Genomic DNA, 72089 nt, shown 5'->3' on the forward strand with positions numbered 1-72089 from the left:
GTAATGTTTGATCCTGTTCTGTCTCCCAGTAATGTTTGATCCTGTTCTGTCTCCCTGTAGTGTTTGATCCTGTTCTGTCTCCCTGTAATGTTTGATCATGTTCTGTCTCCCTGTAATGTTTGATCCTGTTCTGTCTCCCAATAATGTTTGATCCTGATCTGTCTCCCTGTAATGGTTGATCATGTTCTGTCTACCTGTAACATTTGATCCTATTCTGTCTCCCTGTAATGTTTTATCCTATTCTGTCTCCCAATAATGTTTGATCCTGTTCTGTCTCCCCGTAATGGTTGATCCTGTTCTGTCGCCCTGTAATGTTTTATCCTGTTCTGTCTCTCTGTAATGTTTGATCCTGTTCTGTCTCCCTGTAATGTTTGATCTTGTTTTGTCTCCCTGTAATGTTTGTCTGTCTCCCTGTAATGTTTGATCCTGTTCTGTCTCCCTGTAATGGTTGATCCTGTTCCGTCTACCTGTAAGGTTTGATCCCGTTCTGTCTCCCTGTAACATTTGATCCTGTTCTGTCTCCCAGCAATGTTTGATCCTGTTCTGTCTCCCTTTAATGTTTGATCCTGTTCTGTCTCCTGTTATGTCTCCCTGTAATGGTTGAATCTGTTCTGTCGCCCTGTAATGTTTGATCCTGTTCTGTCTCTCTGTAATGTTTGATCCTGTTCTGTCTCCCTGTAATGTTTGATCTTGTTTTGTCTCCCTGTAATGTTTGTCTGTCTCCCTGTAATGTTTGATCCCGTTCTGTCTCCCAATAATGTTTGATCCTGTTCTGTCTCCCTGTAATGGTTGATCCTGTTCTGTCTACCTGTAACGTTTGATCCTGTTCTGTCTCCCTGTAATGTTTGATCCTGTTCTGTCTCCCTGTAACATTTGATCCTGTTCTGTCTCCCTGTAATGTTTGATCCTGTTCTGTCTCCCTTTAATGTTTGATCCTGTTCTGTCTCCCTGTAACGTTTGATCCTGTTCTGTGTCCCTGTAATGTTTGATCCTGTTCTGTCTCCCTGTAATGTTTGATCCTGTTCTGTCTCCCTGTAACGTTTGATCCTGTTCTATCTCCCAGTAATGTTTGATCCTGTTCTGTCTCCCTTTAATGTTTGATCCTGTTCTGTCTCCCTGTAACGTTTGATCCTGTTCTTTCTCCCTGTAATGTTTGATCCTGTTCTGTCTCCCTGTAATGTTTGATCCTGTTCTGTTGTTGTTTTTACAGTTTACAATTCAATGGATAACTTTGCTTTAAAATCATAAGTCACGCAGATATTTAAGTAATTATTTTTATTTCAACAAACATGTTCAGAATGTATGCTAGCGTAGTATTTGTTGCTTAAAATATATGCAATTGCATGCAGTAAAGTAAGAAGGGGTTTCATATGGCCTGACACATGAAACGTGACAAATGGGACGGTTGCACCATCCACTTTAGCCGCCAGATGGCAGTAGAGGGTCGGGTGTCTTAATAGGTGCTTTGTGGCAATTCCGACTTTGACCACGGCGTCAGTTGCTATGTAGAGTAGTGCTTTCCATCCTTTTCAGCAGACTGCATTGCAAAATGAGTAACCCCCTCCCAGGAATCCCTTACCTTCTGTACATGTATTTTTCTTCTGTCAAAATGAATACATTCAGTAAGAAAAGTTAAAGTACTTAATGGACACATATTATTTCCAGGCTTGAGCGGACAACATAAAAAGTCATTCATCAGATCACTGAGTAAATATTTGCCAGAAGTTGTGAAAAACGTCCTCTGTGAACAACAAATTCTTGCCGTGCACATAATAAAACCCATCCAAAAACTGTACTGTTAGAATAATCATGTATAAGTTATCACACAACTCTTATGCTTAAAGGCCGTTGCTATAGTTATTATCAATTGTGCTCAAGTTGTACTTTTCCATCTGTGCAAAGGCACACAGCTTGTTATCTTCCATTGCAAGTTGTCTCGCAACAGCAGTTTCTGTCTTCCAGCCCGCTACGGACTTCAAAGACCTCAACGAAGATAAGACGACAACACCCAGACAAAGCAGAGACAGGGCGAAACATCTCGAGCTCAGCCCATTTGCATTCTGAATAATCACATATCGTGTCTACTAGGGGCCGCTCGCGTAATATGTGACCCCTCCCCTTAGAAGCAGCCTCAGTGATGTTAACTAGGGAACTCCTGAATAAATAGAGGAGTGCGGGGGCTGTACCTTAGGGAGACTGTAACTTGAGTGTGCAGCCCCAAACTTTTCTCCTCATGGGCAAAACGTAAATCTGTCTCTGCCTGATTCCTTACTCATTTTGCAATGCAGTCTGCTGAAAAGGATGGAAAGCGCCACTCTACATAGCAACTGACGCCGTGGTCAAAGTCGGAATTGCCACAAAGCACCTTTTAAGACACCTGACCCTCTACTGACTTCTGCCGGCTAAAGTGGATGGTGCAACCCTCCCATTTGTCTTGTTTAATAGATAGTTTGGTGTTTGAACCTGTAAACAGCCTCAGTGATGTTAACTAGGGAACTCCTGAATAAATAGAGGAGCGCGGGGGCTGTACCTTAGAGCGTGGTGGGAGACTGTAACTTGAGTGTGCAGCCCCAAACGTTTCTCCTCATGGGCAAAATTGAACTCTGTCTCTGCCTGATTCCTTGCTTCTTGTCTTGTTTAATAGATAGTTCGGTGTTTGAACCTGTAAGCAGCCTCAGTGATGTTAACTAGTACTCCTGAATAAATAGAGGAGCGCGGGGGCTGTACCTTACAGCGTGGTGGGAGACTGTAACTTGAGTGTGCAGCCCCAAACGTTTCTCCACATGGGCAAAATTTAACTCTGTCTCTGCCTGATTCCTTGCTTCTTGTCTTGTTTAATAGATAGTTCAGTGTTTGAACCTAACAGTACACAAAATAATAGTAGGATGTCTGATTTGGATTCTTTCTGCGCAGTGGTTGACGTTACCAAAACAATGTGACGTCCAATGTGAACGCAGACCGACCCCCATGCAGACACGAGTGTTCACGAGAGTAAACATAGAATAGGCTCGGATAGGATAGACTTTTTTTTTAAAATCTCACAATGAGACAATGAAGTGTTTGCAGTGCAGATACAGAAAGCTCATGAAAGCAAGAAGGAAATACAAAGGACTTTAAAGACATGAAGGCCATGTCCACACCGACACATACTTCATAAACACAAACTGATCTCTGCGTTCAGGCGCATACTTTTGTCTTTAAAAAAAAACACAAGACTTTTGCAAAAGTGTAGAGTTCCAGAAGTCAGCGTATGCGTGTACACGGCGCAAAGGGAGACTCCACGAGTGTGCGCTGTCATTTCCAAATCTCAACAACTGTCTCGCTGCCTTTAAACACACTAAAAGAGGACTTACTCTATGTTTGAACTAGGGTTGTCCCCATACCAATATTTTGGTACCGGTACCAAAATGTATTTCCATACTTTTCTAAATAAAGGGGACCACAAAACAATGTCATTATTGTCTTTATTGTGACAAAAAAATGTTAGTGTACATGAAACATATGTTTATTATTGTCATTTAGTCCTTCAATAAAATAGACAACTTGTCTTTTAGTAGTAAGTAAACAAACAAAGACTCCTAATTAGTCTATGCAGTAACATATTGTGTCATTTATACACCTATTATTTTGTACACATTATGAGGGACAAACTGTAAAAAATGATGATTAATCCACTTGTTCATTTACTGTTAATATCTGCTTATTTTCTGTTTGAACATGTTCTATCTACACTTCTGTTCAAATGTAATAATCACTTATCCTTCTCTTCTTTGATACTTGACATTAGTTTTGGATGATACCACACATTTAGGTATCGATGCGATACCAAGTAGTTACAGGATCATACATTGGTCATATTCAAAGTCCTCATGTGTCCAGGGACGTATTTACTGACTTTATAAACATCATATAAATGTTAAAAATAGGAAAAAAGATTTTGTTACGCTTAAAAAATATTGATGTAATCATAGTAGTATCGACTAGATACGCTCCTGTACTTGGTATCATGACAGTGGATGTCAGGTGTAGATCCACCCATGGCATTTGTTTACATTGTGATGCCGGTGAGCTATTGTATCCTCCTACGGTGTGTAGTGAAGCATGTTTAGCTATTCCTCCTCCTCCAGTGATAATGCTACTTGTAAGAAACTTACTTTGTCGGCACGGAGGCCAGGATTAGTGATTTAGAAGTAGCTAAAACACTGCGGATGGACGTTAGCCGCTAGCCAGCTAGCCATGTCTTAAAGCAGCTCTTCCTGAGGGTGTTTCAGTGTTATAACTTCACCTTTATCTTGACTTTTTACACCAAAATGCGTCCATTCTCCCTTTTCTGTCTACACACTGTGTCTGCTTGTAAGTACTCTGTGTGTGTGCGCTGCCCAACATGCTCCTCTGCTCCTAAAACCAACTATGTCCCCATGTGGCCCGTTAAAATTAAAATAAATAAAATAAATGGGGAAGCGGTACTTTTCAAAGAGAGTATAGTACCGAATATGATTCATTAGTACCGCGATACTATACTAGAATCGGTATACCGTACAACCCTAAAAAAATACATGATGCAGCGTCCTCCTTGTAGTGTGTACTGATGTTAAAGACAATATACATGTACTATATCACTATATCCATCATTAAATGTTTATCATTCCACCAGCGTCCGTGTGCTATATATAGACACTTAAACATGCAACACGGTCTAGGACGGAGGAAGCGGGGGTCGAACCTGGAACCCTCAAGTTGCTGGCACGGCCGCTCTACCCACCGAGCTATACCAGGACGGCGTGGCACAGTTGGGATTGGGAGAGTGGCCCTGCCAGCAACCTGAGGGTTCCTGGTTCGATCCCCAGCTTCTACCAACCTATCCACATCCGTTGTGTCCTTGAGCAAAACACTTTACATCATACTTGCCAACCTTGAGACCTCCAATATCGGGAGGTGGGGGGTAAGGACCAGATGAGTAGCCCGCTGGCCTGTTCTAAAAATAGCTCAAATAGCAGCACTTACCAGTGAGCTGCCTCGATTTTTTACATTTTATTTATTTACTAGCAAGCTGGTCTCGCTTTTCCGACATTTTTAATTCTAAGAGAGACAAAACTCAAATAGAATTTGAAAATCCAAGAAAATATTTTAAAGACTTGGTCTTCACTTGTTTAAATAAATTCATATATTTTTTTTACTTTGCTTCTTATAACTTTCAGAAAGACAATTTTAGAGAAAAAATACAACCTTAAAAATGATTTTAGGATTTTTAAACACATATACCTTTTTACCTTTTAAATTCCTTCCTCTTCTTTCCTGACAATTTAAATCAATGTTCAAGTAATTTTTTTTTATTTATTGCAAAGAATAATAAATAAATTTTAATTTAATTCTTCATTTTAGCTTCTGTTTTTTCGACGAATAATATTTGTGAAATATTTCTTCAAACTTATTATGATTAAAATTCAAAAAAATTATTCTGTCAAATCTAGAAAATCTGTAGAATCAAATTTAAATCTTATTTCAAAGTCTTTTGAATTTCTTTTAAAATTTTTGTTCTGGAAAATCTAGAAGAAATAATGATTTGTCTTTGTTAGAAATATAGCTTGGTCCAATGTGTTATATATTCTAACAAAGTGCAGATTGGATTTTAACCTATTTAAAACATGTCATCAAAATTCTAAAATTAATCTTAATCAGGAAAAATTACTAATGATGTTCCATAAATTATTTTTTAAATTTTTTCAAAAAGATTCGAATTAGCTAGTTTTTCTCTTCTTTTTCTCGGTTGAATTTTGAATTTTAAAGAGTCGAAATTGAAGACAAACTATGTTTCAAAATTTAATTGTCATTTTTTTCGTGTTTTCTCCTCTTTTAAACCGTTCAATTAAGTGTAAATATCATTAATTATTAATAATAACATAGAGTTAAAGGTAAATTGAGCAAATTGGCTATTTCTGGCAATTTATTTAAGTGTGTATCAAACTGGTAGCCCTTCGCATTAATCACTACCCAAGAAGTAGCTCTTGCTTGCAAAAAGGTTGCTGACCCCTGATGTTGAGAATAAGACCGTACGTGGGCTATTGATCAAAGATATCACTGACCACCTCCCAGTTTTTCTGATATTTAATGGAAACTACAGGACAACAAAACTAGAAAAGCCAACCCAATACAGAAGAACGAGATCAGAGGAATCCATTAGTTCATTTAAACATGATTTACTGGAGCAGAATTGGGATGTCATTTATGAAAATGGTGATGTTAATAGTGCTTACAATAAATTCTTGAGAATATTTAGGTCATTATATGATAACAATTGCCCAATAAAAGAATGCACCAGTAGAAGAAAATATACCAATTGTCCTTGGATCACAAAGGGATTGCAAAATGCTTGCAAAAAGAAAAACACTCTTTACAGGGAATTTATAAGATTGAAAACAAAAGAAGCAGAAAATAAATATAAGAAATATAAAAACAAATTAACTCATATTATAAGGTCAAATAAGAGAGATTATTATAAGAAATTACTAGATGATATTAAAAACAATATCAAAGGAATATGGAATTTATTAAACAGTATTATAAGAAACAGTACCTCTTCAAATAACTATCCAACGTATTTCACAAATGATGGTAAAGAAAATGATAATATTGAAGATGTGGCTAATGCCTTCAATAAATTCTTTGTAAGTATTGGACCCGAACTTGCAGAAAAAATCCCAGATCCACGGACAACTGGTAAAAATATGGAGGGATTGTTGGCGATAAATCCCAATTGTATGTTTTTAAATGCAGAAGAAGTGTTGGATATTGTAAACAAATGTAAGAAGAAAATGTCCACTGACTCCAATGACATTAGTATGGCATTGGTGAAAAAGGTCATTACAGGGATATCAAAAGCATTAACATATATCTGGAATTTGTCATTTCAAACTGGCGCATTTCCAAATGAAATGAAAATAGCTAAAGTTATACCTCTGTTTAAAACTGGGAGCAAACACCACTTCACAAACTATACTTTACTTCCACAATTCTCTAAAATATTAGAAAAACTATTCAATAACAGGTTAGATACATTTATAGAAAAGCATAAATGACTCTCTGACTGTCAATATGGGTTTACATCAAACAGATCTACATCAATGGCAATAGTTGAAACAATAGAGGAAATCACAAATGCCATAGAAAAGAAACAATATGCAATGGGAATATTTATTGAGCTAAAGAAAGCATTTGTCACAATTAACCATGATATATTCATCAATAAAATGGAAAAGTATGGAATGAGGGGAGTTGTATTAGACTGGCTTAAAAGTTACTTAAATAAGAGACAACAGTTTGTGAAGTTGGGGGATTGCTGTTCATCATGTTTGGATATTATTTGTGGTGTCCCCCAGGGGTCAGTGTTGGGGCCAAAACTGTTCATCTGTCGTAGAATTTCTGACCTTTTGACCTATATTTCTTGTCTTTTAAGAATGTCCGCTCATTTTCAATTCTCTTGTATTTTGTGCCATTGAATGGACCAGTTGTGGGACAAAAGTGAATATTAAGTCGTGCCAACCTGTCTACAGAATGTGTTGACTGTCTAAAGGATTCGAGTTGTTATGGAACAGATAGGGAAAACAACAAGACATTGACGCATTTAGATAACAAACAATGACGCACAAGAGACATATAAAAAATGGCAGAACACCGGAACTGGACAGTGATTTTGGCTTGTGTGTGTCTTGTTTACTCCGGAGTAACATGTGGTCTGTCTGCACGGCCAACTTAATTCAACCTGCACTTCTGATAATGGGTAAATACATTTGTTGTACTAAACTACTTTTGTTGCCTGTTTAAGCTTCGGACAATCCACTACAATCCTGTATATCAATGATATATGTACAGTGAAATGAGTGTTATTTGCTGATGACACTGATATTTTTTGTTCAAGGGATGACTTGAATCAATTGCAGGAAGTCATTATGGAAGAAATGAGTCAACTAAAAACTTAGTTTGACTATAATAAATTGTCATTAAACCTGACTAAGACTAAGTTAATGCTGTTTGGAAAGAGGACACGTGAAACAAGGGTGCAGATACATTAATATTGATATTGATATTGAAAGGGTTTTTGAAAATAAAATTCCTTGGAGTTACAATTGACGATCAAATGAACTGGAAATCGCATATAAAACATGTACAATCTAAGCTGTCAAGAAGCATCTCAGTAATAAATAAAGCAAAATGAACTGGAAATCACATATAAAACATGTACAATCTAAGCTGTCAAGAAGCATCTCAGTAATAAATAAAGCAAAGCAGGTTCTGGATCACAAATCACTCCACATTCTTTACTGCTCATTAGTTTTACCATATTCAACCTACTGTGTGGAAGTCTGGGGGAATAATTATAAAAGCTCATTAAACTCAATAAGTATAGTTCAGAAAAGAGCTGTACGGATCATCAACAAGGTTGGATATCTGGACCAGACTCACTCACCATTCTTACAGTCAAAAATATTGAAATTTAATGATATTATTTTGTATCAAACTGCACAAATAATGTATAAAGCCAAAATAAATCAACTCCCAGGCAGCATTCAAAAATATTTCGGCACACGAGAGGGCGGGTATAATTGAAGGGGGAATTTCAATTTCAAAAAGCTTAGTTATAGAACGACCATTAAACGTTTTTGTATTTCAATTTGTGGAGTGAAATGATGGAATGGTTTGAATGTGGATTTAAAGGCCTACTGAAATGAATTTTTTTTATTTAAACGGGAATAGCAGATCCATTCTATGTGTCATACTTGATCGTTTTGCGATATTGCCATATTTTTGCTGAAAGGATTTAGTAGAGAACATCGACATTTCAATGTGACCCCAAACTTTTGAACGGTAGTGTATATATATATATATATATATATATATATATATATATATATATATATATATATATATATATATATATATATATATATATATATATATATATATATATATATATATATATATATATATATATATATACAATATTATTGTTTATTCACTTGTTTGATATATTCAAAGTCACCAGTTGGAACAAATCCTTTCTAAATGATGCAAGTTGTTTATGCGTGTTGACGGGTGAAGGTGTGGCGTCCCCGGTGTGTCAGTTAGCAATGTTTGTGTGATGTCGTGCTTTCACACCTTTCGGCCCGCCGTGACGCAATCACAGGTGTGAAGACAACATGTGAGGCAGGTGTGCCCCAGCACACATGTTGTTGCTCTTGTAACTTCTCCTACTGCAGGAAATGACATCGACAGTCTGCATGGAGTGCACAGACAATAATAATCATAATAATAATAATAATAATAATAATAATGATAATAATAATGGTAATACTACTACTACTACTACTAATAATAATGATAATAATGATAATGATAATAATACTACTACTACTACTACTAATAATAATAATAATGATAATAATAATAATAATAATAATATGATAATAATAATAATAATAATAATAATAATAATAATAATAATAATAATGATAATGATAATGATAATAATAATAGTAATAATACTACTACTACTACTACTAATAATACTACTACTACTACTACTACTACTACTAATAATAATAATAATAATGATAATAATAATAATAATAATAATAATGATAATGATAATAATAATGGTAATAATACTACTACTACTACTAATAATAATAATAATAATGATAATAATAATAATAATAATAATGATAACGATAACGATAACGATAACGATAATAATAAAAATAATAACAATAATAATAATAATAATAGTTCAGTGAGTCATACTGTATACTGTAATATGGGATCCATTATTGAACTATTAAATGAACCTAAAATATGACCTATTGTTATTGTTGTGGTAAATATGTGACACAATGTGTCGTCAAGCGTATGAGATGCGAATCCAATCCACTTTATTTATATCGCACGTTTAAAAAAACAATAGAAGTTTTGCACAGAAGTGGAGACGTACATGCTAGGAGAGTCAAAACATTTCTACTGTAAAAGAATAAATACATCAGAGGAAATACAATAGACTAAACCCACAGGAGTCTCATGCTGGCTTCAAAATCCAAAGAGTAATAAAAATGTGTTTTAAGAGGTGATTTAAAAGTCATTAAAGAGGGAGAAGAGCAGGAGGGATGTTGTTTCATAGCTTAGGAGCTACAGCAGAAAATGTACCATCACCTCTGGATAATGATGTCCCAATACCAATATTTTGGTACTGGTACCGGTACCAAAATTTCAGTACTTTTCAGTACTTTTCTAAATAAAGGGCACCACAAAAAAACGTCATTATTGTCTTTATTGTAACAACAAATGTTAGTGTACATGAAACATATGTTTATTATTGTCATTTAGTCCTTCAATAAAATAGTGACAACTTGTCTTTTAGTAGTAAGTAAACAAACAAAGACTCCCAATTAGTCGTATGCAGTAACATATTGTGTCATTTATACACCTATTATTTTGTACACATTATGAGGGACAAACTGTAAAAATGGATTATTAATCTACTTGTTCATTTACTGTTAATATCTGCTTATTTTCTGTTTGAACATGTTCTATCTACACTTCTGTTCAAATGTAATAATCACTTATTCTTCTCTTCTTTGATACTTGACATTAGTTTTGGATGATACCACACATTTAGGTATGGATGCGATACCAAGTAGTTACAGGATCATACATTGGTCATATTCAAAGTCCTCATGTGTCCGGGGACGTATTTACTGACTTTATAAACATCATATACATTTAAAAAAAAGGAACAAATATTTTGTGACGATAAAAAATATCCATGTAATCATAGTAGTATCGACTCGATACGTGCTTGTACTTGGTATCATTACAGTGGATGTCAGGTGTAGATCCACCCATGGTATTTGTTTACATTGTGACGGCGGTGAGCTATTGTATCCTCCTACGGTGTGCAGTGAAGCATGTTTAGCTATTCCTCCTCCTCCAGTGATAATGCTATTTGTAAGAAACTCATTTTATTTGTCGCCATGGAGGCCAGGATTGGTGATTTAGAAGTAGCTAGAACGCTGCAAACTGACAAGAAGAAACTGATCAGCTGACCTCCGAGACCTTGTGGGCGTGTACATTTTTCAAAGGTCTGACATGTATTGTGGCGCTAATCCGTTAAGAGATTGAAAAACAAACCATTGTAAAATGAAGTGGGAGCCAGTGAAGGGATGCTAAAATGTGTTCATGTTTTTTAGTGCCACTTAAAGCGTTTTGGACTGACTGCGACGGAGCCACTGAGGCCTGCTTCACGCAACGTAGAGGAAGTTGCAGTCGTCCAAACCTGATGAAATAAAAGCATGGATTACCCGCTCAAAGTCGTTAAAAGATAAAACTGATTTAATTTTTGCTAAAAACTAAATCGTACACAACGGGGTTAATCTGATGTTCCAACTTCAAATCAATGTCCAACTTAAAGGCCTAATGGAAGCCACTACTAGCGACCACGCAGTCTGATAGTTTATATATCAATGATGAAATCTTAACATTGCAACACATGCCAATACGGCCGGGTTAACTTATAAAGTGACATTTTAAAGTTCCCGGGAAATATCCGGCTGAAACGTCGCGGTATGATGACGTATGCGCGTGACGAAGTCAGAGTAACGGAAGTTATGGTACCCCGTAGAATCCTATACAAAAAGCTCTGTTTTCATTTCATAATTCCACAGTATTCTGGACATCTTTTGCAATTTGTTTAATGAACAATGAAGGCTGCAAAGAAGACAGTTGTAGGTGGGATCGGTGTATTAGCAGCGGACTACAGCAACACAACCAGGAGGACTTTGTTGGAGCGCTAGCCGCGCCAGCCGCACTATCCGCGTTAGCCGGCGACCTCACCTTGACTTCCTACGTCTCCGGGCCGCCAAACGCATCGGGTGAAGTCCTTCGTCCTTCTGCCGATCGCTGGAACGCAGGTGAGCACGGGTGTTGATGAGTAGATGAGGGCGGGCTGGCGTAGGTGGAGAGCTAATGTTTTTAGCATAGCTCTGTGCGGTCCGGTTGCTAAGTTAGCTTCAATAGCGTCGTTAGCACAGCATTGTTAACCTTCGCCAGCTTGGAAAGCATTAACCGTGTATTTACATGTCCACGGTTTAATAGTATTGTCGATTTTCTATCTATACTTCCAGTCAGGGGTTTATTTTTGTTTCTATATGCAGTTAAAGCACGATGCTATCACGTTAGCTCGTAGCTAAAGCATTTCGCCGATGTATTGTCGTGGAGATAAAAGGCACTGAATGTCCATTTGGCGTTCTGGACTCTCATTTTCAAGAGGATATAGTATCCCAGGTGGTTTAAAATACAAATCTGTGATCCACAATAAAAAAAGGAGAGTGTGGAATCCAATGAGCCAGCTTGTACCTAAGTTACGGTCAGAGCGAAAAAAGATACGTCCATCACTGTCTCTCAAGTCCTTCACTGTAACGTTCCTCATCCACGAATCTTTCATCCTCGCTCAAATTAATGGGGTAATCGTCACTTTCTCGGTCCGAATCTCTCTCGCTCCATTGTAAACAACGGGGAATTGTGAGGAATACTAGCTCCTGTGACGTCACGCTACTTCCGCTACAGGCAAGGCTTTTTTTTTTATCAGCGAGCAAAAGTTGCGAACTTTATCGTCGATTTTCTCTACTAAATCCTTTCAGCAAAAATATGGCAATATCACGAAATGATCAAGTATGACACATAGAATGGATCTGCTATTCCCGTTTAATTAAAAAAAATCATTTCAGTAGGCCTTTAAAACCAAGATTTGTGACTGTGGTTTTAAATAAGGCATCAGCGGTCCAGGTCACTGGGGGGAGCATTCTGTTTGACTTTTGAGTCAAATCAAATAATTTCTCTCTTTTTGTCATTTAAGTTTAAAAAGTTGACATGTTTTTATGTCCTCAAGACAATATATAAGTGATTTTAAACATGTGTCACTTTTTAATCAATCAATCAATCAATGTTTATTTATATAGCCCTAAATCACAAGTGTCTCAAAGGGCTGTACAAGCCACAACGACATCCTCGGTACAGAGCCCACATACGGGCAAGGAAAACTCACCCCAGTGGGACGTCAATGTGAATGACTATGAGAAACCTTGGAGAGGACCGCATATGTAAGTAACCCCCCCCCCCCCCCCCCCCTTTAGGGGAGACCGAAAGCAATGGATGTGGAGTGGGTCTGACATAATATTGTGAAAGTCCAACACATCAGCGAAAGTCCAGTCCATAGTGGGGCCAGCAGGAACCATCCCGAGTGGAGACAAGTCAGCAGCGTAGAGATCCCCATCTGATGGACAGGCTAGCGGTCCACCCCGGGTTGGGAGCAGAGTAGAGAAGAAAAGAAACGGCAGATCAACTGGTCTAAAAAGGGAGTCTATTTAAAGGCTAGAGTATACAAATGAGTTTTAAGATGAGACTTAAATGCTTCTACTGAGGTAGCATCTATAACTGTTACCGGGAGGGCATTCCAGAGTACTGGAGCCCCAATAGAAAACGCTCTATAGAGCGCAGACTTTTTTTGGGCTCTGGGAATCACTAATAAGCCGGAGTTCTTTGAACGCAGATTTCTTGTCGGGACATATGGTACAATACAATCGGCAAGATAGGCAGGAGCTTGACCGTGTAGTATTTTATACGTAAGTAGTAAAACCTTAAAGTCGCATCTTAAGTGCACAGGAAGCCAGTGCAAGTGAGCCAGTATAGGTGTATATATATGTATGTATATATGTATATAAAGGTATATACAGTATAGGCGTAATATGATCAAACTTTCTTGTTTTTGTCAAAAGCCTTGCAGCCGCATTTTGTACCAACTGTAATCTTTTAATGCTAGACATAGGGAGACCCGAAAATAATACGTTACAGTAATCGAGACGAGACGTAACGAACGCATGGATAATGATCTCAGCGTCGCTAGTGGACAAAATGGGACGAATTTTAGCGATATTACGGAGATGAAAGAAGGCCGTTTTAGTACCACTCTTAATGTGTGACTCAAACGAGAGAGTTGTTTTAGTACCACTCTTAATGTGTGACTCAAACGAGAGAGTTGGGTCGAAGATATAACCCCGATTCTTTACCGAGTCGCAGAGGTGTGGACTCGAGTCACATGACTTGGACTCGAGTCAGACTCGAGTCATGAATTTGATGACTTTAGACTCGACTTGACAAAATGTAAAGAGACTTGCAACTCGACTTAGACTTTAACATCAATGACTTGTGACTTCACTTGGACTTGAGGCTTATGACTTGACATGACTTGCTACTTTCCCCAAAACCTAAAGCTTAAAAAATTATTTGGGAGCGCTCCGTAGCTTTCATTTTGTACGTGTCTGTCTATCAGAGTGTGTGCTGCCTGTCAGCTGGTGTGCTCTCAGTACAACAGCCAATCAAATTAAATCTACATTGTTTTCATCACACAGCATTCATCCAATCCAATTGCAGGACAAGCAATGAACAAGAGTTGTCAAACAACGCGCCAGTGAGAAAGATTTATACCAAAGTTGGTTTCATTCTGGTATAAAAACTACGACTTGGTCAACGAATTGCCGTATGCAAATCACGCAGTTGGAATATTACAGACGGAGACGCAACAACTTCCAACTTCGTTCGACATTTGAAGTTGCACAAAGAAGGGTAAGTTTTGAATGTAAGCTAACGTTTATTGGCTAAGTAACATGACTTTTATTTGCTGTGTAGTTAAATCAGTGAAGCTGTAAACTCACTGCTAACGTCATAACCATAGACATCTTATAAGGGTACGCAGCATGGAGCGCTACTGCCTACTGGCGCAGACGAGACACGGGGCCGCCATCTTGGAGTGGTGATCCGCTCCACTCAGTGCAATTCAGTTGGCAGGAGCAATGAACTGTCAGCGCATTTAATTCATCTTACCTCACTGAATACCACTGATTTTCACGCGCTTTTTTGTCATACGTGTAGCTATGATAACGGACACATGTTTTATTATTCATAGTTTGCTTAACAGTAATATAATATTCTTATACGCTATAAGTGACCAGACGTCCGAGATCAAAACTGGGAATATAAGCCCAGAGAAGGGGGGAAAAAACGGTCAGCTATTTTGAAATTGAAGAAACAATATGATGAGGTTATATATACATGCTACATAAACAATGTATGAATACATTAGATATCTATATATCTTATAGCCTGTATCTCTGTTGCTGCAGCAGCAGAGAGTTTATTCTGTCTTGACACTTTGTATTGATATTTTGTATTACATTCTTCCCTTAAATGATCATGTTTACAGTCATTGTTTTAGATGTATTTTTGATGTATGTCGCTTTGGATAAAAGCGTCTGCCAAATACTTAAACTTATATAAACACCTGAAAGTCTTTATATCAGCTAAAACCACCAATCTGTTTCACTGGATTCAGAATAAAACCAAATGCTGTTTTACCCAACAATGTTAGTATTTGAATATTGTTACTTGAAGACTTATTCCTGGTTACAATTATACTGTTAAGAAAGTATTGTCTTATATTTTGCCTAAAATGAGAATGCATTATAATCAGGGGCGGCTGGTGAATTTTGTTTCAGGTGGGGCAGAAAGTTTGTAAACCAAACCCCTGTAGGGGCGTCATCCTCCCCCAGAAGATTTATTTGTGATTTTCACATACAAATATTGAAGATCTTTGCTCCTTCTCAACTCTGTGGTAATGTTATTTTCATAAAATACAACCAATAGTACATTAATGTTAAATCTTACTTGTGAAAAGTAATCCCCCGATTCCTATTTTCAACAGTCCGCTCATTTGAGCAGGAAAACGCTGAACACCAGCCTGGCATCTTTGTTTTCTACCTGTCAACTGTCAGTTTAGGCTGCTCGCCGGCTCCTCATCACCACTTCAAGATGCAATATGCTCGCGTCACAGGAACCAATATTGCGTCTACTTATAAGATGTTTATGGTTATAACGTCATTTCAAACACGGCAATATGTTGCGTCTACTGCAGTTTGCTACCTTATTCATACTTTTTGTCAAGTGATTTTTTAAGCAGGGTTGCATGAGGTACCTATACATAACGTTACGTTAGTCAATGTATCACACACAGTAACGTAACGTTAGACGGCGGTCAGCAGCACCGCATATTTTAGCCACCTACAAAAAGACAAACATAGTCAAATAAAGGTCAGTTAAAATGTATACTATATTAAGAATATGTGTACATATTGCATAGGGCCCTGACATCTAAAAAGTACAACTCTGTTCATTGTTATGTTCATGTATTTGTTATGTTTTTCATGTGTATGCACACATCAACACACATACAGTATGAGATGAGATCAATGAGATAAGGTAAGAACAGAATAGAAAGTGCTGTGGAACTAGTTACAATGCAATATGCCATGGAAATACAATGTTAACACTTTTGTACAAATAAGTACAGTTGCACTTGTTTTTGCAAATGTGTTTATTCTGTAAAGGAATGAGTTAAATGTTTAAAATTGTTTAAACTATTAAAATGACTGGTTAATAGTGCTATTATGAATTGCAATGTCAGTACTATTTTCTTTCCTGCTATTTCAAATGCACTTGTTTTAATAAATAAATACAGCGGTTTAAAAGCATACACAATCTGTGTAAAAATATTAGTCTGTGGTCAAAAGGACTTGAAAAGACTCGAAACTCAAAATGCAGGACTTGTGACTTGACTTGAGACTTTCCAGTCTTGACTTTGGACTTGACTCGGGACTTGCCTGTCTTGACTCGGGACTTGACTCGAGACTTGAGGGCAAAGACTTGAGACTTACTTGTGACTTGCAAAGCAATGACTTGGTCCCACCTCTGGTTGTTGATATGATTTATTTTTATTCAAATACTTTTGGATTTTTTATTTTTATTTAATTTTTTAAAAAGTAATCAGTCCAACAAAATAATACACAATAATACAACAATAATACAATTCCAATTCCCGGCCAAGCAACATTCAGAATAGCAATCAACAGAGCAATTGACAAACATGACACAGAACAATCCAAAAGTAGTAAAAAAAAAAAAAAAGAATAATATCAACAACAGTATCAAAATTAATAATAATTCCAACATAGCAGTGATTAGAAATGCCTCATTGACATTATCATCACAGACACTAATAACAAATACAATTAAAAACATTTTAAAAAAACAGTACAAATACAGAATACAAATGAGCTGTTATTATTATTATTGTTATTATTATTATCATTATTATTATTATTATTATTGTTATATCATTATTATCAGAATAGTAGTAAATGTTTTTATGTTATTTGTTATAAATGTCTGTGATGATAATGTCAATGAGGGATTTCTGTTTATGTTGGAATTATCATTAATTTTGATACTGTTGTTGATATGATTTATTTTTATTCGAATACTTTTGGATTTTTTTTTTTTATTTAATTTTTTTTTAAATTAATCAGTCCAACAAAATAATACACAATAATACAACAATAATACAATTCCAATTCCCGGCCAAGCAACATTCAGAATAGCAATCAACAGAGCAATTGACAAACATGACACAAAACAATCCAAAAGTAGTAAAAAAAAAAAAAGAATAATATCAACAACAGTATCAAAATTAATAATAATTGCAACATAGCAGTGATTAGAAATCCCTTATTGACATTATCATTACAGACACTAATAACAAATACAATAAAAAACATTTAAAAAAAACAGTACAAATACAGAATACAAATGAGCTGTTATTATTATTATTGTTATTATTATTATCATTATTATTATTATTATTATTGTTATATCATTATTATCAGAATAGTAGTAAATGTTTTTATGTTATTTGTTATAAATGTCTGTGATGATAATGTCAATGAGGGATTTCTATTTATGTTGGAATTATCATTAATATTGATACTGTTGTTGAAATGATTCTTTTTTTGTTGGACTACTTTTGGATTGTTTTGTGTCATGTTTGTGTGTCCTCTCAATTGTTCTTTTCTGAATGTTGCTGAGCTGGAATTGGAATTGTATTATTATTGTTATTTTGTAGGACTGATTAATAATAAAATACAATAAAAATAACCTATTCAATTCAGTTGGCTTTGTCATGGCGAAAAACAACGACATGTCGGAGGCCCTAAGAATTATATATATTTTTTAACATTTAAAAAAAAAACATTTTAAGCGAAATGTATTTCTACGTTATACTTGGTATTTTTAGCACACCCCTCATGGGTGAGGAACTCACATTAGTGGCATCATTTTGGTCTTGACCTGTGCATGTACAAAGCCCAACACCCGTGAAGTTGTCACATTGTGTAAATGGTAAATAAAAAGAGAATACAACAAATCCTTTTCAACTTAAATTCAATAGAATAGACTGCAAAGACAAGATATTTCATGTTCACACTGAGAAACTTTGTTATGTTTTGCAAATCTTACCTCATTTGGAATTTGATGCCTGCAACATGTTTCCAAAAACTGGTACCAGTGGCAAAAAAGACTGAGAAAGTTGAGGAATGCTCATTAAAAGACTTAGAGCAACTTATGTTGCCATTCAAGCAACGTTACCATGGACGCCCCTGATTATTTCAGCAAGACAATGCCAAGCCACGTGTTACAACAGCGTGGCTTCATAGTAAAAGAGTGCGGGTACTAGACTGGCCTGCCTGTAGTCCAGGCATTGAAAATGTGTGGTGCAATATGAATTGAGTTAGTTTGAGTTTATTTGGAACATGCATGCATACAACATGATACATCACAATTTCCAGTTTCTCTTTTCAACATGTTGGAAAAGGAGTAGGAAGAAGCAGAGCTTATTTAATCCTACCCCTTTTCTTTACACAACAGTTGCAAAACTTTTTGTTCACTTCCTGTTCACAATTTTTTCACAATAAACTCCATAAGTAATCACAATAAAAATAAATAAATAAATAAATAATAGTAAGAATGTAATAATAATAATTGGTGAAGTAAGTCATATTTCATATGATGAGATAAGTAAGATTACTTTAAGAATGAATGAAAGGATGGATGAAATAAATTGAGAATGTTTGTCATGGTTCTTCTTCTTTGTACTTTGTAAACACTTTAAGTTTGAAGAGTTTCTTGAAGTGTATCATATTAGTACATTGTTTGATTGCTTTGCTTCATCCATTCCATAATTTAATTCCACATACTGATATACTGAAGGTCTTAAGTGTTGTACGTGCATACAAATGTTTTAAATTACATTTTTCTCTAAGATTATATTTCTCCTCTTTTGTTGAGAAGAATTGTTGTATATTCTTGGGTAGCAGGTTATAGTTTGCTTTGTGCATCATTTTAGCTGTTTGCAAATTCACTATGTGGTGGAATTTCAGTATTTTTGATTGAATAAATAAAGTGTTTGTATGTTGTCTATATCCAACATTATGTATTATTCTAACTGATCTTTTTTGTAACACCGTTAATGAATGAAGTGTACTTTTGTAGTTATTTCCCCATATTTCTACACAATAACTCAGATATGTAACACTAGTGAGCAGTAGAGAATATGAAGGGATTTTTGGTCTAGAACAGGGGTGTCAAACTCATTTTAGATTGGGGGCCACATGGAGAAAAATCTACTCCCAAGTGGGCCGGACTGGTAAAATCATGGCACGATAACTTAAAAATAAAGAAAACAGATTGTTTTCTTTGTTTAAAAATAGAACAAGCACAAATGTACAAATCAGAATGTTGTTGTTTTTTTTTTACACTTGCATGTTGCGGTTAATAATTTATTTGTCGTTATTTATATTTTCTGAATAAATTATGTGATAATGTTCATCATTCAACACATTGGTGTTAATTTTCAATCAATCATAATAAAAAAATTATATCTAAATCTAATTACAGGATTTTATTTAGGAAGTTTGATCGTTTTCCCTGACTGATGTACTAACATCATGTGGTTTATTTTGTACATATGTAGCATCATCTACAAAGATACAAAAAATTGCTGTTGCGACATCCAGTGGACACATTTAGAACAGCAGTTTTTTCATTCAAAAATTTCAGGCTCATTTTTACTTACCAAACTCATCCTGCGGGCCGGATAAAACCTGTTCGCGGGCCTGATGTGGCCCTCGGGCCATACGTTTGACACCCCTGGTCTAGAACATGTTTTGCTTTATTCATTATTGACGTGTTTCTTGCAACTTTATGTTGTATATTTTTTATGTGAGATTTCCAGTTCAATTTATCATCAATTATATATAATAACCCACTCCACCCTCACCACCTGCCTCACAGACATAAACACCTGGATGCAAAAAAACTTTCTAAAACTCAACTGCAACAAATCTGAAATAATTATAATTGGCCCCGACTCCCTCACTCGCTCCACTCAGGACTTTTCATTAAACATCGACGGCTCCCTTGTCACTACCTCCACCCAAATCCGCAATCTAGGTGTAATCTTCGACCCTACCCTCTCATTCCTCCCCCACGTAAACCACATCACCAAAACTGCATTCTTCCACCTCAGAAACATTGCCCGTCTCCGGCCCTCCCTCACACCCTCTGCTGCCGAAACCCTCATCCACGCCTTCATCTCATCCCGGCTAGACTATTGCAACAGCATCCTCTACGCCATCACTTCCAAAACCCTCAATAAACTGCAATATGTCCACACCTCCGCTGCCCGCCTGCTCACCGGAACCCGCTCCAGAGAGCACATCACACCTGTCCTTCATGACCTCCACTGGCTGCCTGTCAAATACAGAATCACCTTTAAAATACTCCTCACCACCTACAAGGCACTCCATAACCTGGCTCCACCCTACCTCTCTGACCTCCTCCAGCCACACGTTCCCTCAGGTCTAGTGATGCTGGCCTCCTGGAGGTCCCCAAGACCAGGCGCCGAACCTGGGGCGACAGGTCCTTCTCCGTGGCTGCCCCCTCTCTCTGGAACGCTCTCCCCAGGCACATCAGAGAAGCCCCCTCCCTCCCTACCTTCAAAACCACCCTAAAAACTCACCTCTTCACATTAGCCTTTCCAAACTGACCCTGCCCTTGGTGTTTCTTTATTATTTTTTCTTTTTTTCTTCTTTTCTTAGTTTCTTTTCCTAATAAAGTTGTTTTAATTCCCCCCCCCCCCCCCCCCCCCCCCCCCCCCCCCCCAAACGTGTAAAGCGACTTTGGGTATTTAGAAAAGCGCTATATAAATACCAGGTATTATTATTATTATTATTAATTATTATACCTAGAAATGTGGTTTCATTTACTCTTTCAATTTCTATTCCGTCTATTTGTATTTGTGTTTGACTTTCTCTTCTACTGTTACCAAATAGCCTTATTTTAGTTTTACTGAGATTCAACGATAGTCTGTTTTTGTCAAAGCATCTTTTTAATTTGTTAATTTCTTCTGTTATTATTTGTATTATCTCCTGTGTGTTCTCTCCTGAACAAAACGCTGTTGTATCATCCGCAAATAATACTAACTTTAAATCTTTTGTAACTTTACAAATGTCATTTATATAGAGATTGAATAATGTAGGTCCTAGTATTGATCCCTGAGGTACACCACAGGATATATTTAGCGTTGTAGACGTGTGTTGGCCTAGCTTCACGTATTGTTTCCTGTTCGTTAGATAACTTCTTATCCAGTTTAAGACTAACCCTCTGATGCCATATCCTTCTAGTTTTTTAATTAAAATATTGTGATTAATTGTGTCAAATGCTTTAGTTAGATCCATAAAAACTGCTGCCGCACATTTTTTTACTATCTATTGCATTGGTAATTTCTTCTGTAATTTCAATTAAAGCCATTGAAGTTGAAACATTAGCTCTGTATCCATATTGGTTCTCCTCGAGTATTCTATTTTTATTTATGAAACTCTCTAATCTGTTATTGAACAGTTTTTCAATGATTTTAGAAAATTGTGGAAGTAGAGAAACAGGTCTATAATTTGTAAATTGATGTTTGTCTCCAGTCTTATAAATTGGTGCAACTTTAGCTATTTTCATTTTGTTTGGAAATGTATCTGTTTGAAATGATAGGTTACTAATATACATTAATGGTCCTGAGATCTCTTCTATAACCTTTTTTATCGTTTCCATATCAATTCCGTTACAATCAGTTGAAGTCTTAGATTTACATTTTTTCACGATTGTAACTATTTCCTCCTGTGTCACATTACTGAGGAACATGGAGTTGGGATTTGGCTCTATGGTATCATTATAGTCCTCAATTGGAACTGGGTCTGGAATCCTTTCTTCCAATTTTGGTCCAATATTTACAGAATAATTATTGAAGCTTTCAACTACTTCCTTTATGTTGTCAATTTTTTTATTTTCATCTAAGAAGTATTGAGGGTAGTCCCTCTTAAAAACCCTCTGTCCTGCCTACCAAAAATGTAGGTCGAATGATAAAACAGGGCGTAGCTGCCGCTGAGTGAACCGATATGCAAATACCACATTTTTTATTATTTCGGTTGTCTGTTAAAAATATAGCAATGGGCTGCAATGATTCCCGGGCGCGGCGCCGCTGCTGCCCACTGCTCCCCAAGGGGATGGGTCAAATGCAGAGGACACATTTCACTACATCTAGTGTGTGTGTGACAATCATTGGTACTTTAATCTTTAATTTGGACACTCCTGCTGTAGGCTACAAGGAGCTAGCAGCTACACATAAAATAACACATTTAAGCATATAAAATAATTATAGTTGCTTATTACATACACAAAGTCGCTTAGAGACAGAAGTCTGTAGAAAATATTCAGTAACAAACGTGTCCGCATCATTAAACTTTCTACAAATAACCCTTCCAGTAGATCATCTTGAGTATGTTGGAATTAAAATCACATTTCCTCAGAAATGTATTTCAAGGTAATTGTAGCATACCGACCGACCACAGCTAAAGACATTTTTCTCGATTCATTTTCAGACATCCTCAAACAGCATAGTATGAAAGAAGTAACGTCATGGGGGACGTTAATCTGGACTGGTTAAATAAGTCGCGTAGAAAGAAACTTAAGGATATTATAAACGGCTTCTACATGACACAAATGATAAGCAGCCCTACTAGAATTACATTTGGATGACAAAAATCAAAGAGATCATCTGTAAATACACGAATACAAAACCCAGAAAGAATAAAAAAATAAATAAAAAAAATATCTTTGATTGATGATACAATTTGGATTCTAATGAAAAATCGAGACTCAGCTTTCATAAGAGCAATTATAACAGGTCTAAATACAGATCGTATGATTTTAAAAGTTTGGCGGAACAAAGTTACAATGTTTATGCGGAAGTCTAAGGCTGACTTTCACTTAGAATTAATCAAAGCTGCAAAAGGGAACATTAGACAGTTATGGAAAACCATGTACAAACTTACGGGAAGAGAGCAAACAAGAAACAAAACTATAAAAATTAAATATCAATGGTGCTCCCTGAATAAAAAGTCCCTCAAAATCAGTGCAAATAATTGCCATTTATTCAGGATGGACTAAGTTAAGAATTAACAAATGAAACAAAGGCAAACAAAATCACGATCTAGAGATATGTACGGTCTGAACATTTTCTTCCTAAAAACGTATAAGGATAGTCTTATTGATAAATAAATCAATAACAGAAAACACTTTCCCTACCACGTTGAAAACTGCTACTATCATTCAAATCCATAAAGAAGGAAATAAACAAGACATCAACAAGTACAGACCAATTAGCCTTCTCCACGTTATATCCAAAGTAATAGAAAATTTGAAGTTAAAAAGTGGCTTTGGAGCAATCAAAGCTGCTCACACGATCACTAAGAGGGGCATTATGTTGACACATCAACTTAATGTGTATTATATTTATCCATGAGAGCATTTTTTTGTTGTAAATTGTGAGGTATGGCTGTTAAAATCATGGTTATTTTTACAAATGATGACAGATGTGAACAAGAGCATGTATTGTCTTTGGGTGATGATGTAAATAAGGTGTGGTTGTATTGTATATTAAAGGCCTACTGAAATGACATTTTTTTATTTAAACGGGGATAGCAGATCTATTCTATGTGTCATACTTGATCATTTCGCGATATTGCCATATTTTTGCTGAAAGGATTTAGTATAGAACAACGACGATAAAGATCGCAACTTTTGGTATCTGATAAAAAAAAGGCTTGCCCCTACCGGAAGTAGCGTGACGTAGTCAGTTGAACATATACGCAAAGTTCCCTATTGTTTACAATGATGGCCGCATGAAGTGAGAGAGATTCGGACCGAGAAAGCGTCGATTTCCCCATTAATTTGAGCGAGGATGAAATATTTTTAAATGAGGAAAGTGCAAGTGAAGGACTAGTGGGGAGTTGAAGCTATTCAGATAGGGAAGATGCTGTGAGAGGCGGGGGTGACCTGATATTCAGCTGGGAATGACTAAAACAGTAAATAAACACAAGACATATATATACTCTATTAGCCACAACACAACCAGGCTTATATTTAATATGACACAAATTAATCCTGCATAAAAACACCTAGGTGTTTGTTATGCTAGCTCCTAGCTACTAGCTCGAGCTAGTTATAGCTCGAGCGGGTAATATGGACGGGATCCTGTATATATAACCCGCCAATACAATTCAAACACCTGCACAACACACACACTCACTCAGCCCAAACAACCGTTCACCTAACCCAAGGTTCATAAAGCTTATATATTTAATCAAAGTTACGTACATGACACGCACGTACGGGCAAGCAATCAAATGTTTGAAAGCGCGCGGGTGGGACCTGATATTCAGCTGGGAATGACTACAACAATAAATAAACACAAGACATATATATACTCTATTAGCCACAACACAACCAGGCTTATATTTAATATGCCACAAATTAATCCTAATGCTAGCTCCTAGCTCCTAGCTACTAGCTCAAGCTAGTTATAGCAAGCGATCAAATGTTTGGAAGCGCAGCTGTGTACTCACGTTATCGCAACTGTGTATCCAAATCAAAGTCCTCCTGGTAAGAGTCTCTGTTGTCCGAGTTCTTCCATCTTGACTGCATCTTTCGGGAATGTAAACAAAGAAGCGCCGGCTGTGTACGTGTTGTTGCTGACTTCCCTCGCAAAATAGACACTTCGCACCGACAACTTTCTTCTTTGCTTGCTCAGCTTCTTTCTCCATAATGCAATGAACAAATTGCAACAGATTCACCAACACAGATGTCCAGAATACTGTGGAATAATGAGATGAAAACAGAGCTATTTCGTATTGACTTCAATGGTGTCCGAATACTTCCGTTTCAATGATTGACGTCACGCGCATACGTCAACCCTCAGAGGCGTTTCGAACCGGAAGTTTAGCGGGAAATTTAAAATGTCACTTTATAAGTTAACCCGGCCGTATTGGCATGTGTTGCAATGTTAAGATTTCATCATTGATATATAAACTATCAGACTGCGTGGTCACTAGTAGTGGCTTTCAGTAGGCCTTTAAGTATGTGTCGATGAAGGGGCATTTTATGACTTTTCTTAATTTGATAACATGCTATAGTATGATTATTTATTGATTAAATATTAATTATTATGAATGTATATATATTATTTATTATGATTAATTAGTGTCATAATTTTATTGCATGATTTTTGTATCCCTTTAATTTAGGTAGCCAGGGACTGCAGATGGAAAGTAGCTATTTAGATATAATCTGGTACAGAACATATCCGTTTCTGAACTTAATGTTTCTGTGCATTGTCCTATCATATATAGACTAAATTAAATAAAACTACTTAGTGAATTATTGTGGCCACAATAATTCACTAGGTGTTGTAAAATATCAAACTACTATTGCAAAAGCATCCGCCATAAGGTTAGTATTTTCTAATATTGTGACAATATATACTGTATATGTATAACCATATTTGTGGCTTTCGCCATATTGAATAATATTTATAAAATGTAGGGTCGATATCACTAAGGGTTTCCCTACCCTAATGCCACCCTCCAGTGGTCCACAGAAAAAAGCAAACATTGACCTCAAACATGACCTGTCCTCCTCCTCTGTTCTTGCTGCGCTTGACTATCAGCTGCCTTTTCTTTTTCTTGGATGTTTCTGAAACTACTACTACTACTACTACTACTACTACTATTACTACGACTAACACTGTCCCTGTTTCAGGGACAGAGGGGGGAGGTGAGTTTGGATTGTGTCAAGTTTGAGCGTGTCGAGGTTTTTATTTAATTCAATCAATCAATCAATCAATGTTTATTTATATAGCCCTAAATCACAAGTGTCTCAAAGGGCTGTACAAGCCACAACGACATCCTCGGTACAGAGCCCACATACGGGCAAGGAAAAACTCACCCCAGTGGGACGTCGGTGAATGACTATGAGAAACCTTGGAGAGGACCGCATATGTGGGTAACCCCCCCCCCCCCCCCTCTAGGGGAGACCGAAAGCAATGGATGTCGAGTGGGTCTGACATAACATTGTGAAAGTCCAGTCCACAGTGGATCCAACACATCAGCGGGAGTCCAGTCCACAGGAAACCATCCCGAGCGGAGACGGGTCAGCAGCGCAGAGATGTCCCCAACCGATGCACAGGCTAGTGGTCCACCCGGGGTCCCGGCTCTGGACAGCCAGCACTTCATCCATGGCCACCGGACCTATGCAACTCCCCCTCGCAAGGGACAGGGGAGAAGAGGAGAGAAGAAAAGAAACGGCAGATCAACTGGTCTAAAAAAGGGGGGTCTATTTAAAGGCTAGATTATACAAATGAGTTTTAAGATGGGACTTAAATGCTTCTACTGAGGTAGCATCTCTAACTGTTACCGGGAGGGCATTCCAGAGTACTGGAGCCCGAATAGAAAACGCTCTATAGCCCGCAGACTTTTTTTTGGCTCTGGGATTGATATGATCAATGATCAAGGATAAAGGTACGTAATGATTTAGGTTGACAATTACAGTGGTTGGCGGAAGCAACCCCAACCTCAAAGGAGGATGCTAATTCGGTAATTACCGGTACATGTTTTGTGAATGATCTAATATCCCGACATGGCTTCCCCAAAAAGATTAGGTCAAACAACGGCACCCATTTTAAGAAAACAGGTTATCATCTTCAGTCACAAGGTAAGGTTGAAAGGATGAACCAGAAAATCAAAACAAATTGGCTAAAATATGTGCACAGACCAAATTGAATATGATTGACATGTTTCCATTAGCGTTAATGATCATTCGAATGTCCCTGAATAAAACTGTTTTTCAGGCCTTTGACCTTTTCACCCTATGAACTGCATACAGATCAGCCCTTCCCGGGACCAGCAGCTTCTTAGGAAGGCGGAAAGACCATGAGACCAAAATGGTATGTTTACAAAATGCAGAATTTGTGTGCCAGTTCCTCTGTGCAGATTTGAGGATGACAGCCGCCACTCCAGATTCCCTTCCACCCGCCGAGAGGGGCACGGTCAAAGTCAGATCCCAGACCAACACCTGATACCTGACTGGAAGGAACCGAGAGGAGAGACAACACCTTGCCAGCGATGACGAGAACGACTAAGGTTGCCAGCCACAATGTGTCCGTCGGACCTCCAGCAGCTGTGGAAGGAGTTGTCGGGAGTGCTGAAGCGGCGAGGTGGCCTTGAAGCAAGCCGAGGGCCTGGACCAAAGCCCTAACAGCCCCAACTCTACCTCAGCTTTCCCCAGAGCGGCCAGCGTGCACATGCCATTGCACAGTCTGCCCAATGGACTGAACCACACCCCAAGAAGAGACAGAGACAGACTGTTTGAGTGGATCTCTTTCTTCACCAAGGCAGCCAAAAGCCCAACGAGGTGTCGGCAGGCCACCAGCCTGAGGCACCACCGAGCCATCTATACGAGCACTAATCGAGCATGGACTCATAAGAAATTCAGTTTTGTATTCAAAATCAATTGGTAATCAACAATATTGGTAACTACATTCATTGCAATTGCCACTAATTGTGTTCTGTGATATGGTTTTTACTGCAGGCTGGTAACAGCGATCGCTCCGTAGAAGGGTCATAGAGGAATTTCGCCTCGTATAAAAACATTGAGGTTTTTGCCTCTATCTGTGGTAGAGATTTTAAGTAAGTGGCCTACGTCAGAAATCGGTATGGGCCAGGGTTCTCGAACCCTGGAAGAGGGGCATGTAGGGAAATATCTGACCTTTGAGCTATATTTTGTGTCTGTCAAGAATGTCTGCTCGTTTAATTTCTTTTCTATTCTAAACCATTGAAGGACCAAATGTAGTCCAAAGTTGAATATGGAGTCGCTCTGACCATTCTACAAAATGTTTTGATTGTCTAAGTATGACTAAGGGATTCAAGGATGTTGCATAACAAACAGGTCTTAAACATCAGGACCTTGACGCATGAGGGAAACAGATAAAATGGCCAAGTGACAAGGGCTGAGAGAGATTGCTTGATTCTTGTGTCCTCCGGAGGACGTTTGTTTGTCTGCACAGGCAGCTCAATCCAACTTTGTACTTTTGATTATTGGTAAATAAACCTTTTGTACTAAACTCACTTTTGTTGCAGTTTAAGCTTCGGACAATCCACTACAAGCGCTTGGTCCTGCCCCCCTCCTGGACCCACTGCAGTTCGCCTACAGAGCCAACAGGTCTGTGGATGATGCAGTGAACCTGGCCCTCCACTTCATCCTGGAGCATCTGGACTCCCCGAAACCTACGCCAGGATCTATTTGTTGACTTCAGCTCTGCCTTCAACACCAGCCTCCCTGGACTGCTAAGAGACAAGCTTTACCAGCTCAGCGTGCCCGACTCCCTCTGCAGTTGGATCAATGACTAAAACTGCATCAACATACATAAATATAGATGCATCAATAATTGATTTTTAATCGGATTGTAGCTCCTGAATCGTTATTGCAATCGAATCGTGAGGTTCCCAAAGATTCAGACCTCTCCTATCAATGAAGACGCTTCAAAGACTTTATGAATAAAGTTGGTATCGTATAGTAATCCTCACCACCATTGTGGAAAATAAGTATCAGGGATGGTTTAGCATGCTAAACACACACAACCAGCAGCATGACACAAGAAGCTAAACGCTAAAGCATTAATGTAAAGTAGGGATGATTAATCCAAATATCAATACTATTGATACCAAGTACCGGTATAGTCTCAGTGTGTGAGCAATACTAAAATGATTAGGTCGATTTTTAGGGTCATTTTGAGCAATTTCAAAATGTATTAAAATAGGCTTTATAAAATGTGTTTTTGTGATTATTTTAGTTACTTGCTATGTAAAAAATGTACGGTCTATAATGTATTGCTAAAATATTGCATTAGGACTCAAAATTGGATCAGATCTGAGGCCAAAAAAATCGTATTCAGGATGCGAGGCCACAATTGTTGATTGGGACTTCCCTAATTGCAATCACGTTCATTCGGTGGAACTGGAACAGTGACAGTGTGATCCGCCAATGAGATCGCAACGGATGGATGACGTTGGCTCACTGAGGGGAGGAATGAGCATCAATGAAGATATAAAAGTAAGACGTATAAGAGAGAGGTTTGGACTCATCTCTTCGTCCACCCGATGATGGAGACGGTGGACCAATCAGAGCTCTGCTTTCCACAACTAAGCAACATCTCCTGCAAGAAGCCCGTGTCTCATTGGTCTGGTGATACATTTTTGACAGTTCTGCTGTCCGTTATCTGTGTCTTCACTGTGTTTCTCAACCTGCTGGTTATCATCTCAATCTCCCATTTCAGGTACATTTTTTTCATCCTGAAATCATGTTTGTCAACGTGTTGTTGCTGTAATGTCTCCGCCTGTTTGTTTTGTCAGGACTCTAGTTAGGAGCGATGTTCTTGATTTGTTCTTCATCTCCAGGCAGCTCCACACTCCCACCAAACTCCTCCTCCTCTCTCTCGCTGTCTCAGACTTTCTGGTGGGCCTCCTGGTGATGCCCGGTGAGGTCTACCTGAGAACATCCTGCTGGGCTCTGGGCGATGTTGTCTGTTGTCTGTGGAACTACGTAGTCTTCATGGTGACATTTGCCTCAGTGGGACACATGGTGATGATATCAGCTGATCGTTATGTGGCCATTTGTGATCCTCTGCATTACAACACCAGGGTCACTGTGGGAAGAGTTCAATTCTGTGTTTGTCTTTGTTGGTTCTCCTCCTTCCCCTACTGTGGCATCCTTTTGAAGGAACAGCTGGCTCACCCCGCCATGTATAAGTCATGCCACGGAGAGTGTGTCGTTGGTTATGAATATGCCGCAGGTGTTGTTGACGTTGTTGTGGGCTTTATCCTCCCTCTCAGCGTCATCATCATTCTGTACATGAGAGTGTTTATGGTTGCAGTGTCTCAGGCGCGAGCCATGCGCTCTCATGTTACATCCATCAAACACCATCATTCAGTCACTGTTAGGGCAAAGAAATCAGAGTTGAAGGCCGCCAGGACTCTTGGTGTCGTCATCCTTGTCTTCATCATGTGTTTATGTCCATATTACACTTTTACTCTGGCAAGTGACAACAAAATAATATCTTTGTTGGCTCATTATGTTGTTTACTTATTTGACTTCAACTCGTGCTTAAACCCGTTGATGTATACCTTGTTTTATACCTGGTTTAGAAAAGCAGCTCGATGTGTTGTCACGCTGCGCATACTGAAGTCTGGCTCCAGGGGAGACAACATACATTAGACCAAAAGGTGAAATATTAATGTTTAGAGTGTAGATTGTAGTAATTAGTTAACCAGATGTAATTAAGCAGCCTCTTTTCCACGGATGAAATTGTAAAGACATCCACATGATTTAAACTGTAATGTACACTGACCCTATTTGAAGTGCAAGTGAATTTCATTAGCTCAATCTTTGAGATGGAAATGCCAAGAAAGTAGCAACATACTTTGGGATGGAGAGAGTCATGAAAAAATATGGAATTATTGTTAAGTAAGCAGGCTCTGTCAACTAGACATCATCAAGGAAGGTGACTTACAGAAGGATGCTGGGTGAAGAAATTAGTTTCACATTAGAGGAGGACATATATCAGACTATTATCTCATAACCTAACCTAGTCCTGTTGCTGTTAAATTGTTTTTGGTGGCAGTCTTGTGCTGATATAACAACACATTGTACTCGTGTTGATGTTAATCAGGAACATAACTGACACATTTCATAATCCAATAATGAATGAGTGACCATCCCAGGATTAAAAGATGACTTTAGTCAAAACATTAATTATAATGTAAATATACACTTTTTTTTCTGTCCTTTACAGCCAATTATGAATGTCATATTGTTGATGTAGATCCCCATATCTGATGTACAGATTTACTTTATAAAATAAAAATAAAAGTATCAAGTAGAAAAAAGACCAAAAAAAAGGGATGACGGACAGAGGAGGCGATGAGGGATATGCCCCGCCCCCATCCTAACCCAACTCACCTGTCCATGTGATGTGGGAGTGTGTAGGCCCCCAGAGTGTCTACTGAGTAGTTTTAATTCCCTTTTGATGTGTGTGCAGGAGAAATGTATGCAGGTGAAAACGAATGTTGTGATTAAAATTGGGGGACAATTTTAAATGCACAAACTCCCTGAGCATTCCTTGGACCACATGAGAGCAACATCAGACGTGCACACTGTAACCACACCAGCATCACACCTGTCCCAAACCTGACATAAGTTCAATGTTTTATCATAAAAATCAAATAACACCAGTCAATTCCATGATGTTATTTTCTAATATGAATGTTTGGCCAACTGACAAAGACAATAAAACATCCTGTTTTGCATGGGCTGTATGTTGTATGTCACCTTTTGCACAATGAGATGTGTTCTGTAGCACAAGCACGGGCTACTGTTTTTGTCCGTAAAATATATAATTACAGAGTTTTTATTAGCCTTTAGTTAATCCAGTAACCACATTTCATGATCACTATCCATAAACGTTTAGATTGTTTTGATTTTAAGCAGCACGTCAACAGGGGAAACACTCTGGACAAGGTCATAAGCCATGGCATGTCCATGGGTGTGTCCTCTCAATCAATCAATCAATCAATGTTTATTCATATAGCCCTAAATCACAAGTGTCTCAAAGGGCTGCACAAGCCACAACGACATCCGCGGTACAGAGCCCACATAAGGGCAAGGAAAATCTCACAACCCCAATTGGACGTCGATGTGAATGACCATTGGCGTTGTTAGGCCTATTTTAGGGGGGCTGTATCCCCCCTAAAATATTCTTAAGGTCCCCTAAATAATTTGGTGTTATATATATATATTTTTTTATTTTTTTATTTTATTTTTTTACAAATACATGCCGACATATTCATTATAAAGTGGCCCGAATATGAGTTTAAATAAATAATTATATAACTTGTCATTATTCACTCAGTATCCCCTCACTTCATAGCGTAAGGTAGAGAGCCCCTTTAGTGTGTCGGTATCCAATCCATTCCACTTGTTCATATAGAAAAGGCCCACATCACTCAAAATCCAGTCCACATTTTCTTTGCGACCTTGCTTGCGTTCCTATGTAGCTTTGAAGCACACAGCGCTGCAGAACAAGAACGTGAACGGATGCAAAATGGACATAAGAAACTTTTTCAAGAAAGTAAGTATTCATCACTGCTTGTAGTAAAATGTATCAAACAAGTTGAAAAACTTATTGGTCAGTTGTACGGAATATGTACTGATGTGATATGTGGGCTTGTATTAAGCCTCAGGGAGTGGAACGCCCCTGCCTTACATAGTTCTGGGTCACCCCAGGGCAAGGTGTAGCACCCGAATGCCCCCCCCATCAGGGTTAAGATACCCCCCATGAAAAACACAAAGAGAAGATGCGTTACCCGGCCCGGAGTAAACCCGGGGCCCTCCTCCGGAGCTAGGCCCGGAGGCAGGGCTCGCCAGCGAGCGCCTGGTGGCCGGGCTAGCCACGGAGCACAGCCCGAAGAAGCTACGTGGACACACCATCTTCTCCGCCACGTGGGCCCACCACCCGCGATCGGAACCAGTGGGGTCGGGTGCGCTGCCAAGTGTATGACAGTGAAAGTGGAGGCTCCAGACGGACCAATTCGGGGCAGCAGAGGCTGACTTTCGGGACGTGGAACGTCTCTACGCTGGTGGGGAAGGAGCCTGAGCTGGTGCGAGAGGTGGAGCGCTACCTGTTGGATCTGGTGGGGCTTACCTCTACGCATAGCAAGGGCTCTGAAACCACACTCCTGGACAAGGGATGGACCTTGTTCCCTTCTGGAGTTGCTCAGGGTGTGAGGGCACAGGCGGGTGTGGGGATACTCACGAGTCCCCGGCTGAGTGCCTGTACGTTGGAGTTCACCCCGGTGGACAAGAGTGTCATCTCCCTTCGCCTTAGGGTTGGAGGGGGGAAAACTCTGACTGTTGTTTGTGCGTACTCACCAAACAAGAGTTCAGAGTATTCGGCCTTCTTTAATACCTTGCATGGGGGGATTCCATAGTCTTGCTGGGGGACTTCAACGCGCATGTGGGCAATGACAGTGATACTTGGACTGGCGTGATTGGGAGGGACAGTCTCCCTGATCTGAACCTGAGTGGTGGATTGTTATTGGACTTCTGTGCTAGTCACGGACTTGCGATAACAAACACCATGTTCAAGCATAAGGATGCTCATAGGTGTACCTGGTACCAGAGCACACTAGGCCAAAGATCAATGATCGATTTTGTAATCGTATTAGCTGATCTGAGGCCGTATGTTTTGGACACCCGGGTGAAGAGAGGGGCTGAACTGTCAACTGATCACCATCTGGTGGTGAGTCGGGTCAGATGGCGGGGGAAACCTATGGACAGACCTGGCAAACCCAAGCGTGTAGTGCGGGTGAACTGGGAACGTTTGGAGGAGTCCTCTGTCCGGAAGGACTTCAACTCCCACCTCCGGCGGGACTTCTCTGCCATCCCTGTGGAGGTTGGGGACATTGAACAGGAATGGGCAATGTTCAAAGCCTCTATTGCTAAAGCTGCAGCTGCGAGCTGTGGCCAGAAGGTCTTAGGTGCCTCAAGGGGCGGTAACCCTCGAACACCCTGGTGGACAGTGGTGGTCAAGGAAGCCGTCCGACTGAAGAAGGAGTCCTACCGGGGTATGTTATCCCAGGGGACTGCGGAGGCAGTTGCAAGGTACCGACGGGCCCAAAGGGCAGCGGCCGTGGCTGTGAACGAGGCTAAGCAGAGGGTGTGGGAGCAGTTCGGAGAATCCATGGAGAAGGACTATCGGGTGGCACCAAAGCTGTTCTGGAAGACCATACGGCACCTCAGGAGGGGGAAGCAGGGAACCATCCAAGCTGTGTACGGCAAGGATGGGACTTTGCTGACTTCAAGTGAGGAAGTCGTAGGGCGTTGGAAAGAGCACTTTGAGGAACTCCTGAACCCAATTACATCAGACACACCCTCCCTGATAGGAGCAGAGCCTGAGGATGATGGGGGATCAACGTCGATCTCTCGGAGTGAAGTCACTGAGGTAGTTAGACAACTCCACAGTGGCAATGCTCCGGGGGTTGACGAGATCCGTCCAGAAATGCTGAAGGCTCTGGGTGTTGATGGGCTGTCTTGGTTGATACGCCTTTTCAACATTGCGTGGAAGTCTGGGACAGTGCCGAGGGAGTGGCAGACTGGGGTGGTGGTTCCCTTTTTCAAAAAGGGGGACCAGAGGGTGTGTACTAATTACAGGGTGTGACGTGACCTCGGTATCGGGTTCTTCTGGGACCACAGGAAAGGGAACAACACTCTGCTGCAGCGGGTTACAATCGTTTTAATTATGTTGCACACACGTGTGCGGTGGCTTTTCAGCTCCTTCTTTGGTCCTCGCCTCTGCTTTTCAGCACCGCTCTCGTGGTGTCGCTCTCGTGCTCTCCAGCCCCCCCCCCCCCCCCCCCATCGTCTCCGACGCTGCTAATAAAGGAACAGGTGATTAGATAACTCGTTCCAGCTGAGATATCCACTCACCTGTCTGCCGCTTCATGGCCGGCCCCTGCGCACACCCCGCCCGCAGGGAACGCGTGCACCACGACCCTCTCCACACAGGGGTATCACACTACTCAGCTTCCCTGGGAAAGTTTACGCCAAGGTACTGGAAAGGAGGGTCCGGCCGATAGTCGAACCTCAGATTCAAGAGGATTAATGTGGATTCCGTCCTGGTTGTGGAACAACTGACCAGCTCTTTACTCTTGCGGGAATCCTGGAGAAGGCCTGGGAGTCGAATGAAGTCCAGCAACTGGAGTCTCACCAAAGATTGCAGGACATCAGCCGCCCTGAGGAACGAAACTCAAGCTCATTGACAGATGCACAGGAAGGTGGAGAGCCCATCCAGCCAAGGAAACCGGCAGTGGAAAAGAAGATCAGCGGGAGAAAACCTCGGGTAAAATGGCCCGGAGCCTCCGAACAGAAAGAATGGGCAATCATAAACTCAGACCTAATCAGCATCCTACATGGACTAAAGGGCACAGTCGAAAGAAAGCTTGACAAGATGGGAGACATCATCTACAACTATGGGGCAGAGCGATATGGGGCAAGAGTCAAAACGGCAAAGGTAGTAGCGCCACAATGCAAGTCCAGACGGCAGCAGGAGATAGAATGCCTGATTCGGGAGAGAAGACAACTTAAGAAGAAGTGGAGGAAGGCTTCAGACAGTGAGAAAGAAGGCATCAACAATCTCCCGGGAAACATCAAAAGCCGGTTAACAACCCTGAGATGAGCAGAAAACCTGCGAAAACAGCAGAAAAAGAAAGAGCGTGCAAGATCAAGTTTTTTCAAGGACCCCTTCAAATTTGTGAAATCACTTTTCACTGAAGAAAAGGGGGGAAACTTAAAAACCTCTAAGCAGGAGCTGGAGAAACATCTGGAAGAAATGTTTGTGGATGACAAGAAGAACGTGCAGACAGCTATTACATCGGACATCCCGCCAATTGAACAACCGCAACACCAGATGGACATTAGTCCCTCAAAGTGGAGTGAAGTGGAGAAAGCAGTAAAGTGGGCAAGAGCATCATCAGCCCCAGGGCCAAATGGAGTTCCGTATCGACTATACAAGAGTGCCCCTGATGTACTTCGCTTCCTGTGGCGGCTAATGAGGGTGGCTTGGGAGAAGGGAGTCATACCCAAAGCATGGCGTAGGGCCGGAGGAGTCTTGATTCCCAAGGAGAAGGAATCTAAAAATATCAGCCAGTTCCGCCCCATCAGCCTCCTCAATGTCGAGGGTAAGATTTTCTTCAGCGTAGTTGCCCAGAGGATGACCTACTACCTGGACAAGAACAGATTTGTGGATACCTCAGTCCAAAAAGCAGGAATCCCAGAGTTCGCCGGATGCCTCGAACACACCAGCACAATATGGCATCAAATCCAGGTTGCGAAGAAAGAGAGGAGAGATCTCCACATCATCTTCCTAGACCTTGCCAATGCCTTTGGTTCTGTCCCACACAGTTTCCTCTGGGCATCCTTCGACTTCTTCAGGATACCAGAGATCATCACCAACCTTGTCAGGGCATACTTTGAAGATCTGCAGCTCTGTTTTACCACACCAGACTTCACCACCACTTGGCACCATATGGAGGTTGGAATAATGGCAGGGTGTACCATCTCCCCGTTGGCCTTTATCATGTCAATGGAAGACATTATGCGAGCATCCAAGTGGGTAGTAGGTGGCGAACAGCTGAGTTCCGGAATTCGCCTACCTCCTCTCAAAGCCTATATGGATGACATGACAACTATAACAACTACAGCACCCTGCACCAGGCGCTTACTAGGGAAGCTTTATGAGAACATCACTGGGGCCAGAATGAAATTCAAGGCCTCAAAATCAAGAAGCATCTCCATCATCAGAGGCAAACTGACAGAACAAAGGTTTCTCATTGGTGAAGAACCCATTCCAACTGTGTCAGAGAAGCCAATTAAGAGCCTGGGAAGGTGGCATGACTCAAATCTGAAGGACACTGAGCAAGCAGTCAAGCTAAGGCAAGAAGTCACCAAAGGTCTGAAGAACATTGACAGATCTATGCTGCCTGGCAAGCTGAAAATCTGGTGCCTCCAGTTCGGGTTACTACCCCGCCTCATGTGGCCACTAACCATGTATGGTATCTCCCTCACCAGAGTGGAGAAAATGGAAAGAACAATCAGCTCTTATGTTAGAAAGTGGCTAGGTGTCCCTCGATGCCTGGGCAGCATCGGCCTGTATGGTCATGGATTACTCGAACTGCCTCTCTCTAGCCTGACAGAGGAGTTCAAATGCTCCAAAGTGAGGCTCGAGATGACCCTAACAGTGTCGAAGGATACTGTAGTCCGAGCTGATGCCCCAAATCTGACAGCAGGGAAGAAGTGGTCAGCTAAGAACGCAGTACAGCAGGCAACATCTGCTCTTCACCACGCTGATATCGTGGGCCAAGTCCAACATGGAAAAGCCGGATTGGGATTTGGAGAGACACGACCTTCCTGGAATAAGGCATCCTCTGCTGAGCGGCGCAAGTTGCTCGTGGCCAAGGTCCGTCGACAGGAAGAGTCAAATAGATATGCCAAGGCTGTGGCGCAAGTTAAGCAGGGCCAGTGGACAAGGTGGGAAGGGGTGGAGAAACGGAAGATCAGCTGGAGGGACAAATGGGAAATAGAATCGAGTAGGGTAAGTTTCCTACTTCGAGCAACCTATGATGTCCTTCCCACCCCCAAAAACCTCAACCAATGGCTGGGTGAAGATCCATCATGCCCCCTGTGCTCAACACCAGCTACACTCAGACACATCCTCACTGGGTGTAAAGTGAGCCTCTCCCAAGGACGATACACATGGAGACACAACAAAGTACTCAAATGCTTGGCAGCAACCCTGGAAAGCAGGAAAACAACCAACAACTCCTTTCCACCCAGGACACCCAACCTGAATATGCCAGTTGCCTTTGTTAGAGAGGGGGAACAAAGGCAACGAAAGACACCATCAAGGCCCAGGTTGGGACAGCTGGAGATAGACCGGGACTGGCAGATGCTGGTGGACGTGTATAAGAAACTTATCGTTCCACCAGAGATAGCAATTACTAACTTGCGGCCTGACCTAGTCCTGTGGTCCAACTCCCAGCACATCGTGTACTTTGTTGAACTCACAGTCCCTTGGGAGGATGCGGTGGAGGAGGCTTTTGAGCGGAAAAAGCTCCGGTATGCAGAGCTCGCTGCAGAGGCTGAACGGCGAGGCTGGAGAACACAAGTCTGCCCTGTAGAAGTTGGATGTCGGGGCTTTGTGGCAACATCAACAATAAGGCTGATGAGGGACCTGGGAGTTGGCGGTCAAGCTCTACATCAGGCCATAAAGGAAACATCGCGGGTGGCAGAGCGGAGCAGCCAGTGACTCTGGCTAAAGAGGAAAGACCCCAACTGGTCACCAAAATGAATCAGTACTCATGCTGAGGCTGGTCAGATGCAGAGGGGGGTGCTTCTGGGACGCCAGAATGCACCGCTGAACCTACTTGAGGCGTCGTGGGCCCAGTCAGCGAAACGTCTATGAGAGTAGGAGCCCACTTGAAAACCCTAATGATGCGTCTGCCCAGCCTGCACCAACATAGATAATAAGTCAGTGTCTTTAAGTCTTCAACACGGGAGGTAGGAGGTGGCACTCTGGATTTTAACATCTTGTCCTGTGTATTTGGAACATATATATATATATATATATATATATATATATATATATATATATATATATATATATATATATATATATATATATATATATATATATATATATATATATATATATATATACTGTATATATATATATATATATATATATATATATATATATATATATATATATATATATATATATATATATATATACTGTATATATATATATATATATATTAGGGCTGCAAATCTTTGGGTGTCCCACGATTCGATTCAATATCGATTCGTGGGGTCACGATTTGATTCCAAATCGATTTTTTTCGATTCAACGCGATTCTCGATTCAAAAACGATATTTTCCCGATTCAAAACGATTCTCTATTCTTTCAATACATAGATTTCAGCAGGATCTATACTAGTCTGCTGACATGCAAGCAGAGTAGTAGATTTTTGTAAAAAGCTTTTATAATTGTAAAGGACAATGTTTTATCAACTGATTGCAATAATGTAAATTTGTTTTAAATATTAAATGAACCAAAAATATGACTTATTTTATCTTTGTGAAAATATTGGACACAGTGTGTTGTCAAGCTTATGAGATGCGATGCAAGCTGCCCCCTGTCCCTGTGACAACAGTATCAGCTTCCTAGATGACCTTAACAACTACTGGGCAAGGTTTGAGGCACTTAACACCACTCCGGCGAGAAAATCCATCCTTCGCCCTGATGAGCAGCCGCTCAACCTGGACATAGCAGATATCCGGAAAACCCTGAGGAGAGTGAACCCCCGGAAAGCACCGGGACCTTATGACATTCCGGGCAAGGTGCTTAAGGGATGTGCAGACAAGCTGATATCTTTGCATAATGCTTTTGCTACTGTTAGCACATCTACTTTTCCTGTAGGAAATATTTCTACCTACTTTGAAAATGCATCTACAAACCCTGTTTCCATATGAGTTGGGAAATTGTGTTAGATGTAAATATAAACAGAATACAATGATTTGCAAATCCTTTTCAACCCATATTCAAATGAATGCACTACAAAGACAAGATTTTATTTTATTTTTTTTGCAAATAATAATTAACTTAGAATTTCATGGCTGCAACACGTGCCAAAGTAGTTGGGAAAGGGCATGTTCACCACTGTGTTACATGGCCTTTCCTTTTAACAACACTCAGTAAAGGTTTGGGAACTGAGGAGACACATTTTTGAAGCTTCTCAGGTGGAATTCCTTCCCATTCTTGCTTGATGTACAGCTTAAGTTGTTCAACAGTCCGGGGGTCTCCGTTGTGCTATTTTAAGCTTCATAATGCACCACACATTTTCAATGGGAGACAGGTCTGGACTACAGGCAGGCCAGTCTAGTACCTGCACTCTTTTACTATGAAGCCACGTTGATGTAACACGTGGCTTGGCATTGTCTTGCTGAAATAAGCAGGGGTGTCCATGGTAACGTTGCTTGGATGGCAACATATGTTGCTCCAAAACCTGTATGTACCTATTAGCATTAATGGCACCTTCACACATGTGTAAGTTACCCATGTCTTGGGCACTAATACACCCCCATACATCACACATGCTGGCTTTTACACTTTGCGCCTATAACAATCCGGATGGTTCTTTTCCTCTTTGGTCTGGAGGACACGATGTCCACAGTTTCCAAAAACAATTTGAAATGTGGACTCGTCAGACCACAGAACACTTTTCCACTTTGTATCAGTCCATCTTAGATGAGCTCAGGCCCAGCGAAGCCGACAGCGTTTCTGGGTGTTGTTGATAAACGGTTTTCGCCTTGCATAGGAGAGTTTTAACTTGCACTTACAGATGTAGCGACCAACTGTAGTTACTGACAGTGGGTTTCTGAAGTGTTCCTGAGCCCAAGTGGTGATATCCTTTACACACTGATGTCGCTTGTTGATGTAGTACAGCCTGAGGGATTGAAGGTCACAGACTTAGCTGCTTACGTGCAGTGATTTCTCTAGATTTATTTGAAATTTATTTAACCCACTCAGTGGCCTAGTGGTTAGAATATCCGCCCTGAGATCGGTAGGTTGTGAGTTCAAACCCCGGCCGAGTCATACCAAAGACTATAAAGATGGGACCCATTACCTCCCTGCTTGGCACTCAGCATCAAGGGTTGGAATTTGGAGTTAAATCACCAAAAATGATTCCCGGGCGCAGCCACCGCTGCTGCTAACTGCTCCCCTCACCTCCCAGGGGGTGTTCAAGGGTGATGGGTCAAATGCAGAGAATAATTTCGCCACACCTAGTGTGTGTGTGACAATCATTAGTACTTTAACTTGAACTGATCTTCATTTTGTTGTTGTTGGAGCGCTGGGTGTGGCAGCTTCTGTCTGTACTTCTTCCTGACTATCTTCCCTTACAATTTTTACCTATTTCTTCTCCAAACTGGGCCAGTCTCATCATCTTCTGCTCTATGAAACATAAGCTTTTCGTCTCTCTTAGCCCTTTCTTTTTCCTCTTCTTTTCCTTTTCTTTCCCTTTCTTCCTGTTCTTCCTTTCTTTGAGCCATCCTCATCCAGCACTCCAAGTGTTCCCACCCCATTCTGGCCGGTTTCTTTTCGTTATTTCCGCATTTTTGTATTATTGATTCCCTCAGTTTTAATATATCACCTACTTTGAGGCGCCCAGTAAATTCATGTTTTGAGATCCAGTCATCGAGAAATTTCAGTAAGTCTGGATTTGTTTTTTCTACTGCTTTCCAGTGTTTACATTTGAACTTGTCTTTTGGACTAGCCATCGGTTTACTTGTCCCTTTTCCTATTTTGAGAATTTGGAGTAATTTGTCGTCCCCTACAGAGCCGAACTTATAAGGATTACTTTTCTCTTTGTTGTAAGATAATGGTTTAATTTTTTATTGTGGTACACGTCGCTTCTACTGGAGGTTGTCCCCCAGTGGAGGTGTCTTGCCTAGAGTTCCACAATAACCCACTATTACTTCTCACAACTTTAATATGGAGTGATAGCCTAATGGCGAGCACTCCTACACACTCTCACGTTCACACCTTTCACACTCGTTTTACGGAATTTTCAGTTTTTGTGGACTCCGCCGCCCTTCAGAATATTGGCCTCTTCAGATTTAGAATTTCCGTTTTCATTTTTTTATTTTTATTTTTTTATTTATTTTTTTGTCCTGTCCAGCTTCTCAGGTAAATCATATAATTGATGTAGAAGCCCATATCGGCTGTTCAGATTTACTTTACAATAGAAAAGTGTAGGATACTTCTTTTGTTGCTTTATTTGTATTTGACTTTATTAAATGTATTTATATTATCATTTGGTGCAGCCTGGCCGGAGCAGGAGGGGATAGAAAGAGAAAAAAATGAAGACAGAGGGGTGAATTGTGGGGACAAGAGGGGGATTAGACAGAGAGAAAAAAACAGCAACTGCAAACAAAACAACAACAACAACAACAACAATAGAGCAACATCAACAAATACGACATGTACAAATATGATGGTAAAAGTTGTAGCAAATAAGCAGTTAGCGAAAATAAAAAAATAATACAGAAATGACAATGAGCATTATTACACTAAAATAGGAGCAATACAAATACCAATAGAAATAGCGCTATTGATAATGAACAATACCAATACTTTACCTTTATTATCAACAATACAGTTGTTCAAATGCAACAATACATATACACAATGATAACTAGAGATATGCAAGAATGCAGAAAAATGGAGGGGAAGAAAGAGAAGCAACCTACATTAACCTTGTAGATTGTTATAGTAACAATAGGTTAAGCTTTGTCAGTGTGCCATGTGTTGTACCCAGTTTACCCTAGGGCAACAACATTAATATATGTTTGATGAAACGTGATTATGTGCATGAGTGTATGTGTGCATATGTACTTGTATATGTACAGTATGTGTATATCTGTGTTTGTACAGTGTATGTATATGTACAGTATGTGTATGTGTGTGTTTGTACAGTGAATGTGTATGTACAGTATGTGTATATGTGTGTTTGTACAGTGAATGTATATGTATAGTATGTGTGTGTTTGTACAGTGAATGTATATGTACAGTATGTGTATATGTGTTTGTACAGTGAGTGTATATGTACAGTTTGTGTTTATGTATGTTTGTACAGTGAATGTATATGTACAGTATGTGTATGTGTATGTTTGTATAATGAATGTGCGTGTGGATGTACGAACTTTGAGTGTGTAAATATGTACTGTATTTGTATATGTACAGTATGTGGGAGCGTAGGTACCTATTTATGTGTGTATGTATGTATGTGAGTATATGTGAATTTGTATGTACAATACATTAGACTCCCAGTGTGTCTGGGAGCCAGAGTACGGCCCCAGCCTCCCCGAGAGCCCAACCCACAAACAGTAGGTGTGGTGCCCAGGGAACCAGGGACCACCGCCCCCACGCAGCCAAGCCGGACAGCGACAGGAACCCCAGAGCCCGGCCCACCACGCCGCCCACGAGGGCCAGCAGCAAGCCGCAGACAGACGCACCCGGCAGAGGACAAGGCACGAGAAAAGCAGGGGACAGCCAGACCCCAAGCCAACGAGAGACCAAACCTCACACGTGCAGAAAGGCGGGACGCCCCACCCGAGGGGCCCGGAGATCCCCCGCAACCGGACGGGAAGACAGCCCCCGCCCCACCAGCAACCGGGCCCCCATGAGCCTACCCCCCCACCCCCGGAGAGCGCGGCGAGGCCAGCCCCCGGCCACCCCACCCAAGTCGGCCGCCTAATGGCGATCACTCCTACGCACTCTCACGTTCACACCATTCACACTCGTTTTACGGAATTTTCCGTTTTTGTGGACTCCGCCGCCCTTAAGAATATTGGCCTTTTCAGATTTAGAATTTCCGTTTTTTTGTGTGGACTCCGCTGTCCTTAATTTGGCTTATTTTCAATTTTGAATTTTACGGAATTTTCAGTTTTTGCGGACTCCGCCGTCCTTCTGATTCTTTGGCCTTTTTACCTGTTAGAGCCATGGATTTACAGGGTTTGTCTATGCGTCGTAACCCTCAGTCACACACTTTTTAATATTTACCTGTTAGAGCCTTGAATTCACAGGGTTTGTCTATGCGTCGTAAACCTCAGTCACATGCTTTTTTTCCTTTGTAATTCAAAACGTACTCACTGAAATCTGCGTTCCTCTCCCTTGTCCTCAGTATTTCCATCGATCCTCAGATCCCAGCCGGAGAGAAGAAAAATCATCTTGTCAATGGGGAGATGGTTGCCATGGCCATGGTCTGTCTGTATTCGCCTCTCCTGCTGGAATCGTCAGATGTGTTGGAATTCGGCTCGAGGGACCAAGATGATGTCAGGTTCAAACACCAAATTATCTATTAAACGAGACAAGACGTAAGGAATCAAGCAGAGACAGAGTCGAAATTAGCTCATGAGGAGAGACGTATTGGGCTGTACACTCAGTTACAGTTTGTCCCTACGCTCTAAGGTACAGTCTCACATGCTCCTCTATTTATTCGGGAGGTCCCTAGTTAACATCACTGAGGCTGCTTCTGAAGGGAGGGGTAATGCAAGCAGCCCCAGTAGACACAATACATGATTATTCAGAATGCAAATGTGCTGACACTCGTGATCTCGCCCTGTCTCTGTCCTGTCCGCGCCGAGGTACTCGATGTCCGTCCTTGGTTGTCAGCCGGCAGGGTCTGGAAACAAACTGCTGATACGAGACAACTCGCAAAGCAAGATTACAAGTTGTGCCTTTGCAAAGATAGAAAAGTACAACTTCAGCGCAATTGATAATCACTATAGCAACGGCCTTTAAGCATACAATTTGTGTGATAACTTATACATAATTATTCTAACAGAAAGTTCTAAAATTTGACTGACTTTGCAGCGAGCCACCTCACCGAGAGATCCGACCAGCTTCTTTATTTTAGCAAAATTATTTTCCAGTTTTGCACACATTTCCATTAATTTAATAAATGTGATGGGAAATAATTTACCTGTTTCTTTTTACAAACTAATGGCTTTCAAAAGTTGCAAGTGATAAATGCTTATTTAGTGAAACAAAAATAAATAAAACTGCATCAACATACATAAAATAAAGATGCACCAATAATCGATTTTTAATTGGATTGTAGCTGTTGAAAAATAATTGCAATCGAATCGTGAGGTGCCCAAAGATTCAGAACTCTACTATCCACAGTGTGAATATGCTTCAAAAACGTTATGAATAAAGTTGGTGTGGTATAGTAATCATCACCACCACTGTGGAAAATATGTTTCTTGCAAGTATCAGGTTTGGCTTAGCATGCTACACACACACACACACACACACACACACACACACACACACACACACACACACACACACACACACACACACACACACACACACACACACACACACACACACACACACACACACACACACACACACACACACACACACACACACACACACACACACACACACACACACACACACACACACACACACACACACACACACACACACGCACACACGCACACACACAACAAGCAGCATGAAACAAGCAAAGCATCAATGTAAAGTAGGGGAGATTGATCCAAATGTTGATACTATTGATACCAAGTACTGGTATAGTCTCAGTATGTAAGCAATACTAAATTGATTTGGTCAATATTTTTTTTTTTTTTCCTAAATAATTTTTAGGGTCGTTTTGAGCAAATTCAAAATGTAATAAAATAGGATTTATAAAATGTGTTGTTGTGTTTATTTTAGTTACTTGCTACGACACATTTTAAGGTCTATAATGTATTGCTAAAATATTGTATCAGGACTTAAAATTGGATCAGATCTGAGGCCAAAAAATCGTATTCAGGATGCGAGGCCACAATTGTTGATTGGGACTTCCCTAATTGCAATCACGTTCATTCGGTGGAACTGGAACAGTGACAGTGTGATCCGCCAATGAGATCGCAATGGATGGATGATGTTGGCTCACTGAGGGGAGGAATGAGCATCAATGAAGATATAAAAGTAAGACGTATAAGAGAGAGGTTTGGACTCATCTCTTCGTCCACCCGATGATGGAGACGGAGGACCAATCAGAGCTCTGCTTTCCACAACTAAGCAACATCTCCTGCAAGAAGCCCGTGTCTCATTGGTCTGGTGATATACTTTTGACAGTTCTGCTGTCCGTTATCTGTGTCTTCACTGTGTTTCTCAACCTGCTGGTTATCATCTCAATCTCCCATTTCAGGTACATTTTTTTCATCCTGATATCATGTTTGTCAACGTGTTCTCGCTGTAATGTCTCCGCCTGTTTGTTTTGTCAGGACTCTAGTTAGGAGCGATGTTCTTGATTTGTTCTTCATCTCCAGGCAGCTCCACACTCCCACCAAACTCCTCCTCCTCTCTCTCGCTGTCTCAGACTTTCTGGTGGGCCTCCTGGTGATGCCCGGTGAGATTTACCTAAAAACATCCTGCTGGGCTCTGGGCGATGTTCTCTGTTCTCTGTGGAACTACATGATCTACATGGTGGCGTTTGCCTCAGTGGGACACATGGTGATGATATCAGCTGATCGTTATGTGGCCATTTGTGATCCTTTGCATTACAACACCAGGGTCACTGTGGGAAGAGTTCAATTCTGTGTTTGTCTCTGTTGGTTCTCCTCCTTCCCCTACTATGGCATCCTTTTGAAGGAACAGCTGGCTCACCCCGGCATGTATAAGTCATGCCACGGAGAGTGTGTCATTGGTTTTGAATATGCCGCAGGTGTTGTTGACATTGTTGTGGGCTTTATCCTCCCTCTCAGCGTCATCATCATTCTGTACATGAGAGTGTTTATGGTTGCAGTGTCTCAGGCGCGAGCCATGCGCTCTCATGTTACATCCATCAAACACCATCATTCAGTCACTGTTAGGGCAAAGAAATCAGAGTTGAAGGCCGCCAGGACTCTTGGTGTCGTCATCCTTGTCTTCATCATGTGTTTATGTCCATATTACATTTTTACTCAGGCAAGTGACAACAAAATAATATCTTTATTGGCTCATTATGCTGTTTACTTATTTGACTTCAACTCGTGTTTAAACCCGTTGATGTATACCTTGTTTTATCCCTGGTTTAGAAAAGCAGCTCGATGTGTTGTCACGCTGCGCATACTGAAGTCTGGCTCCAGGGGAGACAACATACATTAGACCAAAAGGTGAAATATTAATGTTTAGAGTGTAGATTGTAGTAATTAGTTAACCAGATGTAAGTAAGCAGCCTCTTTTCCACGGATGAAATTGTAAAGACATCCACATGATTTAAACTGTAATGTACACTGACCCTATTTGAAGTGCAAGTGAATTTCATTTGCTCAATCTTTGAGCTGGAAATGCCAAGAAAGTAGCAACATACTGTGGGATGGAGAGAGTCATGAAAAAATATGGAATTATTGTTAAGTAAGCAGGCTCTGTCAACTAGACATCATCAAGGAAGGTGACTTACAGAAGGATGTTGGGTGAAGAAATTAGTTTCACATTAGAGGAGGACATATATCAGACTATTATCTCATAACCTAACCTAGTCCTGTTGCTGTTAAATTGTTTTTGGTGGCAGTCTTGTGCTGATATAACAACACATTGTACTCGTGTTGATGTTAATCAGGAACATAACGGACACATTTCATAATCCAATAATGAATGAGTGACCATCCCAGGATTAAAAGATGACTTTAGTCAAAACATTAATTATAATGTAAATATACACTTTTTTTTCTGTCCTTTACAGCCAATTATGAATTTCATATTGTCGATGTAGATCCCCATATCTGATGTACAGATTTATTTTATAAAAGAAAAGTAAAAGTATCAAGTAGAAAAAAGACCAAAAAAAAGGGATGACAGACAGAGGAGGCGATGAGGGATATGCCCCGCCCCCATCCTAACCCAACTCACCTGTCCATGTGATGTGGGAGTGTGTAGGCCCCCAGAGTGTCTACTGAGTAGTTTTAATTCCCTTTTGATGTGTGTGCAGGAGAAATGTATGCAGGTGAAAACGAATGTTGTGATTAAAATTGGGGGACAATTTTAAACGCACAAACTCCCTGAGCATTCCTTGGACCACATGAGAGCAACATCAGACATGCACACTGTAACCACACCAGCATCACACCTGTCCCAAACCTGACATAAGTTCAATGTTTTATCATAAAAATCAAATAACACCAGTCATTTCCATGATGTTATTTTCTAATATGAATGTTTGGCCAACTGACAAAGACAATAAAACATCCTGTTTTGCATGGACTGTATGTTGTAGGTCACCTTTTGCACAATGAGATGTGTTCTGTAGCACAAGCACGGGCTACTGTTTTTGTCCGTAAAATATATCATTACAGAGTTTTTATTAGCCTTTAGTTAATCCAGTAACCACATTTCATGATCACTATCCATAAACGTTTAGATTGTTTTGATTTTAAGCAGCACGTCAACAGGGGAAACACTCTGGACAAGGTCATAAGCCATGGCATGTCCATGGGTGTGTCCTCTCAATCAATCAATCAATCAATGTTTATTCATATAGCCCTAAATCACAAGTGTCTCAAAGGGCTGCACAAGCCACAACGACATCCGCGGTACAAAGCCCACATAAGGGCAAGGAAAATCTCACAACCCCAATGGGACGTCGATGTGAATGACCATTGGCGTTGTTAGGCCTATTTTAGGGGGGCTGTATCCCCCCTAAAATATTCTTAAGGTCCCCTAAATAATTTGGTGTTATATATATATATATTTTTTTGAATTATTATTTTTTTTTTTTTACAAATACATGCCGACATATTCATTATAAAGTGGCCCGAATATGAGTTTAAATAAATAATCATATAACTTGTCATTATTCACTCAGTATCCCCTCACTTCATAGCGTAAGGTAGAGAGCCCCTTTAGTGCGTCGGTATCCAATCCATTCCACTTGTTCATATAGAAAAGGCCCACATCACTCAAAATCCAGTCCACATTTTCTTTGCGACCTTGCTTGCGTTCCTATGTAGCTTTGAAGCACACAGCGCTGCAGAACAAGAACGTGAACGGATGCAAAATGGACATAAGAAACTTTTTCAAGAAAGTAAGTATTCATCACTGCTTGTAGTAAAATGTATCAAACAAGTTGAAAAACTTATTGGTCAATTGTACGGAATATGTACTGATGTGATATGTGGGCTTGTATTAAGCCTCAGCGAGTGGAACGCCCCTGCCTTACATAGTTCTGGGTCACCCCAGGGCAAGGTGTAGCACCCGAATGCCCCCCCATCAGGGTTACGATACCCCCATGAAAAACACAAAGAGAAGATGCGTTACCCGGCCCGGAGTAAACCCGGGGCCCTCCTCCGGAGCTAGGCCCGGAAGCAGGGCTCGCCAGCGAACGCCTGGTGGCCGGGCTAGCCACGGAGCCCGGCCGGGCACAGCCCGAAGAAGCTACGTGGACACACCATCTTCTCCGCCACGTGGGCCCACCACCCGCGATCGGAACCAGTGGGGTCGGGTGCGCTGCCAAGTGGATGACAGTGAAAGTGGAGGCTCCAGACGGACCAATTCGGGGCAGCAGAGGCTGGCTTTCGGGATGTGGAACGTCTCTACGCTGGTGGGGAAGGAGCCTGAGCTGGTGCGAGAGGTGGAGCGCTACCGGTTGGATCTGGTGGGGCTTACCTCTACGCATAGCAAGGGCTCTGAAACCACACTCCTGGACAAGGGATGGACCTTGTTCCCTTCTGGAGTTGCTCAGGGTGTGAGGGCACAGGCGGGTGTGGGGATACTCACGAGTCCCCGGCTGAGTGCCTGTACGTTGGAGTTCACCCCGGTGGACAAGAGTGTCACCTCCCTTCGCCTTAGGGTTGGAGGGGGGAAAACTCTGACTGTTGTTTGTGCGTACGCACCAAACAAGAGTTCAGAGTATTCGGCCTTCTTTAATACCTTGCATGGGGGGATTCCATAGTCTTGCTGGGGGACTTCAACGTGCATGTGGGCAATGACAGTGATACTTGGACTGGCGTGATTGGGAGGAACAGTCTCCCTGATCTGAACCTGAGTGGTGGATTGTTATTGGACTTCTGTGCTAGTCACGGACTTGCGATAACAAACACCATGTTCAAGCCTAAGGATGCTCATAGGTGTACCTGGTACCAGAGCACACTAGGCCAAAGATCAATGATCGATTTTGTAATCGTATCAGCTGATCTGAGGCCGTATGTTTTGGACACTCGGGTGAAGAGAGGGGCTGAACTGTCAACTGATCACCATCTGGTGGTGAGTCGGGTCAGATGGCGGGGGAAACCTATGGACAGACCTGGCAAACCCAAGCGTGTAGTGCGGGTGAACTGGGAACGTTTGGAGGAGTCCTTTGTCCGGAAGGACTTCAACTCCCACCTCCGGCGGGACTTCTCTGCCATCCCTGTGGAGGTTGGGGACATTGAACAGGAATGGGCAATGTTCAAAGCCTCTATTGCTAAAGCTGCAGCTGCGAGCTGTGGCCAGAAGGTCTTAGGTGCCTCAAGGGGCGGTAACCCTCGAACACCCTGGTGGACAGTGGTGGTCAGAAAAGCCGTCCGACTGAAGAAGGAGTCCTACCGGGGTATGTTATCCCAGGGGACTGCGGAGGCAGTTGCAAGGTACCGACGGGCCCGAAGGGCAGCGGCCGTGGCTGTGGACGAGGCTAAGCAGAGGGTGTGGGAGCAGTTCGGAGAATCCATGGAGAAGGACTATCGGGTGGCACCAAAGCTGTTCTGGAAGACCATACGGCACCTCAGGAGGGGGAAGCAGGGAACCATCCAAGCTGTGTACGGCAAGGATGGGACTTTGCTGACTTCAAGTGAGGAAGTCGTAGGGCGTTGGAAAGAGCACTTTGAGGAACTCCTGAACCCAATTACATCAGACACACCCTCCCTGATAGGAGCAGAGCCTGAGGATGATGGGGGATCAACGTCAATCTCTCGGAGTGAAGTCACTGAGGTAGTTAGACAACTCCACAGTGGCAACGCTCCGGGGGTTGACGAGATCCGTCCAGAAATGCTGAAGGCTCTGGGTGTTGATGGGCTGTCTTGGTTGATACGCCTTTTCAACATTGCGTGGAAGTCTGGGACAGTGCCGAGGGAGTGGCAGACTGGGGTGGTGGTTCCCTTTTTCAAAAAGGGGGACCAGAGGGTGTGTACTAATTACAGGGTGTGACGTGACCTCGGTATCGGGTTCTTCTGGGACCACAGGAAAGGGAACAACACTCTGCTGCAGCGGGTTACAATCGTTTTAATTATGTTGCACACACGTGTCCGGTGGCTTTTCAGCTCCTTCTTTGGCTTTGGTCCTCGCCTCTGCTTTTCAGTACCGCTCTCGTGGTGTCGCTCTCGTGCTCTCCAGCCCACCCCCCCCCCCCTCCCCCCCATCGTCTCCGACGCTGCTAATAAAGGAACAGGTGATTAGATAACTCGTTCCAGCTGAGATATCCACTCACCTGTCTGCCGCTTCATGGCCGGCCCCTGCACATACCCCGCCCGCAGGGAACGCGTGCACCACGACCCTCTCCACACAGGGGTATCACACTACTCAGCTTCCCTGGGAAAGTTTACGCCAAGGTACTGGAAAGGAGGGTCCGGCCGATAGTCGAACCTCAGATTCAAGAGGAGCAATGTGGATTCCGTCCTGGTTGTGGAACAACTGACCAGCTCTTTACTCTTGCGGGAATCCTGGAGAAGGCCTGGGAGTCGAATGAAGTCCAGCAACTGGAGTCTCACCAAAGATTGCAGGACATCAGCCGCCCTGAGGAACGAAACTCAAGCTCATTGACAGATGCACAGGAAGGTGCAGAGCCCATCCAGCCAAGGAAACCGGCAGCGGAAAAGAAGATCAGCGGGAGAAAACCTCGGGTGAAATGGCCCGGAGCCTCCGAACAGAAAGAATGGGCAATCATAAACTCAGACCTAATGAGCATCCTACATGGACTAAAGGACACAGTCAAAAGAAAGCTTGACAAGATGGGAGACATCATCTACAACTATGGGGCAGAGCGATATGGGGCAAGAGTCAAAACGGCAAAGGTAGTGGCGCCACAATGCAAGTCCAGACGGCAGCAGGAGATAGAATGCCTGATTCGGGAGAGAAGACAACTTAAGAAGAAGTGGAGGAAGGCTTCAGACAGTGAGAAAGAAGGCATCAACAATCTCCCGGGAAACATCAAAAGCCGGTTAACAACCCTGAGACGGGCAGAAAACCTGCGAAAACAGCAGAAAAAGAAAGAGCGTGCAAGATCAAGTTTTTTCAAGGACCCCTTCAAATTTGTGAAATCACTTTTCACTGAAGAAAAGGGGGGAAACTTAAAAACCTCTAAGCAGGAGCTGGAGAAACATCTGGAAGAAATGTTTGTGGATGACAAGAAGAACGTGCAGACAGCTATTACATCGGACATCCCACCAATTGAACAACCACAACACCAGATGGACATTGAGTTTGAGTTTGAGTTTGAGTTTATTTCGAACATGCAAGCATACAACATTAGTCCCTCAAAGTGGAGTGAAGTGGAGAAAGCAGTAAAGTGGGCAAGAGCATCATCAGCCCCAGGGCCAAATGGAGTTCCGTATCGACTATACAAGAGTGCCCATGATGTACTTCGCTTCCTGTGGCGGCTAATGAGGGTGGCTTGGGAGAAGGGAGTCATACCCAAAGCATGGCGTAGGGCCGGAGGAGTCTTGATTCCCAAGGAGAAGGAATCTAAAGATATCAGCCAGTTCCGCCCCATCAGCCTCCTCAATGTCGAGGGTAAGATTTTCTTCAGCGTAGTTGCCCAGAGGATGACCTACTACCTGGACAAGAACAGATTTGTGGATACCTCAGTCCAAAAAGCAGGAATCCCAGAGTTCGCCGGATGCCTCGAACACACCAGCACAATATGGCATCAAATCCAGGTTGCGAAGAAAGAGAGGAGAGATCTCCACATCATCTTCCTAGACCTTGCCAATGCATTTGGTTCTGTCCCACACAGTTTCCTCTGGGCATCCTTCGACTTCTTCAGGATACCAGAGATCATCACCAACCTTGTCAGGGCATACTTTGAAGATCTGCAGCTCTGTTTTACCACGCCAGACTTCACCACCACTTGGCACCATATGGAGGTTGGAATAATGGCAGGGTGTACCATCTCCCCGTTGGCCTTCATCATGTCAATGGAAGACATTATGCGAGCATCCAAGTGGGTAGTGGGTGGCGAACAGCTGAGTTCCGGGATTCGCCTACCTCCTCTCAGAGCCTATATGGATGACATGACAACTATAACAACTACAGCACCCTGCACCAGGCGCTTACTAGGGAAGCTTTATGAGAACACCACTGGGGCCAGAATGAAATTCAAGGCCTCAAAATCAAGAAGCATCTCCATCATCAGAGGCAAACTGACAGAACAAAGGTTTCTCATTGGTGAAGAACCCATTCCAACTGTGTCAGAGAAGCCAATTAAGAGCCTGGAAAGGTGGTATGACTCAAATCTGAAGGACACTGAGCAAGCAGACAAGCTAAGGCAAGAAGTCACCAAAGGTCTGAAGAACATTGACAGATCTATGCTGCCTGGCAAGCTGAAAATCTGGTGCCTCCAGTTCGGGTTACTACCCCGCCTCATGTGGCCACTAACCATGTATGGTATCTCCCTCACCAGAGTGGAGAAAATGGAAAGAACAATCAGCTCTTATGTTAGAAAGTGGCTAGGTGTCCCTCGATGCCTGAGCAGCACCGGCCTGTATGGTCATGGATTACTCGAACTGCCTCTCTCTAGCCTGACAGAGGAGTTCAAATGCTCCAAAGTGAGGCTCGAGATGACCCTAACAGTGTCGAAGGATACTGTAGTCCGAGCTGCTGCCCCAAATCTGACAGAAGGGAAGAAGTGGTCAGCTAAGAACGCAGTACAGCAGGCAAGATCTGCTCTTCACCACGCTGATATCGTGGGCCAAGTCCAACATGGAAAAGCCGGATTGGGATTTGGAGAGACACGACCTTCCTGGAATAAGGCATCCTCTGCTGAGCGGCGCAAGTTGCTCGTGGCCGAGGTCCGTCGACAGGAAGAGTCAAATAGATATGCCAAGGCTGTGGCGCAAGTTAAGCAGGGCCAGTGGACAAGGTGGGAAGAGGTGGAGAAACGGAAGATCAGCTGGAGGGACAAATGGGAAATGGAATCGAGTAGGGTAAGTTTCCTACTGCGAGCAACCTATGATGTCCTTCCCACCCCCAAAAACCTCAACCAATGGCTGGGTGAAGATCCATCATGCCCCCTGTGCTCAACACTAGCTACACTCAGACACATCCTCACTGGGTGTAAAGTGAGCCTCTCCCAAGGACGATACACCTGGAGACACAACAAAGTACTCAAATGCTTGGCAGCAACCCTGGAAAGCAGGAGAACAACCAACAACTCCTTTCCACCCAGGACACCCAACCTGAATATGCCAGTTGCCTTTGTTAGAGAGGGGTAACAAAGGCAACGAAAGACACCATCAAGGCCCAGGTTGGGACAGCTGGAGATAGACCGGGACTGGCAGATGCTGGTGGACGTGTATAAGAAACTTATCGTTCCACCAGAGATAGCAATTACTAACTTGCGGCCTGACCTAGTCCTGTCGTCCAACTCCCAGCACATCGTGTACTTTGTTGAACTCACAGTCCCTTGGGAGGATGCGGTGGAGGAGGCTTTTGAGCGGAAAAAGCTCCGGTATGCAGAGCTCGCTGCAGAGGCTGAACGGCGAGGCTGGAGAACACAAGTCTGCCCTGTAGAAGTTGGATGTCGGGGCTTTGTGGCAACATCAACAATAAGGCTGATGAGGGACCTGGGAGTTGGCGGTCAAGCTAAACGTCAGGCCATAAAGGAAACATCGCGGGTGGCAGAGCGGAGCAGCCAGTGACTCTGGCTAAAGAGGAAAGACCCCAACTGGTCACCAAAATGAATCAGTACTCATGCTGAGGCTGGTCAGATGCAGAGGGGGGTGCTTCTGGGACGCCAGAATGCACCGCTGAACCTACTTGAGGCGTCGTGGGCCCAGTCAGCGAAACGTCTATGAGAGTAGGAGCCCACTTGAAAACCCTAATGATGCGTCTGCCCAGCCTGCACCAACATAGATAATAAGTCAGTGTCTTTAAGTCTTCAACACGGGAGGTAGGAGGTGGCACTCTGAATTTTAACATCTTGTCCTGTGTATTTGGAGCATATATATATATATATATATATATATATATATATATATATATATATATATATATATATATATATATATATATATATATATATATATATATATATATATATATATATATATATATATATATATATATATATATATATATATATATTAGGGATGCAAATCTTTGGGTGTCCCACGATTCGATTCAATATCGATTCGTGGGGTCACGATTTGATTCAAAATCGATTTTTTCCGATTCAACGCGATTCTCGATTCAAAAACGATATTTTCCCGATTCAAAACGATTCTCTATTCTTTCAATACATAGATTTCAGCAGGATCTATACCAGTCTGCTGACATGCAAGCAGAGTAGTAGATTTTTGTAAAAAGCTATTATAATTGTAAAGGACAATGTTTTATCAACTGATTGCAATAATGTAAATTTGTTTTAAATATTAAATGAACCAAAAATATGACTTATTTTATCTTTGTGAAAATATTGGACACAGTGTGTTGTCAAGCTTATGAGATGCGATGCAAGCTGCCCCCTGTCCCTGTGACAACAGTATCAGCTTCCTAGATGACCTTAACAACTACTGGGCAAGGTTTGAGGCACTTAACACCACTCCGGCGAGAAAATCCATCCTTCGCCCTGATGAGCAGCCGCTCAACCTGGACATAGCAGATATCCGGAAAACCCTGAGGAGAGTGAACCCCCGGAAAGCACCGGGACCTGATGACATTCCGGGCAAGGTGCTTAAGGGATGTGCAGACAAGCTGATATCTTTGCATAATGCTTTTGCTACTGTTAGCACATCTACTTTTCCTGTAGGAAATATTTCTACCTACTTTGAAAATGCATCCACAAACCCCGTTTCCATATGAGTTGGGAAATTGTGTTAGATGTAAATATAAACGGAATACAATGATTTGCAAATCCTTTTCAACCCATATTCAATTGAATGCACTACAAAGACAAGATTTTTTTTTTTTTTTTTAGAAATAATAATTAACTTAGAATTTCATGGCTGCAACACGTGCCAAAGTAGTTGGGAAAGGGCATGTTCACCACTGTGTTACATGGCCTTTCCTTTTTACAACACTCAGTAAAGGTTTGGGAACTGAGGAGACACATTTTTGAAGCTTCTCAGGTGGAATTCCTTCCCATTCGCGCTTGATGTACAGCTTAAGTTGTTCAACAGTCCGGGGGTCTCCGTTGTGCTATTTTAAGCTTCATAATGCACCACACATTTTCAATGGGAGACAGGTCTGGACTACAGGCAGGCCAGTCTAGTACCTGCACTATTTTACTATGAAGCCACGTTGATGTAACACGTGGCTTGGCATTGTCTTGCTGAAATAAGCAGGGGTGTCCATGGTAACGTTGCTTGGATGGCAACATATGTTGCTCCAAAACCTGTATGTACCTATTAGCATTAATGGCACCTTCACACATGTGTAAGTTACCCATGTCTTGGGCACTAATACACCCCCATACCATCACACATGCTGGCTTTTACACTTTGCACCTATAACAATCCGGATGGTTCTTTTCCTCTTTGGTATGGAGGACACGATGTCCACAGTTTCCAAAAACAATTTGAAATGTGGACTCGTCAGACCACAGAACACTTTTCCACTTTGTATCAGTCCATCTTAGACGAGCTCAGGCCCAGCGAAGCCGACGGCGTTTCTGGGTGTTGTTGATAAACGGTTTTCGCCTTGCATAGGAGAGTTTTAACTTGCACTTACAGATGTAGCGACCAACTGTAGTTACTGACAGTGGGTTTCTGAAGTGTTCCTGAGCCCAAGTGGTGATATCCTTTACACACTGATGTCGCTTGTTGATGTAGTACAGCCTGAGGGATTGAAGGTCACAGACATAGCTGCTTACGTGCAGTGATTTCTCTAGATTTATTTGAAATTTATTTAACCCACTCAGTGGCCTACTGGTTAGAATATCCGCCCTGAGATCGGTAGGTTGTGAGTTCAAACCCCGGCCGAGTCATACCAAAGACTATAAAGATGGGACCCATTACCTCCCTGCTTGGCACTCAGCATCAAGGGTTGGAATTTGGAGTTAAATCACCAAAAATGATTCCCGGGCGCGGCCACCGCTGCTGCTAACTGCTCCCCTCACCTCCCAGGGGGTGTTCAAGGGTGATGGGTCAAATGCAGAGAATAATTTCGCCACACCTAGTGTGTGTGTGACAATCATTAGTACTTTAACTTGAACTGATCTTCATTTTGTTGTTGTTGGAGTGCTGGGTGTGGCAGCTTCTGTCTGTCCTTCTTCCTGACTATCTTCCCTAACAATTTTTACCTATTTCTTCTCCAAACTGGGCCTGTCTCATCATCTTCTGCTCTATGAAACATAAGCTTTTCGTCTCTCTTAGCTCTTTCTTTTTCCTCTTCTTTTCCTTTTCTTTCCCTTTCTTCCTGTTCTTCCTTTCTTTGAGCCATCCTCATCCAGCACTCCAAGTGTTCCACCCCATTCTGGCCGGTTTCTTTTCGTTATTTCCGCATTTTTGTATTATTGATTCCCTCAGTTTTAATATATCACCTACTTTGAGGCGCCCAGTAAATTCATGTTTTGAGATCCAGTCATCGAGAAATTTCAGTAAGTCTGGATTTGTTTTTTCTACTGCTTTCCAGTGTTTACATTTGAACTTGTCTTTTGGACTAGCCATCGGTTTACTTGTCCCTTTTCCTATTTTGAGAATTTGGAGTAATTTTTCGTCCCCTACAGAGCCGAACTTATAAGGATTACTTTTTTCTTTGTTGTAAGATAGTGGTTTAATTTTTTATTGTGGTACACGTCGCTTCTACTGGAGGTTGTCCCCCAGTGGAGGTGTCTTGCCTAGAGTTCCACAATAACCCACTATTACTTCTCACAACTTTAATATGGAGTGATAGCCTAATGGCGAGCACTCCTACACACTCTCACGTTCACACCTTTCACACTCGTTTTACGGAATTTTCAGTTTTTGTGGACTCCGCCGCCCTTCAGAATATTGGCCTCTTCAGATTTAGAATTTCCGTTTTCATTTTTTTATTTTTATTTTTTTATTTATTTTTTTGTCCTGTCCAGCTTCTCAGGCAAATCATATAATTGATGTAGATGCCCATATCGGCTGTTCAGATTTACTTTACAATAGAAAAGTGTAGGATACTTCTTTTGTTGCTTTATTTGTATTTGACTTTATTAAATGTATTTATATTATCATTTGGTGCAGCCTGGCCGGAGCAGGAGGGGATAGAAAGAGAAAAAAATGAAGACAGAGGGGTGAATTGTGGGGTCAAGAGGGGGATTAGACAGAGAGAAAAAAACAGCAACTGCAAACAAAACAACAACAACAACAACAACAACAACAACAATAGAGCAACATCAGCAAATACGACATGTACAAATATGATGGTAAAAGTTGTAGCAAATAAGCAGTTAGCGAAAATAAAAAAATAATACAGAAATGACAATGAGCATTATTACACTAAAATAGGAGCAATACAAATACCAATAGAAATAGCGCTATTGATAATGAACAATACCAATACTTTACCTTTATTATCAACAATACAGTTGTTCAAATGCAACAATATATATATGCAATGATAAATAGAGATATGAAAGAATGCAGAAAAATGGAGGGGAAGAAAGAGAAGCAACCTACATTAACCTTGTAGATTGTTATAGTAACAATAGGTTAAGCTTTGTCAGTGTGCCATGTGTTGTACCCAGTTTACCCTAGGGAAACAACATTAATATATGTTTGATGAAACGTGATTATGTGCATGAGTGTATGTGTGCGTATGTACTTGTATATGTACAGTATGTGTATATCTGTGTTTGTACAGTGTATGTATATGTACAGTATGTGTATATGTGTGTTTGTACAGTGAATGTATATGTATAGTATGTGTATGTGTGTGTTTGTACAGTGAATGTATATGTACAGTATGTGTATATGTGTTTGTACAGTGAGTGTATATGTACAGTATGTGTATATGTATGTTTGTACAGTGAATGTATATGTACAGTATGTGTATGTGTATGTTTGTATAATGAATGTGCGTGTGGATGTACGAACTTTGAGTGTGTAAATATGTACTGTATTTGTATATGTACAGTATGTGGGAGCGTAGGTACCTATGTATGTGTGTATGTATGTATGTGAGTATATGTGAATTTGTATGTACAATACATTTGACTCCCAGTGTGTGGGAGCCAGAGTACGGCCCCAGCCTCCCCGAGAGCCCAACCCACAAACAGTAGGTGTGGTGCCCAGGGAACCAGGGACCACCGCCCCCACGCAGCCAAGCCGGACAGCGACAGGAACCCCAGAGCCCGGCCCACCGCGCCGCCCACGAGGTCCAGCAGCAAGCCGCAGAAAGACGCACCCGGCAGAGGACAAGGCACGAGAAAAGCAGGGGACAGCCAGACCCCAAGCCAACGAGAGACCAAACCTCACACGTGCAGAAAGGCGGGACGCCCCACCCGAGGGGCCCGGAGATCCCCCGCAACCGGACGGGAAGACAGCCCCCGCCCCACCAGCAACCGGGCCCCCTTGAGCCTACACCCCCACCCCCGGAGAGCGCGGTGAGGCCAGCCCCCGGCCACCCCACCCAAGTCGGCCGCCTAATGGCGATCACTCCTACGCACTCTCACGTTCACACCATTCACACTCGTTTTACGGAATTTTCCGTTTTTGTGGACTCCGCCGCCCTTAAGAATATTGGCCTCTTCAGATTTAGAATTTCCGTTTTTTTGTGTGGACTCCGCTGTCCTTAATTTGGCTTATTTTCAATTTTGAATTTTACGGAATTTTCAGTATTTGCGGACTCCGCCGTCCTTCTGATTCTTTGGCCTTTTTACCTGTTAGAGCCATGGATTTACAGGGTTTGTCTATGCATCGTAACCCTCAGTCACACACTTTTTAATATTTACCTGTTAGAGCCTTGAATTCACAGGGTTTGTCTATGCGTCGTAAACCTCAGTCACATGCTTTTTTTCCTTTGTAATTCAAAACGTACTCACTGAAATCTGCGTTCCTCTCCCTTGTCCTCAGTATTTCCATCAATCCTCAGATCCCAGCCGGAGAGAAGAAAAATCATCTTGTCAATGGGGAGATTGTTGCCATGGCCATGGTCTGTCTGTATTCGCCTCTCCTGCTGGAATCGTCAGATGTGTTGGAATTCGGCTCGAGGGACCAAGATGATGTCAGGTTCAAACACCAAAATATCTATTAAACGAGACAAGAAGCAAGGAATCAAGCAGAGACAGAGTCGAAATTAGCTCATGAGGAGAGACGTATTGGGCTGTACACTCAGTTACAGTTTGTCCCTACGCTCTAAGGTACAGTCTCACGTGCTCCTCTATTTATTCGGGAGGTCCCTAGTTAACATCACTGAGGCTGCTTCTGAAGGGAGGGGTAAAGCAAGCAGCCCCAGTAGACACAATACATGATTATTCAGAATGCAAATGTGCTGACACTCGTGATCTCGCCCTGTCTCTGTCCTGTCCGCGCCGAGGTACTCGATGTCCGTCCTTGGTTGTCAGCCGGCAGGGTCTGGAAACAAACTGCTGATACGAGACAACTCGCAAAGCAAGATTACAAGTTGTGCCTTTGCAAAGATAGAAAAGTACAACTTCAGCACAATTGATAATCACTATAGCAACGGCCTTTAAGCATACCATTTGTGTGATAACTTATACATAATTATTCTAACAGAAAGTTCTAAAATTTGACTGACTTTGCAGCGAGCGACCTCACCGAGAGATCCGACCAGCTTCTTTATTTTAGCGAAATTATTATCCAGTTTTGCACACATTTCCATTAATTTAATAAATGTGATGGGATATAATTTGCCTGTTTCTTTTTACAAATTAATGGCTTTCAAAAGTTGCAAGTGATAAATGCTTATTTAGTGAAACAAAAATAAATAAAACTGCATCAACATACATAAAATAAAGATGCACAAATAATCGATTTTTAATTGAATTGTAGCTCTTGAAAAATAATTGCAATCGAATCGTGAGGTGCCCAAAGATTCAGAACTCTACTATCCACAGTGTGAATATGCTTCAAAAACGTTATGAATAAAGTTGGTATGGTATAGTAATCATCACCACCACTGTGGAAAATATGTTTCTTGCAAGTATCAGGTTTGGCTTAGCATGCTACACACACACACACACACACACACACACACACACACACACACACACACACACACACACACACACACACACACACACACACACACACACACACACACACACACACACACACACACACACACACACACACACACACACACGCACACACACGCACACACACACACACACACACACACACACACACACACACACACACACACACACACACACACACACACACACACAACAAGCAGCATGACACAAGCAAAGCATCAATGTAAAGTAGGGGAGATTGATCCAAATGTTGATACTATTGATACCAAGTACCGGTATAGTCTCAGTATGTAAGCAATACTAAATTGATTTGGTCAATATTTTAGTTTTTTTTCCTAAATAATTTTTAGGGTTGTTTTGAGCAAATTCAAAATGTAATAAAATAGGCTTTATAAAATGTGTTGTTGTGTTTATTTTAGTTACTTGCTATGACACATTTTAAGGTCTAAAATGTATTGCTAAAATATTGTATCAGGACTTAAAATTAGATCAGATCTGAGGCCAAAAAATCGTATTCAGGATGCGAGGCCACAATTGTTGATTGGGACTTCCCTAATTGCAATCACGTTCATTCGGTGGAACTGGAACAGTGACAGTGTGATCCGCCAATGAGATCGCAACGGATGGATGACGTTGGCTCACTGAGGGGAGGAATGAGCATCAATGAAGATATAAAAGTAAGACGTATAAGAGAGAGGTTTGGACTCATCTCTTCGTCCACCCGATGATGGAGACGGTGGACCAATCAGAGCTCTGCTTTCCACAACTAAGCAACATCTCCTGCAAGAAGCCCGTGTCTCATTGGTCTGGTGATATACTTTTGACAGTTCTGCTGTCCGTTATCTGTGTCTTCACTGTGTTTCTCAACCTGCTGGTTATCATCTCAATCTCCCATTTCAGGTACATTTTTTTCATCCTGAAATCATGTTTGTCAATGTGTTGTTGCTGTAATGTCTCCGCCTGTTTGTTTTGTCAGGACTCTAGTTAGGAGCGATGTTCTTGACTTGTTCTTCATCTCCAGGCAGCTCCACACTCCCACCAAACTCCTCCTCCTCTCTCTCGCTGTCTCAGACTTTCTGGTGGGCCTCCTGGTGATGCCAGGTGAGGTCTACCTGAGAACATCCTGCTGGGCTCTGGGCGATGTTCTCTGTTCTCTGTGGACCTACATGGTCTTCGTGGTGGTGTTTTCTTCAGTGGTACACATGGTGCTGATATCAGCTGATCGTTATGTGGCCATTTGTGATCCTCTGCATTACAACACCAGGGTCACTGTGGGAAGAGTTCAATTCTGTGTTTGTCTTTGTTGGTTCTCCTCCTTCCCCTACTGTGGCATCCTTTTGAAGGAACAGCTGGCTCACCCCGGCATGTATAAGTCGTGCCATGGAGAGTGTGTCGTTGGTTATGAATATGCCGCAGGTGTTGTTGACATTGTTGTGAGCTTTATCCTCCCTCTCAGCGTCATCATCATTCTGTACATGAGAGTGTTTATGGTTGCAGTGTCTCAGGCGCGAGCCATGCGCTCTCATGTTACATCCATCAAACACCATCATTCAGTCACTGTTAGGGCAAAGAAATCAGAGTTGAAGGCCGCCAGGACTCTTGGTGTCGTCATCCTTGTCTTCATCATGTGTTTATGTCCATATTACACTTTTACTCTGGCAAGTGACAACAAAATAATATCTTTATTGGCTCATTATGCTGTTTACTTATTTGACTTCAACTCGTGCTTAAACCCGTTGATGTATACCTTGTTTTATACCTGGTTTAGAAAAGCAGCTCGATGTGTTGTCACGCTGCGCATACTGAAGTCTGGCTCCAGGGGAGACAACATACATTAGACCAAAAGGTGAAATATTAATGTTTAGAGTGTAGATTGTAGTAATTAGTTAACCAGATGTAAGTAAGCAGCCTCTTTTCCACAGATGAAATTATAAAGACATCAACATGATTTAAACTGTAATGTACACTGACCCTATTTGAAGTGCAAGTGAATTTCATTTGCTCAATATTTGAGATGGAAATGCCAAGAAAGTAGCAACATACTTTGGGATGGAGAGAGTCATGAAAAAATATGGAATTATTGTTAAGTAAGCAGGCTCTGTCAACTAGACATCATCAAGGAAGGTGACTTACAGAAGGATGTTGGGTGAAGAAATTAGTTTCACATTAGAGGAGGACATATATCAGACTATTATCTCATAACCTAACCTAGTCCTGTTGCTGTTAAATTGTTTTTGGTGGCAGTCTTGTGCTGATACAACAACACATTGTACTCGTGTTGATGTTAATCAGGAACATAACTGACACATTTCATAATCCAATAAAGAATGAGTGACCATCCCAGGATTAAAAGATGACTTCAGTCAAAACATTAATTATAATGTAAATATACACTTTTTTTCTGTCCTTTACAGCCAATTATGAATGTCATATTGTTGATGTAGATCCCCATATCTGATGTACAGATTTACTTTATAAAATAAAAATAAAAGTATCAAGTAGAAAAAAGACCAAAAAAAAGGGATGACGGACAGAGGAGGCGATGAGGGATATGCCCCGCCCCCATCCTAACCCAACTCACCTGTCCATGTGATGTGGGAGTGTGTAGGCCCCCAGAGTGTCTACTGAGTAGTTTTAATTCCCTTTTGATGTGTGTGCAGGAGAAATGTATGCAGGTGAAAACGAATGTTGTGATTAAAATTGGGGGACAATTTTAAACGCACAAACTCCCTGAGCATTCCTTGGACCACATGAGAGCAACATCAGACGTGCACACTGTAACCACACCAGCATCACACCTGTCCCAAACCTGACATAAGTTCAATGTTTTATCATAAAAATCAAACAACACCAGTCAATTCCATGATGTTATTTTCTAATATGAATGTTTGGCCAACTGACAAAGACAATAAAACATCCTGTTTTGCATGGGCTGTATGTTGTAGGTCACCTTTTGCACAATGAGATGTGTTCTGTAGCACAAGCACAGGCTACTGTTTTTGTCCGTAAAATATATAATTACAGAGTTTTTATTAGCCTTTAGTTAATCCAGTAACCACATTTCATGATCACTATCCATAAACGTTTAGATTGTTTTGATTTTAAGCAGCACGTCAACAGGGGAAACACTCTGGACAAGGTCATAAGCCATGGCATGTCCATGGGTGTGTCCTCTCAATCAATCAATCAATCAATGTTTATTCATATAGCCCTAAATCACAAGTGTCTCAAAGGGCTGCACAAGCCACAACGACATCCGCGGTACAAAGCCCACATAAGGGCAAGGAAAATCTCACAACCCCAATGGGACGTCGATGTGAATGACCATTGGCGTTGTTAGGCCTATTTTAGGGGGGCTGTATCCCCCCTAAAATATTCTTAAGGTCCCCTAAATAATTTGGTGTTATATATATATATATTTTTTTGAATTATTTATTTATTTTTTTTACAAATACATGCCGACATATTTATTATAAAGTGGCCCGAATATGAGTTTAAATAAATAATCATATAACTTGTCATTATTCACTCAGTATCCCCTCACTTCATAGCGTAAGGTAGAGAGCCCCTTTAGTGCGTCGGTATCCAATCCATTCCACTTGTTCATATAGAAAAGGCCCACATCACTCAAAATCCAGTCCACATTTTCTTTGCGACCTTGCTTGCGTTCCTATGTAGCTTTGAAGCACACAGCGCTGCAGAACAAGAACGTGAACGGATGCAAAATGGACATAAGAAACTTTTTCAAGAAAGTAAGTATTCATCACTGCTTGTAGTAAAATGTATCAAACAAGTTGAAAAACGTATTGGTCAATTGTACGGAATATGTACTGATGTGATATGTGGGCTTGTATTAAGCCTCAGGGAGTTGAACGCCCCTGCCTTACATAGTTCTGGGTCACCCCAGGGCAAGGTGTAGCACCCGAATGCCCCCCCCATCAGGGTTACGATACCCCCCATGAAAAACACAAAGAGAAGATGCGTTACCCGGCCCGGAGTAAACCCGGGGCCCTCCTCCGGAGCTAGGCCCGGAGGCAGGGCTCGCCAGCGAGCGCCTGGTGGCCGGGCTAGCCACGGAGCCCGGCCGGGCACAGCCCGAAGAAGCTACGTGGACACACCATCTTCTCCGCCACGTGGGCCCACCACCCGCGATCGGAACCAGTGGGGTCGGGTGCGCTGCCAAGTGTATGACAGTGAAAGTGGAGGCTCCAGACGGACCAATTCGGGGCAGCAGAGGCTGACTTTCGGGACGTGGAACGTCTCTACGCTGGTGGGGAAGGAGCCTGAGCTGGTGCGAGAGGTGGAGCGCTACCGGTTGGATCTGGTGGGGCTTACCTCTACGCATAGCAAGGGCTCTGAAACCACACTCCTGGACAAGGGATGGACCTTGTTCCCTTCTGGAGTTGCTCAGGGTGTGAGGGCACAGGCGGGTGTGGGGATACTCACGAGTCCCCGGCTGAGTGCCTGTACGTTGGAGTTCACCCCGGTGGACAAGAGTGTCACCTCCCTTCGCCTTAGGGTTGGAGGGGGGAAAACTCTGACTGTTGTTTGTGCGTACGCACCAAATAAGAGTTCAGAGTATTCGGCCTTCTTGAATACCTTGCATGGGGGGATTCCATAGTCTTGCTGGGGGACTTCAACGTGCATGTGGGCAATGACAGTGATACTTGGACTGGCGTGATTGGGAGGACCAGTCTCCCTGATCTGAACCTGAGTGGTGGATTGTTTTTGGACTTCTGTGCTAGTCACGGACTTGCGATAACAAACACCATGTTCAAGCATAAGGATGCTCATAGGTGTACCTGGTACCAGAGCACACTAGGCCAAAGATCAATGATCGATTTTGTAATCGTATCAGCTGATCTGAGGCCGTATGTTTTGGACACTCGGGTGAAGAGAGGGGCTGAACTGTCAACTGATCACCATCTGGTGGTGAGTCGGGTCAGATGGCGGGGGAACCTATGGACAGACCTGGCAAACCCAAGCGTGTAGTGCGGGTGAACTGGGAACGTTTGGAGGAGTCTTCTGTCCGGAAGGACTTCAACTCCCACCTCCGGCGGGACTTCTCTGCCATCCCTGTGGAGGTTGGGGACATTGAACAGGAATGGGCAGTGTTCAAAGCCTCTATTGCTAAATCTGCAGCTGCGAGCTGTGGCCAGAAGGTCTTAGGTGCCTCAAGGGGCGGTAACCCTCGAACACCCTGGTGGACAGTGGTGGTCAGGGAAGCCGTCCGACTGAAGAAGGAGTCCTACCGGGGTATGTTATCCCAGGGGACTGCGGAGGCAGTTGCAAGGTACCGACGGGCCCGAAGGGCAGCGGCCGTGGCTGTGGACGAGGCTAAGCAGAGGGTGTGGGAGCAGTTCGGAGAATCCATGGAGAAGGACTATCGGGTGGCACCAAAGCTGTTCTGGAAGACCATACGGCACCTCAGGAGGGGGAAGCAGTGAACCATCCAAGCTGTGTACGACAAGGATGGGACTTTGCTGACTTCAAGTGAGGAAGTCGTAGGGCGTTGGAAAGAGCACTTTGAGGAACTCCTGAACCCAATTACATCAGACACACCCTCCCTGATAGGAGCAGAGCCTGAGGATGATGGGGGATCAACGTCGATCTCTCGGAGTGAAGTCACTGAGGTAGTTAGACAACTCCACAGTGGCAACGCTCCGGGGGTTGACGAGATCCGTCCAGAAATGCTGAAGGCTCTGGGTGTTGATGGGCTGTCTTGGTTGATACGCCTTTTCAACATTGCGTGGAAGTCTGGGACAGTGCCGAGGGAGTGGCAGACTGGGGTGGTGGTTCCCTTTTTCAAAAAGGGGGACCAGAGGGTGTGTACTAATTACAGGGTGTGACGTGACCTCGGTATCGGGTTCTTCTGGGACCACAGGAAAGGGAACAACACTCTGCTGCAGCGGGTTACAATCAATCAATCAATCAATGTTTATTTATATAGCCCTAAATCACAAGTGTCTCAAATCGTTTTAATTATGTTGCACACACGTGTCCGGTGGCTTTTCAGCTCCTTCTTTGGTCCTCGCCTCTGCTTTTCAGCACCGCTCTCGTGGTGTCGCTCTCTAGTGTCGCTCTCGTGCTCTCCAGCCCACCCCCACCCCTCATCGTCTCCGACGCTGCTAATAAAGGAACAGGTGATTAGATAACTCGTTCCAGCTGAGATATCCACTCACCTGTCTGCCGCTTCATGGCCGGCCCCTGCACACACCCCGCCCACAGGGAACGCGTGCACCACGACCCTCTCCACACAGGGGTATCACACTACTCAGCTTCCCTGGGAAAGTTTACGCCAAGGTACTGGAAAGGAGGGTCCGGCCGATAGTCGAACCTCAGATTCAAGAAGAGCAATGTGGATTCCGTCCTGGTTGTGGAACAACTGACCAGTTCTTTACTCTTGCGGGAATCCTGGAGAAGGCCTGGGAGTCGAATGAAGTCCAGCAACTGGAGTCTCACCAAAGATTGCAGGACATCAGCCGCCCTGAGGAACGAAACTCAAGCTCATTGACAGATGCACAGGAAGGTGCAGAGCCCATCCAGCCAAGGAAACCGGCAGTGGAAAAGAAGATCAGCGGGAGAAAACCTCGGGTGAAATGGCCCGGAGCCTCCGAACAGAAAGAATGGGCAATCATAAACTCAGACCTAATCAGCATCCTACATGGACTAAAGGGCACAGTCGAAAGAAAGCTTGACAAGATGGGAGACATCATCTACAACTATGGGGCAGAGCGATATGGGGCAAGAGTCAAAACGGCAAAGGTAGTAGCGCCACAATGCAAGTCCAGACGGCAGCAGGAGATAGAATGCCTGATTCGGGAGAGAAGACAACTTAAGAAGAAGTGGAGGAAGGCTTCAGACAGTGAGAAAGAAGGCATCAACAATCTCCCGGGAAACATCAAAAGCCGGTTAACAACCCTGAGACGAGCAGAAAACCTGCGAAAACAGCAGAAAAAGAAAGAGCGTGCAAGATCAAGTTTTTTCAAGGACCCCTTCAAATTTGTGAAATCACTTTTCACTGAAGAAAAGGGGGGAAACTTAAAAACCTCTAAGCAGGAGCTGGAGAAACATCTGGAAGAAATGTTTGTGGATGACAAGAAGAACGTGGAGACAGCTATTACATCGGACATCCCACCAATTGAACAACCACAACACCAGATGGACATTAGTCCCTCAAAGTGGAGTGAAGTGGAGAAAGCAGTAAAGTGGGCAAGAGCATCATCAGCCCCAGGGCCAAATGGAGTTCCGTATCGACTATACAAGAGTGCCCCTGATGTACTTCGCTTCCTGTGGCGGCTAATGAGGGTGGCTTGGGAGAAGGGAGTCATACCCAAAGCATGGCGTAGGGCCGGAGGAGTCTTGATTCCCAAGGAGAAGGAATCTAAAGATATCAGCCAGTTCCGCCCCATCAGCCTCCTCAATGTCGAGGGTAAGATTTTCTTCAGCGTAGTTGCCCAGAGGATGACTTACTACCTGGACAAGAACAGATTTGTGGATACCTCAGTCCAAAAAGCAGGAATCCCAGGGTTCGCCGGATGCCTCGAACACACCAGCATAATATGGCATCAAATCCAGGTTGCGAAGAAAGAGAGGAGAGATCTCCACATCATCTTCCTAGACCTTGCCAATGCATTTGGTTCTGTCCCACACAGTTTCCTCTGGGCATCCTTCGACTTCTTCAGGATACCAGAGATCATCACCAACCTTGTCAGGGCATACTTTGAAGATCTGCAGCTCTGTTTTACCACGCCAGACTTCACCACCACTTGGCACCATATGGAGGTTGGAATAATGGCAGGGTGTACCATCTCCCCGTTGGCCTTCATCATGGCAATGGAAGTCATTATGCGAGCATCCAAGTGGGTAGTGGGTGGCGAACAGCTGAGTTACGGAATTCGCCTACCTCCTCTCAGAGACTATATGGATGACATGACAACCATAACAACTACAGCACCCTGCACCAGGCGCTTACTAGGGAAACTTTATGAGAACATCACTGGGGCCAGAATGAAATTCAAGGCCTCAAAATCAAGAAGCATCTCCATCATCAGAGGCAAACTGACAGAACAAAGGTTTCTCATTGGTGAAGAACCCATTCCAACTGTGTCAGAGAAGCCAATTAAGAGCCTGGGAAGGTGGTATGACTCAAATCTGAAGGACACTGAGCAAGCAGACAAGCTAAGGCAAGAAGTCACCAAAGGTCTGAAGAACATTGACAGATCTATGCTGCCTGGCAAGCTGAAAATCTGGTGCCTCCAGTTCGGGTTACTACCCCGCCTCATGTGGCCACTAACCATGTATGGTATCTCCCTCACCAGAGTGGAGAAAATGGAAAGAACAATCAGCTCTTATGTTAGAAAGTGGCTAGGTGTCCCTCGATGCCTGAGCAGCACCGGCCTGTATGGTCATGGATTACTCGAACTGCCTCTCTCTAGCCTGACAGAGGAGTTCAAATGCTCCAAAGTGAGGCTCGAGATGACCCTAACAGTGTCGAAGGATACTATAGTCCGAGCTGCTGCCCCAAATCTGACAGCAGGGAAGAAGTGGTCAGCTAAGAAGGCAGTACAGCAGGCAACATCTGCTCTTCACCACGCTGATATCGTGGGCCAAGTCCAACATGGAAAAGCCGGATTGGGATTTGGAGAGACACGACCTTCCTGGAATAAGGCATCCTCTGCTGAGCGGCGCAAGTTGCTCGTGGCCGAGGTCCGTCGACAGGAAGAGTCAAATAGATATGCCAAGGCTGTGGCGCAAGTTAAGCAGGGCCAGTGGACAAGGTGGGAAGGGGTGGAGAAACGGAAGATCAGCTGGAGGGACAAATGGGAAATGGAATCGAGTAGGGTAAGTTTCCTACTGCGAGCAACCTATGATGTCCTTCCCACCCCAAAAAAACCTCAACCAATGGCTGGGTGGAGATCCATCATGCCCCCTGTGCTCAACACTAGCTACACTCAGACACATCCTCACTGGGTGTAAAGTGAGCCTCTCCCAAGGACGATACACCTGGAGACACAACAAAGTACTCAAATGCTTGGCAGCAACCCTGGAAAGCAGGAGAACAACCAACAACTCCAACACAGGGTTTGTCTATGCGTCGTAAACCTCAGTAACATGCTTTTTTTCCATTGTAATTCAAAACGTACTCACTGAAATCTGCGTTCCTCTCCCTTGTCCTCAGTATTTCCATCAATCCACAGATCCCAGCCGGAGAGAAGAAAAATCATCTTGTCAATGGGGAGATTGTTGCCATGGCCATGGTCTGTCTGTATTCGCCTCTCCTGCTGGAATCGTCAGATGTGTTGGAATTCGGCTCGAGGGACCAAGATGATGTCAGGTTCAAACACCAAACTATCTATTAAACGAGACAAGAAGCAAGGAATCAAGCAGAGACAGAGTTGAAATTAGCTCATGAGGAGAGACGTATTGGGCTGTACACTCAGTTACAGTTCGTCCCTACGCTCTAAGGTACAGTCTCACGTGCTCCTCTATTTATTCGGGAGGTCCCTAGTTAACATCACTGAGGCTGCTTCTGAAGGGAGGGGTAATGCAAGCAGCCCCAGTAGACACAATACATGATTATTCAGAATGCAAATGTGCTGACACTCGTGATCTCGCGCTGTCTCTGTCCTGTCCGCGCCGAGGTACTCGATGTCCGTCCTTGGTTGTCAGCCGGCAGGGTCTGGAAACAAACTGCTGATACGAGACAACTCGCAAAGCAAGATTACAAGTTGTGCCTTTGCAAAGATAGAAAAGTACAACTTCAGCGCAATTGATAATCACTATAGCAACGGCCTTTAAGCATACCATTTGTGTGATAACTTATACATAATTATTCTAACAGAAAGTTCTAAAATTTGACTGACTTTGCAGCGAGCCACCTCACCGAGAGATCCGACCAGCTTCTTTATTTTAGCGAAATTATTTTCCAGTTTTGCACACATTTCCATTAATTTAATAAATGTGATGGGAAATAATTTACCTGTTTCTTTTTACAAATTAATGGCTTTCAAAAGTTGCAAGTGATAAATGCTTATTTAGTGAAACAAAAATAAATAAAACTGCATCAACATACATAAAATAAAGATGCACCAATAATCGATTTTTAATTGGATTGTAGCTCTTGAAAAATAATTGCAATCGAATCGTGAGGTGCCCAAAGATTCAGAACTCTACTATCCACAGTGTGAATATGCTTCAAAAACATTATGAATAAAGTTGGTGTGGTATAGTAATCATCACCACCACTGTGGAAAATATGTTTCTTGCAAGTATCAGGTTTGGCTTAGCATGCTACACACACACACACACACACACACACACACACACACACACACACACACACACACACACACACACACACACACACACACACACACACACACACACACACACACACACACACACACACACACACACACACACACGCACACACACAACAAGCAGCATGACACAAGCAAAGCATCAATGTAAAGTAGGGGAGATTGATCCAAATGTTGATACTATTGATACCAAGTACCGGTATAGTCTCAGTATGTAAGCAATACTAAATTGATTTGGTCAATATTTTTGTTTTTTTTTCCTAAATAATTTTTAGGGTCGTTTTGAGCAAATTCAAAATGTAATAAAATAGGCTTTATAAAATGTGTTGTTGTGTTTATTTTAGTTACTTGCTATGACACATTTTAAGGTCTATAATGTATTGCTAAAATATTGTATCAGGACTTAAAATTGGATCAGATCTGAGGCCAAAAAATCTTATTCAGCATGCGAGGCCACAATTGTTGATTGGGACTTCCCTAATTGCAATCACGTTCATTTGGTGGAACTGGAACAGTGACAGTGTGATCCGCCAATGAGATCGCAATGGATGGATGACGTTGGCTCACTGAGGGGAGGAATGAGCATCAATGAAGATATAAAAGTAAGACGTATAAGAGAGAGGTGTGGACTCATCTCTTCGTCCACCCGATGATGGAGACGGTGGACCAATCAGAGCTCTGCTTTCCACAACTAAGCAACATCTCCTGCAAGAAGCCCGTGTCTCATTGGTCTGGTGATATACTTTTGACAGTTCTGCTGTCCGTTATCTGTGTCTTCACTGTGTTTCTCAACCTGCTGGTTATCATCTCAATCTCCCATTTCAGGTACATTTTTTTCATCCTGAAATCATGTTTG

General features: G+C 42.2%; 3 protein-coding genes and 1 pseudogene across 3 annotated transcripts; all 4 read left to right on the forward strand.

The window, feature by feature from the left end:
- Nucleotides 1–29528: 29528 nt before the first annotated feature.
- LOC133665261 (trace amine-associated receptor 13c-like) lies at nt 29529–30642 on the forward strand. Its single transcript, XM_062070513.1, has 2 exons — nt 29529–29704; nt 29826–30642. Exons 1-2 carry the CDS (start codon nt 29529–29531, stop codon nt 30640–30642), a joined length of 993 nt encoding a protein of 330 aa, XP_061926497.1.
- A 14949-nt stretch (nt 30643–45591) lies between these two features.
- On the forward strand, nt 45592–46705 carry LOC133665262 (trace amine-associated receptor 13c-like). Its single transcript, XM_062070514.1, has 2 exons — nt 45592–45767; nt 45889–46705. The coding sequence occupies exons 1-2, from the start codon at nt 45592–45594 to the stop codon at nt 46703–46705; spliced, it is 993 nt and encodes a 330-aa protein (XP_061926498.1).
- Nucleotides 46706–61635: 14930 nt separating this feature from the next.
- On the forward strand, nt 61636–62749 carry LOC133665263 (trace amine-associated receptor 13c-like). Its single transcript, XM_062070515.1, has 2 exons — nt 61636–61811; nt 61933–62749. Exons 1-2 carry the CDS (start codon nt 61636–61638, stop codon nt 62747–62749), a joined length of 993 nt encoding a protein of 330 aa, XP_061926499.1.
- Nucleotides 62750–71885: 9136 nt separating this feature from the next.
- The window catches only part of LOC133665211 (trace amine-associated receptor 13c-like), a 1226-nt pseudogene continuing 1022 nt past the window's right edge, over nt 71886–72089 (forward strand).

Source organism: Entelurus aequoreus, linkage group LG14 (assembly GCF_033978785.1).
Source record: "Entelurus aequoreus isolate RoL-2023_Sb linkage group LG14, RoL_Eaeq_v1.1, whole genome shotgun sequence".
Classification (NCBI taxonomy): domain Eukaryota; kingdom Metazoa; phylum Chordata; class Actinopteri; order Syngnathiformes; family Syngnathidae; genus Entelurus; species Entelurus aequoreus.

Excerpts from the sequence above, each read along its gene's own strand:
- LOC133665263 (XM_062070515.1), top strand. The coding sequence starts at position 61,636 with ATGATGGAGACGGTGGACCAATCAGAGCTCTGCTTTCCACAACTAAGC. Across the intron at positions 61,812-61,932 it reads ATCTCAATCTCCCATTTCAG|GCAGCTCCACACTCCCACCA; the intron begins GTACATTTTTTT and ends CTTCATCTCCAG.
- LOC133665261 (XM_062070513.1), top strand. The coding sequence starts at position 29,529 with ATGATGGAGACGGTGGACCAATCAGAGCTCTGCTTTCCACAACTAAGC. Across the intron at positions 29,705-29,825 it reads ATCTCAATCTCCCATTTCAG|GCAGCTCCACACTCCCACCA; the intron begins GTACATTTTTTT and ends CTTCATCTCCAG.
- LOC133665262 (XM_062070514.1), top strand. The coding sequence starts at position 45,592 with ATGATGGAGACGGAGGACCAATCAGAGCTCTGCTTTCCACAACTAAGC. Across the intron at positions 45,768-45,888 it reads ATCTCAATCTCCCATTTCAG|GCAGCTCCACACTCCCACCA; the intron begins GTACATTTTTTT and ends CTTCATCTCCAG.